The sequence below is a fragment of the Anolis sagrei genome, chromosome 6 (genome assembly GCF_037176765.1).
Source record: "Anolis sagrei isolate rAnoSag1 chromosome 6, rAnoSag1.mat, whole genome shotgun sequence".
Taxonomy (NCBI): domain Eukaryota; kingdom Metazoa; phylum Chordata; class Lepidosauria; order Squamata; family Dactyloidae; genus Anolis; species Anolis sagrei.
The window spans coordinates 24,930,859-24,989,073 of NC_090026.1; the positions used below are offsets into that span (position 1 = coordinate 24,930,859).

At 43.0% G+C, this 58,215-nt stretch overlaps 3 protein-coding genes across 4 annotated transcripts; 1 reads left to right on the forward strand and 2 right to left on the reverse strand.

Annotated features, from left to right (window-relative positions):
- Positions 1-1,659: 1,659 nt before the first annotated feature.
- On the forward strand, positions 1,660-8,053 carry ATF5 (activating transcription factor 5). The gene is made up of 3 exons (XM_060780616.2): positions 1,660-1,847; positions 4,376-4,648; positions 6,941-8,053. The coding sequence occupies exons 2-3, from the start codon at positions 4,465-4,467 to the stop codon at positions 7,603-7,605; spliced, it is 849 nt and encodes a 282-aa protein (XP_060636599.2). The 5' UTR covers positions 1,660-1,847; positions 4,376-4,464; the 3' UTR covers positions 7,606-8,053.
- A 53-nt stretch (positions 8,054-8,106) lies between these two features.
- On the reverse strand, positions 8,107-38,623 carry LIG1 (DNA ligase 1). Its single transcript, XM_060780615.2, has 27 exons — positions 38,513-38,623; positions 36,814-36,883; positions 36,064-36,144; positions 34,603-34,741; positions 33,350-33,461; positions 32,770-32,877; positions 32,386-32,550; positions 30,339-30,459; positions 29,859-29,957; positions 28,881-28,937; positions 28,607-28,779; positions 27,447-27,613; positions 26,884-26,960; positions 25,687-25,778; positions 25,022-25,121; positions 22,873-22,958; positions 20,702-20,817; positions 19,988-20,083; positions 19,736-19,846; positions 17,723-17,794; positions 17,411-17,555; positions 15,835-15,917; positions 13,441-13,593; positions 12,811-12,864; positions 11,000-11,143; positions 9,655-9,747; positions 8,107-8,353 (listed from the first exon to the last, which is right to left on the reverse strand). The coding sequence occupies exons 2-27, from the start codon at positions 36,828-36,830 to the stop codon at positions 8,276-8,278; spliced, it is 2,739 nt and encodes a 912-aa protein (XP_060636598.2). The 5' UTR covers positions 36,831-36,883; positions 38,513-38,623; the 3' UTR covers positions 8,107-8,275.
- Positions 38,624-40,131: 1,508 nt separating this feature from the next.
- On the reverse strand, positions 40,132-52,194 carry ZSWIM9 (zinc finger SWIM-type containing 9). Of its 2 annotated transcripts, XM_067469955.1 has the most exons (4): positions 52,057-52,194; positions 49,511-49,626; positions 45,284-45,536; positions 40,132-43,890 (listed from the first exon to the last, which is right to left on the reverse strand). In XM_067469955.1, the coding sequence occupies exons 3-4, from the start codon at positions 45,529-45,531 to the stop codon at positions 42,519-42,521; spliced, it is 1,620 nt and encodes a 539-aa protein (XP_067326056.1). In that variant the 5' UTR covers positions 45,532-45,536; positions 49,511-49,626; positions 52,057-52,194; the 3' UTR covers positions 40,132-42,518. The 2 variants fall into 2 exon arrangements, with proteins under 2 accessions (XP_067326056.1, XP_060636602.2); XM_060780619.2 differs by lacking the exon at positions 49,511-49,626.
- Between the last annotated feature and the right edge of the window lie 6,021 nt (positions 52,195-58,215).

Genomic DNA, 58,215 nt, shown 5'->3' on the forward strand with positions numbered 1-58,215 from the left:
CCTGAGGGACCGCCTCACCCCTACCAACCCCAGAGATCCCTCCGTTCTGAGGACCAAGATCTATTGGAAATTCCCAGTGTCAAGACTGGTTTTTATTGATTTTATGTTAATAATGTATGAATTTTTTGTTAACTGAGTTCTGATGTAATTTTGTGTATTTTGTGTATGATTGTTTTATGATGCAGGCATCGAATTGTGCCTTTGCTTTTGTAAGCCGCCCTGAGTCCCCCTCCGGGGTGAGAAGGGCGGGGTATAAGAACCCCAAATAAATAAATAAATAAATTGCGTCTAACAGCAACCAGATGCAGAGCCTTTACAGCAGTGGCACCATCACTCTGGAATACTCTGCCACCTGAAGTCCGTGCCTTGCGGGACTTGTCAGCTTTCCGCAGAGCATGTAAGACATATCTGTTTCGACAGGCCTTTGATTTTTGATATTGCTGTTTTTAAATTGTTTTAAATTGTGTTAGATTTTAGCCTGTTCTTATAAGCCGCTCCGAGCCCCAGGGGAGTGGCGGCATATAAGTTTGAATAATAAATAAATAAATATTTGCCTGAGATAGTGCTTGCAGTTCTGTGTTGTTGTTCATTCGTTCAGTCGTCTCCAACTCTTCGTGACCTCATGGACCAGCCCATGCCAGAGCTCCCTGTCGGCCGTTACCACCCCCAGCTCCCTCAAGGTCAGTCGGGTCACTTCAAGGATGCCATCCATCCATCTTGCCCTTGGTCGGCCCCTCTTCCTTTTACCTTCCACCTTCCCCAGCATAATTGTCTTCTCTAGGCTTTCCTGTCTCCTCATGATGTGGCCAAAGTACTTCAACTTTGTCTCTAGTATCCTTCCCTCCAGTGAGCAGTCGGGCTTTATTTCCTGGAGGATGGACTGGTTGGATCTTCTCGCAGTCCAAGGCACTCTCAGAACTTTCCTCCAGCACCACAGTTCAAAAGCATCGATCTTCCTTCGCTCAGCCTTCCCTAAGGTCCAGCTCTCACATCCGTAGGTGACTACGGGGAATACCATGGCTTTGACTAGGCGGATCTTTGTTGCCAGTCTGATGTCTCTACTCTTTACTATTTTATCGAGACTGGACATTGCTCTCCTCCCAAGAAGTAAGCGTCTTCTGATTTCCTGGCTACAGTCTGCATCTGCAGTAATCTTTGCACCTAGAAATACAAAATGCAGTTCTGTAGGGACTCTTATTTTTTTGCATCTCATAGACTTAGCATGGGGATTTGGTTAACCAGTTAAAATTCATGAGTAAACTGAGTTTTTTTTTTAAATCTGAAACATTTCGGGGGGGGGGGTGAACCCCTAACCCCCCCCCCCCCTCTACAGGCCTGCCAACAGGTAAAGCCCACAAGAGAGTAACATGTCCTCCTGAAGAGTCAGCAACATTTGGTTCTGCTTTTTGTTGTTGTGTGCCTTCAAGGTGTTCCTGTCCTGTGGCAGTTCAGCTCCTCAGTCCTCTATATTCAGAGTTGGAGTCCCAGTCCTTTAATTTGTCCATTCCTGCCTAGCTTTGCCCTTCTTCCTACCCAGAGAAAGAATGCCTGAAAGTGAACAAACCTCCTTTTCCTTTGACGCGTGCGTAAAGCTGCCCAGAAGCAGCAGGCGGAGCAAGGACTGGCGGATGGATCCCTGAGAAGCCTGCCTGGGGAAGGGCCCCGTTTATAGGGCAGCTCCTCCCCCGGTGATTCATTCCCTTCTCGACTCAGGTGCAAAGCAGATCAGCTGGAAAAGAGCGAGGCCTTGGGCTGAGAGCGGAGAGATGGCCCCTTTGTAGAGCTGCGCCCATCCCGAAGCGAAACAGCGTGTCGTGCGACCTGCACACTCAAAACAGCAAAATGGAGTGAGTAAATCCCGATCCCGGGGTGCTTGTGTCCTTGTGGGAGATGGGATCCCCTCTAAATCCCACCCTAAGGATTAGGAGAAGGCGATCTGTCAGCCGAGTCGACTGAGACTGCGATGGGAAGAAGCTTTTGTCGCCAAAAGTGCATCTCCATGGTGGAATGAATGCAGTTTGACAACACTTAGATTGCCATGGCTCAATGCTCTAGAATCCTGGAGTTCTTTAGCCTTGGTTCATCACTCAATTGCAACTCCTAGGATTCTTTAGTTCTGAGCCATTTGTATTCAAGTGGTGCCACACTGCACTCATTGGATGCATACAAAGACTGCTGTTTTGCCCCTTTTGTTGCTCTCTCTTTCCTGCCCATTTGGGCCTAGGGAGAAGCTCAGGGATCCCCAAGGAAGGAGGGATCAGGTGCATATGCCAGTCCCGCTGGGAGAAGCCACAACACAGTGTTGTCACCTGCTCCTTGGCTGCGTGGAAGAGAGGCAGAGGGAATGTGGCACCACTGGTTGATGGCACTCCCCTTGGAAACCCAGTGGGAGAGCCACCGGGATTGGACTTTGAGCTCAGTGCCTCCAGCTCTTTGGGACTTCCAACTCCCTTCAGTCCCAGTTGGACAAACTTAGGCCCTCTAGGTGTTTTGGACTCCAACTCCCACAATTCCTAATAGCCGGTAGGCTGTTAGGAATTGTGGGAGTTGCAGTCCAAAACACCTAGAGGGCCTAAGTTTGCCCATGCCTGGGTTAGGGGCACAGAAGTCCTGTGGAAGTGAAAAATTACAAAGAAATTGCTATTTTTAACATTTTCTCTAGGAATTTCTAGGTCTTTCAGCATGACTTTATGGTCAACTTATGTTGGACGTTGACCATAGAATCACAATGGAGGACCTAGGGATTTTGAGACAGGTGTTAATAATAATTATTATATATATTTACAATATAAATATATAAATATATTATATTTACAATATGAATATATTATATTTGCAATATAAATATATAACAGCACTCCATGCAGTCATGCCAGCCACATGACCTTGGAGGTGTCTATGGACAATGCCAGCTTTTTGGCTTAGAAGTGGAAATGAGCACCACACCCCAGAGTCGGACACTACTGGATTTCATGTCAGGGGAAAACCTTTACCTTTAAATATAAATATACATTATATTATAATTATATAATTATATTTTATTACAATAATAATTTATATTATTATATTATATTATTAATAAGGAGCTTCCGGTGGCACAATGGGTTAAACCCTTCTGCTGGCAGGACTGAAGACTGACAGGTTCGAATCCGGGGAGAGCGCGGACGACCTCCCTTTGTCAGTTCCGGCTCCACATGCATGGATATGAGAGAAGGATGGTAAAACATCAAAACATCCAGGCGTCCCCTGGGCAACATCTTTGCAGACAGCCAATTCTCTCACACCAGAAGTGACTTGCAGTTTCTCAAGTTGCTCCTGACACAGAAAATAATAATATATAATTATAATTTATATTATAATTATAAATATTTATAAATAGCACTATTTATATTCTACCCTAACTCTCTGAAGGGACTCAGGGTGGAGTACAGAACACATATACTGCAAACATTCAATGCCGTTATACAATTAACAAAGACAGACAATGTGGAAACAGAGGTAAAGGCTTTCCCTATCTTTTCGATCTCGGGCATCTGGAGGCCGTGCTCAACTCCGACCATGGGATGGTGCTGTTGCTTCATCTTCCATGCAGAGAAGCTTTGTAGACATCTCCTGGGATCGAATCGCCGACATGTTCTTTGGCAGTGAGGCCTTTTATTACCTCCCTGCCAAAAATGGTACCCATCTATCCATTCACACCACTGTCCTCAATCTGCTAGGTGGACAGAAGCCGGGCTGATGGTGGGAGCTCACCCCAACCTGGGCCCGAACTGCCAACCTTCTGATTGGCACGATTTTCTACAGCTGGTGGTTTAACCCGCTGTGCCAACAACCGGCTCATTTTCAACTCCATGGACCAGTTTATGGGTTTATATATATTGGTGTTCTCTCTCAAAGTAAACATAACCAGAGGAAATTGACTGTAGAGTCGCATTGGGGTACCGAGAGGTTCAGAGTGAACATTTTAAATCAAACCTGTGAATAATCCAGTCTGCAAATGTGGAGGGACAACAGTATCCCTCAATATCTGGAGAGCAGCAGGTTGCTTCTCCTTTGCTCATGAAGGTGTTGCATACAACTCCCCCAGCCCCTGGCCATCTGGACAATAGCTTTGCTCCTGGAATCAACCATGGGGAGGGGGAGAAGGGTGCCCCAGCTATACTCAACAGGCGGTCTGTCCTGCTCTGCAAATACTGTCACACGCAAGTCGCTTGCTTCAAAGTCAGCTAAAGTTTCCAAGAGAACAAAACTGGCCGTGTCCTCACCATGGGTAAACTGACTTCAGCTTAAAGTATGACGAGATTGGTCCCTTTTGCTGCTTTCTGAGAAAACTGCACAAACCCATGACCCATTTTTCGGTGTCTTCCTATTTCAGGTCTTTTGCCAGCACCGCCATCCCTGCCCGCAGGAGCCAAGCCACTCCTTGCCTGCCACGTTCCAGTCCTGCCTTGAGGAATCGCTACCATGTCCCTGCTGGCGGCATTGACTTTGGACCCAGACCTCGACCTGACCATGATCCCAGCTAGCAGCATGTCCTGCAGGCCGGAGCTGCTCAAGCACCGGCTGCCCCACACCGGTCATTGTGAGCCGCTAGCCGGGCCTGTAGATGAGGGCTTTGCCCTCAACTTGGAGCTTTCTAGGCTCACAGGTGAATAAATGCAAGGAGCTGGACCCTTAAAGGTGGGAGGGATAGTTGCTTGGTTCAAGGTGGTGTCTTGGGGGCCTTTCAGCAACCAGCATTTGCATAGGATTCAGTTGTTCAGCTGCAGCACTATTAGCAACATAAGCATCAATTTAGGAATTATTTTAAACTCAGGTTTCTTAAAATTATTCCCCTTGAGATATTTTTTTATTCAGATACACATAGATGTATCATATTTGTGAACAACAGCATCTGGGAGGCAATCATCCCTTTGAGATTTTTTTTATTCACATCTATGATGATGAAACACATAGATGTATCATACACCTGATACTTGTAAACAATACCTTGGCATCTGGAAGGCAAATAGCTAACAGTTTCAAAACCAATGACTGATTAAGTATCCCATAAATTTAGGAGAGGTGGTTCATTTATAGCTTTCCAGGCTACAAAGTAGTTGTAGACTGCAAAGTCCATTAGCCCTAGCTAGCATAGTCAGTGTTTCCAATCCAACAGGTGGTGGGCCATTAGAATTATAGAGCTGGAAGAAATCTTGTGGGCCATCCAGTCCAACCCCCTGCTAAGAAGTAGGAAAATCACATTCAAAGCACCCTGACAGATGGCCATCCAGCCTCTACTTAAAAGCTTCCAAAGAAGGAGTCTCCACCACACTCCGGGGCAGAGAGTTCCACTGCTGAACAGTCTCAGTTAGGAAGTTCTTCCTAATGTTCAGGTGGAATCTCCTTTGAAGTGTGAAGCCATTGATGAAGTGGACTGGACTCCACAAAAACATATAGTACATATTTCTAGTCTCCAGGGCAGCAGAAAACAAGCTTTCTCCTATGACTTCCCCTCACATCTTGATACATGGCCCTCATCATGTCTTTCAACCTTCTCTTCTGCACACTAAACATGCCCAGCTCTTTAAGCCGCTCCTCATAGGGCTTGTTCTCCAGACACTTGACCATTTTAGTCGCCCTCTTCTAGACACATTCCAGCTTGTCAACATCTCCCTTCAACTGTGGTGCCCAGAATTCAGGTGTGGTCTGACCAAGGCAGAATAGAGGGGTAGCATGACTTCCCTGGATCTAGACACATTAGGAGCAACCTTTTACCTCTAATCCTCCCACGTGGGTTTTTGTTACTATATTTCAGCTATTTCTTCTATAATAATAATAATAATAATAATAATAATAATAATAATAATCTGACACGATATGAGGATTTAAAGATAGAACTGCAAAGACTCTGGTACAAACCAGTAAAGTTGGTCCCAGTGGTGATCGGCACACTGGGTGCAGTGCCTACAGACCTTGGCCTGCACTTAAATAACAATCGGTGCTGACAAGGTTACCATCTGCCAGCTGCAAAACGCCACCTTACTGGGATCCGCTTTATTTGCCGATACATCACACAGTCCTAGACACTTGGGAAGTGTCCGACCTGTGATCCAATACAACAACCAGCAGAGTGTCTGCTGTGGACTCATCATGTTGTGTTTCAAATAATAATACTATTTATAATCCACCTCCCCAGAGTGACTTCAGCAGATTCCAAACATAAAAGGCATACAACATTCAAGGCAACAACAATACATCCATAATAATGAAATTTGGAAACTCAGCATATAAAAAAAAATTATGACTTAACAACTAAAATTAAATAAAAAACGCAGCCTGTTATATTAGACATAAGACAAAACATTGAATAGAAGCATCACTTTCCCAGTCCCTTGGAAGCAAATAGATTGATCTTTGCTCAAGATAGCTATTGAGCTGGTGGAGTGAATAGAGTGCGTATACGGATGGTAGCTATTAATCAGAGGTGTAATGGTAGCATTATCAACACCACCTTCTCCTCCTCCGCCTCCTCCTAAGCCAGTGAGCAAAGGTACATCTTCAGTTGTTTCTTGAACTCAGGGAGGGAGGGGGCCATCTTTTAACTCCTTAGGAAGGGAGTTCCAGAGGTGGGGGGCAGCCATGGAGAAGGCTCTTTATCTCGTTCCCACCAGCTGTGCTTAGGACTGAGAGGAGGGCCTCCTCCGATGACCGCAGTGTCCGAGTTGGTCTATAGTAGTAGATGCGGTTCACCAAATATTCTGGAACCAAGCCGTCTAGATTTTATATTTTGCAGACAGCCCCTTCTGTGAATGATTGAATGTGTACCAGGCCTAGAACCACACAACATAGAAGGGTTCTTGGCTCCCAGTCCATCTAGTCTCATGCTTAGAAGTTGATACGGTCTGCTTTTCTTGTCAATCTCATTGTTTCTTGCTTGCTTTGCTTCACTTATCTGTAGGCGATGGCTTCTCAGACTGGATGATGGAGCGCACAGACCTGGCCACGCTCCTGAGTGTGTCAGAGGAGCCCTCGCTGTTCTCACTGCCCTCCCCTCCTGCTCCAGACCTGGAGGCCATGACCTCTCTCCTCAAGAAAGAGTGGGAGCAGACGGAGGATTATTTCTTGGAGGAGTCACTCTCACCAGAACAGGTAGCACCCAGCACCTCTCCCTCTGATAGGAACTTGCACTTTCCCTTTGCTGATGGTTTCCAACCCCAGGACCATCCCTGCACACCTGCTCCCCTGCAGACCTTGGATTCAAGCTGCTTGGAGTTGTTGGAGCTCTATGGTAGGGATGCACCAACTGAGCTCCCATTTCAGGGCAGTGAAGTCTCTGTCCTGGTTGAAGAGCCACTTGCCCCAGCGCCCAAAGGGGACCGGCGCCAGAAGAAGCGAGACCAGAACAAGACAGCAGCCCTGCGCTACCGTCAGCGCAAGCGGGCTGAACATGATGCACTGGGGGATGAGTGCCAGCTCCTTGAGGCACGCAACCGTGACCTGCGCGAAAAAGCAGAGTCTATCGAGAGAGAAATCCAGTATGTGAAGGACCTGCTCATCGAAGTCTACAAGGCACGAAGCCAGCGCCTGCGCATCACCCCTGAGATGCAAGGATCGGTGCCTTAATTCTCTCTTCCCCAAAAGACTAACAGCAAGGAGCCAGAGCGACAATGGATGTAGATAAGAAGAGAGCCAGCATGTAGGAATAGAATTTGGGAAACGGTTGGGTTAGTATCTTGCATGATACTTTGGAGGGCAGGCCTAGTAGGTAGAGGAGTGATTCAGAGCTGTGGGGCTGATGGACTCTGTGTATGTAAAAGGTAGAACGGATCCCATGGAAAGGCCTGAAGGAGAAGGTTACCCTCTTTGGTGGTAGTCTCAAGATTTCTGATGTAGACTTTATCAGGGTAGGACCTCTTTCACTTCTCTATTGCACATCCCCTCTTTCCCACAAACAGAGGAAAACAAAGTCTCTGACATTAGAAGTGGCTTTTTTGTATGTATACTTCATAGCACTTGTTTCTTGCGCTGCCTTTTCCAATTATGCACCAATAAACATTTGTTTTAAACACTTTCTATGCCTCAAACTGCAAAATCTAAGCAAAGCATTTCAAACTAAGCAGGTAGTAAAACTTCTGTTACTTTCACAAAGTTTATTAAAGCAGAACTAGATTCAGTACACACTCCCTCCACAAAGTGGCTGAGGAGATTCATAAGGGCATCTTTCAGAGACCAGGAAAATTCTATGTTCAGTCCAGGAGAAACCAACAACACATTAAGAAGACAAACAGAAACACTAGTAGAAATCATCGTTTCCATTTTCCACTGACTGCTGATTCTGGATCTGTTGCTGCTTCCGGTACAGCTCAGCAACCTGCAACCAGAAAAAAACACACACATTATGGAGAGGTGTCGTTTCTCCCCTTGCATCTTAACTCACTAGTCCTGCACTATTGTTCTTGGCTTATTCCTAACAGCTCCCACTGTTAGCCACAGCTTCTGCCATCCTAGCAGTTCGAAAACATAGAAATGTGAGTAGATCAATGGGTACCGCTCCAGTGGGAAGGTAACAGCGCTCCATGCAGTCATGCTAATCACATGACCTTGGAGGAGTCTGTGGACAAGGCCAGCTCTTCAGCTCAGAAATGGAGATCAGCACCACCCACCAGAGTCGGACACAACTAGGCTTAATGTCAGGGGAAACCTTTATTTTTTTTTAGTATGAATGCCCTTGCACCCCACTTCAAATACCATGGCTCCATGCAATGGAGTCCTCCTGGGAGTTATAGTTTCACGAGGGCATACCCTTCTAGGTGCATCTACACTGTAGAATAAATGCAGTTGGGACCCATTTTAAATACCACCACTACCACCACCATCATCATGCCATGTCTCCATGCTGTGCAGTCCTGGGAGTCATAGTTTTCCAAGGTCCATACCATTCACTTGGTGCATTAACAGTATGGAATGAATGCCCTTGTGGAGGGCCTGGTGGCACAGTGGGTTTAACTGCTTAACTGCTGAACTTGCTAACTGAAAGATCAACAGTTCAAACCTAGGGAGCGGGATGAGCTCCCACTGTTAGCCTCAGCTTCTGCCAACCTAGCAGTTCAAAAACATGCAAATGTGAGTAAATCAATAGGTACCGCTTCTGTAGGAAAGAAAGAGCGCTCTATGCGGTTATGCCAGCCACATGACCTTGGAGGTGTCTATGGACAACTCTGACTTTGTCTGACACCCTCCAGAGTCAGACATGACTAGACTTAATATCAAAGGGAAACCTTTACCTGTTAAATTCCTTATCACCTCAGGGTTTTGCTGTTCTGGTTCCTAAAATTCCCATGGACTAAATTCATTTCAAACCAAGCAAGGCCAATTGTTCGCCATTATCAATTCACAAGAAGGACTGAAGGGGATCCCCTTCCATCCCCTTGACAAGTCTTTTTTTTTAAACTAATTTTAATTGAAATTTGAAGAAAACAAACGAGCATAAAACAAACAACAAAAGGGGACAGCATTAAAGGGTTTGTTAAAACATGGAAAGTGGATGAACAATATTGCTCAAAAAAAGTAGGAATTTTAAATTTCTGCATACTCTACAAAGAGACAGAAACTGTCACATTCCTCCCCACCATAACCCCATAAATATATACAATGTCCTCCCTTGTTCTGTACCTGAGCGCTGCTAGTGGCTTCCTCTGGTTTCTTATCATCTCGGAGGCGTAGGAATCTGGGGAAGCGCAGCGAGATGCCCTTCTCTTCATCCACCTGCAGGTGATAGATAAGTTGGCTATGAAGTTGGGATGGGTCATTCAACACCCCATTTGCCATCAAACATGACAGTTTCCCATCCCACTCCTCTTCTGAGCAGATTTTGTCTGCAAACTAGCTAATCAGGGAGCAGGATGTGTGTGTGCGTGCGTGTGTGTGCGTGTGTGTGTTTGTGTGTGTGGGGGTTCTTCTTGACTTCCTAGTTACTTTGGCAGAACATATGCTGATAGTAGGGGAAACATTTGGGAGATCTGGTTTTTGTAGCGGCCTTGTGTAAACCATGCTCCCCCCCCCCCCCCAATTGTCTCTTTCCTCCATTAAGTTTCTGGCAGTGATGAATGTGATTTTCCTGCTTCTTGGCAGCGGGTTGGACTGCACGGCTCACAAGGTCTTTTCCAACTCTATGGAATCAAACTAAACAATGGCTTCAAACTACAGGAAAGGAAATTCGACCTGAACATTAGAAAGAACTTCCTGACTGTGAGAGCTGTTCAGCAGTGGAACTCTCTGCCTCGGAGTGTGGTGGAGTCTCCCTTCTTTGGAGGCTTTAAAACAGAGGCTGGATGGCCATCTGTCGGGGGTGCTTTGAATGCAATTTTCCTGCTTCTTGGAATGAATGGCCATCAAGGCCTCTTCCAGTTCTATGATTCTAGGGGCTAGGTTGTTGTGTGTTTTCCGGGCTGTATGACCATGTTCCAGAAGCATTCTTTCCTGACGTTTCGCCTGCATCTATGGCAGGCATCCTTGGAGGTTGTGAGGACACAACCTCCAAGGATGCCTGCCATCGATGCAGGTGAAACGTCAGGAGAGAATACTTCTGGAACATGGCCATTCAGGCCGGAAAACATTCAACAATACAGTGATTCCAGCCATGACAGCCTTCAACAATACATTTTAGGGGCTCCTTTGGGGTGGCTTGGTGAGCACTGGATGTGTGGCTAAACCTCTTTCCCCATTGCCTCTCATTTAGTATGTAACCAAAAACACCAAACAAATCACAAATTCAAAAACATTTGGTCCCAAACATTTCAGATAAAGGACACTCTAAATATAATTATTTTGGTTGTTTGTGCATTGTCTTCAAGGCCTTATTATTATTATTATTATTATTATTATTATTATTATTATTAGGCTAAATGATAATATTTATGCAAACATCCATCCTGCAGACAACTGAGAGTGTATACATCACAAACATCTACTTTTTCATTTTCTCACACAGACTTTCCAGCAGCTATCATTCACTCACCAATCCAACTGCTGCTCTGTGGACAGGAGAAATGGACAAGTCAGCACACTTCACTTCCCAGACATGTTGTGCCTCCAGCCAGTGGTCAGGCTCCGCTGTGCCACCCCAGCGGTAATATGGCCGTGGTTGTGGAATCACATGGTCCTGCAATATAGAGGCTAGGATGAATGTCAACATTTGCATGTCAAGGATCAGTCTAATGGAGGCATTTATTTAGTTATCATATTTAAACCCTGTCCTTCTCCCCCCGAAGGGGACTTTGAGTGGCCTTACAGACAGGAACAATTCAATGCCATATAAAGCAAACAGTCCATTAAAATAAACAATTACATTAAAAACATAGAATTAAGACATCTTAGGGCGCTTCCAGACAGCACTAAATCACGGGTTTTAGTGAGGGGCAAAAAATCTCAGAACTTCAGGAGAGGTCCACATCCAGACCTGTTGGTCCCGGGATTTCTGCTGCCATTGTTCAGACTTGATGCTTTGTTTTGAGATTTAGAGACCCCCAAGAGGGCCACTGTGGGACTTCTGCCAGAAACCGGCAGTTTTTGAAAAAAACCTATGAGGTGCGGATATCCACATATCTGGTCATGCGGATCACTGCAAAAGATCCACTGTATGTGCAGGCCAGAGAAACGGTGCCCTCCACATGCTTCATGAAATTTCAGACAAAGTTTATGGGGTAGGACTACTTCTGTCGAAGTCAGCACTACACAATGAAAGAAGGAACACACACTTTTAAACCAGGAACAGAAGTTTGTAATTATCTATTGTTTTTAGAGCCTGGCTGCCTGGCCATCTGTCCAGACAGATTTGGTTGTGTACTTGTGCTGTTCCTTATTTATACATGGATGTTCCTGGTTACTCTTCTTGTGAAAAATGTACAACATTGACTAGGGGCCACAACATTGTCCTGGCCAGAGAAAATGTGCCCTCCACACGTTTCATGAAGTTTCTGGAACACAAAGTTTTCGCGTTCTACTCAAGTGTCTCCTTCTTTTTAGGAACCAACCAATCAGAAACAAGCATCTAAAACCCAGGAACAAATATCAGATAAAAAATCCTGTGATTTTCGATTGCAGGGACAAACAGACATGCAAAGATCCAGATATCTGGCTCATAACTGCGATATTCCTGCACCTGGAAATCTCGCATTTTTTGTAATTATTGCTTCAGGGTTTACAGGGAATTGCATCTGGCCATCCTCCTGTTTGCTGCAGAAGTTCCTGGAATAAAGGTACTGTCTGGATAGGCCCTTAGTATTAACATGCATGGGCAAACTTGGGCCCTCCAGGTGTTTTGGACTTCAACTCCCACAATTCCTAACACTCTACCGGCTGTTATCAATTGTGGGAGTTGAAGTTCAAAACACCTAGAGGGCTGAAGTTTGCGCAAATGGGATCAGTATCCTGATTGCCTAATATGGTATGGTTCTTCCCTTTGGCTGATCAGGGTGAGGGCAGTATTATCAGCTTTGGAGCAAGAGAGTCAGAATTATTGTTGAAGGCTTTCATGGCTGGAATCACTGGGTTGTTGTAGGTTTTTTTCAGGCTATATGGCCATGTTCTAGAGGCATTGTCTCCTGACGTTTTGCCTGCATCTATGGCAAGCATCCTCATGACCCAGAGTCAGAATTGATTTCTCTTACAGAATGGAGAACAGCTGGCTAGTGCTACAGGCAGATCAGATCCAAGGATGCTCCATCTACAGACATTTCATGTGAAAGAATACTGGAGGAGAGAAAGCATACACGTCTTCTGTTCCTCAGCTTAGATCAATGCCTTGGCTGAACAGAAAGAAGTTCCTACCTTAAGAGAGGTATGAAGTTTCTCGAGGTCCTCATCTGTAAATCCAGTGCCAATCTAAGAACAGGCAGAGGGATGACAGTGAAAAAGTAAATAGCTATTACTGCATCACAAGGCAAACAATAGTAGAAATGCATGAGCCACTTATTTTATTCCAAAAATTTGGTAGAAAAACTGGTCTTTGCTTTTTTTCCTTCCAAACCAAGGACAAAATGACAGCCCCTAATTTTGTAGGTTCAGATCATGTAGGCTGTACTACATTCTCCAAAGATACAGAAAGCTTCCGAATGCCCCTGACAACTGCTCTGGGGTTGACAGCATTTTGAAACTGCTCCCAGGGTTTTTATGGTGCAAATGCAAATGAAGTTGAAGTGTACAAATGTGACCTATCTCCCGCAACATAGAGAATTCTCCAAGCCAGGTTCGCAAGAGAGAAAAATCCACTCCCTTATCTGTTCTCAATCTTCATATCGTTTCCATTCTCAAAGTGCAAAGCAAGTACAAAAAATATACAAGGTCATTTATGCAAGTTAGCCCTCTTATGGCACTGAACAACTGTTAATGTTTGACCATGATGCTAACATGAAGTCTGATGGGAAAAGCCCAGTTTACTTGAAACCTGTGGATCATTACCTTGCAGATGCTCTGGAACTCCTCGCTTTCATCATCATAACAAGCCAGGAGGAAGCCGCCATAGGCGCCTGCACGCTTTCCCTTCCCTAAGTAGGCACCAATCACCACCAGGTCCAGAGTGTCCCCCACACCATCCAGATAATCTTTTTTCAGCTGATGTAGAAAACAAAATTACCATGAGTTAAACGAAGGAAGACACAGTTCCACCATGTCTCCTGTGTCATCAGTTGGGAGTCTCTTCCCCCCAGCAAGAATATAGTAATATATGATGCTAATATAGTGCTATGCTAATAATAATAATAAAAAAACTTTATTTATACCCCGCCACCATCTCCCCAAGGGACTCAGAACAGCTTACATGAGGCCAAGCCCAACAGTACACCAATAAACAAAAGCAATAAACAAAACAATAAATACAATACAATTAATATAAATCACATATAAACAATAAACAGTAACATTATATTATATTACATAATATTATAATTATCAATATTATATGTATATGCAATAATAATATAATATATTGCATATACATATAATATTGATAATAATATTATAGTGTAATATAATATAATACTAATTGTAACACAATATAATAATTGTATATTATATATTACATGTAATATTACTAATAATATTGCAGTATAATGGCATTTACAATATAATAATACACAGTACTAATATTGTGCTATGTCAATAATGCAATATATTGTATATACATATAATATTGAAAATGATATTATAATGTAATACAATATAACAATTGTATATTACATATTAATGTAATATTACTAATAATATTGCAGTATAATGGTATTTACAATATAATAATACACAATACTAATATTGTGCTGACCACGAACTGACCACGGAACAACAGACTGGTTCAAGATTGGGAAAGGCGTACGGCAAGGCTGCATCCTCTCACCCAACCTTTTTAACTTGTATGCAGAACACATCATGCGATGCGCGGGGCTGGATGAATGCAAAGCTGGGGTGAAAATTGCTGGAAGAAACATTAACAACCTCAGATATGCAGATGACACCACTCTGATGGCCGAAAGCGAGGAGGAGCTGAGGAGCCTTCTAATCAAGGTGAAAGAAGAAAGCGCAAAAGCCGGGTTGCAGCTAAACGTCAAAAAAACCAAGATTATGGCAACAAGAATGATTGACAACTGGAAAATAGAGGGAGAAACCGTGGAGGCCGTGACAGACTTTGTATTTCTAGGTGCAAAGATTACTGCAGATGCAGACTGTGGCCAGGAAATCAGAAGACGCTTACTTCTTGGGAGGAGAGCAATGTCCAATCTCGATAAAATAGTAAAGAGTAGAGACATCAGACTGGCAACAAAGATCCGCCTAGTCAAAGCCATGGTATTCCCTGTAGTAACCTACGGATGTGAGAGCTGGACCTTAGGGAAGGCTGAGCGAAGGAAGATCGATGCTTTTGAACTGTGGTGCTGGAGGAAAGTTCTGAGAGTGCCTTGGACTGCGAGAAGATCCAACCAGTCCATCCTCCAGGAAATAAAGCCCGACTGCTCACTGGAGGGAAAGATACTAGAGACAAAGTTGAAGTACTTTGGCCACATCATGAGGAGACAGGAAAGCCTAGAGAAGACAATTATGCTGGGGAAAGTGGAAGGCAAAAGGAAGAGGGGCCGACCAAGGGCAAGATGGATGGATGGCATCCTTGAAGTGACTGGACTGACCTTGAGAGAGCTGGGGGTGGTAACGGCCGACAGGGAGCTCTGGCGTGGGCTGGTCCATGAGGTCACGAAGAGTCGGAGTCGACTGAACGAATGAACAACAACAATATTGTGCTATGTCAAAAATGTAATATATTGTATATGCATATAATATTGACAATGATATTATAATGTAACACAATATAATAATTGTATATTATATATAATATTACTAATAATATTGCAGTATAGTGGTATAATACAATATAGTAATATATAATACTAATATTGTGCTATGCTAATAATATAACATTTTATGTACATATAACTTGTAAGGTGCTCTGAGTCCCTTTTAGGGTGAGAGAAGGTGGGGTATAAATATAGTAAATCAATTAATTAAACCTGTCTAAGTAAAAGGAATTTGTTTTGAGATTTTCTAAATAATGCAAGCTTTGATAGTGTTATCTGTAGGAAACAAACACAGTTACTTATGTGGTATGATTTTTTATGTCATTGTAACTCATTATGGCCATTTTACTCAAACCAATAAATAAGAAAAATAATTTACCTTCTCCTTCCCTCCCTCAACTTAAGTCAATCAGTGGAAAGGAGACACTACTTCATCTCTCCTTATGTTATTATAGCTCAATCCACATTGTTCTGTCAGATGGCATTGCAAGATGCTGAAAAAGCACTACATTCTTACCTTTAGCCAGTTGTGGGATCTCTTTGCAATTTCATATGTGGCATCCACTTCCAATGTTTTTACCATTAGCCCCTCACAAGAGTCTGAGGGAGACAAGTTATCTTATCAGTAGCTCATCCCATAAAGCAGATCATTAATCCTGCTTCCTTACTCAAGGAGTTTAAGGTAGAATACACTATATCTCTGTTTTTCTCCTTACAAATACTATATAGAACACGCATGGGCAAACTTCTCCCCTTGAGGTGTTTTGGACTTCAACTCCCATAATTCTTTGGACTTCAGTATTGCCAATAAGAGCACACAGTCTCTTGGGAAATATCCTTTTGGAAATAAATGGCAATCATAACTTATTGAAAAAGGAAAAATGATGTCATATCCATTTGACAGATGTGAATCTCTATGAACATGTGGAGACCACCTTTTGAAAACCACTAGTCAAGAAAAGCATGACCTTGTTAGAAGTCAGCATAGAATAGTAGCGGTAAAGGTTTTCCCTTGACATTAAGTCCAGTCGTGTCTGACTCTGAGGATTGGTGCTCATCTCAGAAACGGAGATGAGCCGGCATTGTCCATAGACACCTCCAAAGTCATGTGGCTGGCATGACTGCATGGAGCGCTGTTTCCTTCCTGCCGGAGAGGTACCTATTGATCTACTCACATTTGTATGTTTTTGAACTGCTAGGTTTGCAGAAGGTATTTAGCAAATATATATATTAACAAATGAATTGTGAAAGGCTTGAGATGTTGCTATTTTCAACACTCAACTCCCACAAATCCTACTGGAAAGATTCCATCACCGTTGCTTCTGGAAAATCCTGCAAATCTCTTGGGAAGACAAGAGGACAAATGTCAGCGTGCTGGAAGAAGCAAAGACCACCAGCATTGAAGTGATGGTCCTCCGCCATCAACTCTGCTGGATCGGCCATGTTGTCTGGATGCCCGACCACCATCTCCCAAAGCAGTTGCTCTACTCCGAACTCAAGAACAGAAAACAGAATGTTGGTGGGCAGGAAAAGAGATTTAAAGATGGGCTCAAAGCCAACCTTAAAAATTGTGACATAGACACTGAGAACTGGTAAGCCCTGGCCCTTGAGTGCTCCAGCTGGAGGTCAGCTGTGACCAGCAGTGCTGCAGAATTTGAAGAGGCACAAATGGAGGGCGAAAGAGAGAAATGTGCCAAGAGGAAGGTGTTTCAAGCCAATCCCCACCGAGACTGCCTTCCACCTGGAAGCCAATGCCCTCACTGCAGGAGAAGATGCAGATCAAGAATAGGGCTCCACAGTCACCAACAGACCACTGACCTTGGAAGACTATCCTACTCGGACAACAAAGGATCGCCTAAGTAACTGGAATTGTAGGAGGTGAAGTCCAAAACACCTGAAGGGCCGAAGTTTGCCCATGCGTGATGTAGAACGTAGCTAATTCTGTTTCATTTAAACCTATATGGTCTTATATCCTAATCCACTATCCCGAGCATTACTATACTGCACAACTACAAGGCTGGAACTCAAAAGATGCCTGGTCTTAAGAAATATTACACACACTGGGGAAACCCAATCAAATAATGGCTATTTACCTTTGATGGAGCGTTCCAGGAACTCCGCTATCTCGTCTGTGTTACTTGTGTCCATGGAGGTGGCAAAGAGGAATTGACCTTCAACCTCAGTGAAGGAATCCCGCAGTAGGGTCCGGCGCTGGGATAAGGGTTCCCGGACCAGAGACTGAACAGACACAAAATTCCTCATTTAACAGGCAGGCAAAGAACAGGGAATAAGGCAGGGCAATTGGAAAAAAAAGTGTAAACAATGCAGGGTGAATGGTGTTGAATAGTGATGTGCTGAATAAGAGCATCAAATGTTCGGTTGTATAGCGGAACCAGGACACTTACCTGCCCATTGAGGTAGAGCATGTCAAATGCATATACGCAGACCTGCACTCTGATATCTTCAGCATCCACATCCTGGAAGAAAAATGGTGGCCTTAAGGAGGGATTGACATTGGAAAACTGCTCTGGCTTTTGTCCTCCCCAAAGAATGTTTATATTTTCACACTTTCCAGCGAATAATTGCCAGTGAGTTGTTGAAGGCTTTCATAGCCAGAATCACTGGGTTGCTGTGAATTTTCCAGGCTGTATAGCCATGTTCCAAAAGTATTCCCTCCTGACATTTTACCCACATCTATGGCAGACATTCTCAGAAGTTGTGAGGTCTGTTGGAAACTAGGCAAGTGAGATTTATATATCTGTGGAATGTCCAGGGTGGGAGAAAGAACTCTTGCTTGTTGGAGGCAAGTGTGAATGTTGCAGTTGGCCAGCTTGATTAGCATTGAACGGCCTTGCAGCTTCAAAGCCTGGCTGATTGCTGTATGGGGGAATCCTTTGTTTGGAGGTATTAGTTGGCCCTGGGCAACACTCAAAAAGCAGGGGAATTCCAGATATGACTCAATCAGGGCCAGCTAACACCTCCAAACAAAGTACCAATTGTCTATGGTGAGCAAAAATTAGCTCTTTGTGAGGAGATAAATAAGTTGTTTTGATATACTATCTATGTGTGGATTTTTGTGCCCTTACTGCTGTACTGAGACAGATGAGCTCCAAAGGACTTACAACAGGATACATAGCAAGAGGCAGATTCTTTTAAACATGTGGATTAGTAATGTTAATGTCTTTATGTGGAATGTCCAGGGTGGGAGAAAGAACTCTTGTCTGTTGGAGGCAAGTGTGAATGTTGCACTTGGCCAGCTTGATTAGCATTGAATGGCCTTGCAGCTTCAAAGCCTGGCTGGTTGCTGCTTGGGAGGTGTTAGCTGGCGCTGATTTATTCTTGTCTAGAATTCCCCTGCTTTTTGAGTGTTGCTCTTTATTTACTGTCCTGATTTTAGAATTTTAAAATGCTGGTAGCTGGATTCTGCTCATTTTCATTGTTTCCTCCTTTCTGTTGAACAAGCATGTGGACAATTTAAACAAAAAGGAGGAAACCATGAAAATGAACAAAATCTGGCTACCTACCAGTATTTAAAAAACTATCTAAAATCAGGACAGTAAATAAAGAGCAACACTGAGGAAACAGGGTAATTCCAGACAACAATAAATCAGGGCCAGCTAACACCTCCCAACAAAGGATTCCCCCCAGCCAGGAAGCAGCCAGGCTTTGAAGCTGCAAGGCCATTCAATGCTAATCAAGGTGGCCAATTGCAACATTCACATCTGCCTCAAACAGACAAGAATTATTTCTCCCACCCTGGACATTCCACAGATATATAAACCCCACTTGCCTCGTTTCCAACAGACCTCAAAACCTCTGAGGATGCCTGCCATAGATGTGGGTTAAACATCAGGAGAGAATGCTTCTGGAACATGGCCATACAGCCCGGAAAACTCACAACAACCCAGTTGCTAGTGAAGTAATTTTTCTTAATGTCCCACAATTTGTTAGTAAATATCATACTACCTATTACACAGCCCAATTATCTTTTTCTTGGTGTCTTGATTTTCATGCCTGTTCCTGGGGTTTTTTGGGGTGCTGATTCAGAAAATTGAATTAGATAGACCGCATCAGTTCTAGTTTCTTAGATATGTTTATTATGATTTTTATGGGTGAGCAGATGGTGACTCGTATAGGGCATATGTTCTGTATCTCAAAAAATTGGGTAGAAAGAGGAAATCTGGTGTCATTTTTGGAATCCAACATATCAATTATACCCAGAAGTAAGTCTAATGTTTGAAGCCCCAAAATGTGTGTTGGCCAGTGTTGTTGAAGCTACAAAAGAATCCTCCTACTTCATCTTCCTATTAATAACCCATTTTATTCCAGTTGTGTTGTGTGCCATAAGAAAGGAAGAATCAAGCAAAAGGGATGCTGGGCGGGAAGCCCTTTAAATCTAGCAAAACAATCCAGCTTACTTTTCGCTTCCGGGTAGTCAGCACTTGGAATGGCTGGATCTGTTTGGAATCAGGATCCCAGGCCACAGCTTCTGCATCCAAGATACATGACTCTACAGTGCTCTTTTTTACCTGCAAAATCATGAGGGTTCAGGTTACCCAAGTTTCACTTTATCCCAAACTCTCTGCATAACAACTGCTTTCTACCAGAGAGAGGTCATCCTCAATTTTATCTATTCACAAATGACCCTATATTTCCAAAAGCCACTGTACCTTGGGGATACGGCTCACAATATCAGGGTATTTGGTTGTGTTGTTCTCTTGGTTCCGGCTGTAGATATGCACTTCCCCATTCTCCAGGATGTGGATCTGTGAAGAAGGAAAATCCACCCTTGAGACACAGGCTCCTTCTACACTGCCATATAAAATCCAGATGATCTACTCTGAACTGGATTATATGGCAGTGTAGACTCTTATAATCCAGTTCAGAGCAGATAATGTGGATTATCTGCTTTGATAATCTGGATATTTTTATTTATATTTATTTACTTCACTTGTATACTGCTTTTCTCACTCCAGTGGGAAACTCAAAGCGGTTTCCATGGCATTTATTTATGGCAAAATTGAATGCCTCACATATATTTGGAACCTAACATAATGGCGCTGCATGCAGTCATGCTGGCCACGAACCTGGAGGTGTCTATGGACAACTCTGGTTCCTTGGCTTAGGAATGGAGATGAGCACCAACCCCCAGTCGGACATCACTGGATTTAATGTCAGGGGAAACCCTTTACCTCTACCTAACATATAACAACAATAACTTAACTATCGATAAGATCATAAAAATATAACATCATTTAAGCATTAAAACATGGAGTTAAAAACATATTAATATTATCGTTAAAATAACATAATCCATTATATGGCAGCGTAGAATGGGACCCAGGTATAAAGTTGAAGGGAAGACCTACTCCAAGCATCCTTACCTGTGCTCGCTCCCCATCATATTTATATTCACAGGTAAAAGCGGCTTCTTCAAAACGCTTTAATACTTCTCCAATTCCTTTTGTTGGATGAGCCAACATAGGCTTCAAGGGGATTCCTGGGGGAGAAAATATGCACGGCTATCATTTGTATTAACTATTAATCTCTGCATCTCAAGAAATAGCTTCCTAAGATCTACAGAGATACTCGCAGAAACATCTCAGCAAGTAAGAGTCCAAATGTGGCAGGTTAAGGCCTAGAACCTCAATCAATGGCTGAGACTGGATGAGAGACTCTCCCCTGGGGACACAGAAGACTGGGCGGCTTGAAAGACACTAAACAGACTGTACTCTGGCACCACGAGAAGCAGAGCCTACCTTAAGAAATGGAATCTATAGCATGTGAGTGTGGAGAAGAGCAAACTACAGGCCAGCTATTACAATGCAGCCTGAGCCCTGCCATATGCACAATGGAGGACCTTCTTATAGTGACACCAGAGGCACTCCAAGTAGACAGCTTAGGGTCAAAGGAAATTTAACATAATGCCAAGTTTTTAACTTTGTTTGTGGGTTTTTTTTAAATACATTATAACTGTATTCTCAGAGATAAATAAATCTCTGTATCCCTAAAAATAAGACAACTGCTCCCAATTTAGGAAATTGAAGGATTACTTATACTGATTAGGAAGAAATGTGCAAGAAAAAAATCCCAACATTTCCTTACCATTTTCTATATCTCAGTAAAGAGTTTTCTAGTTTTTGAAATGCAAAATCTATATATTTACACACATACTGTCAGGATCACCATATGGCTGCTTCGGTTCTCTGCCATAAAGAAGGGAGGTGGAGGAGGGAGGCTGGGTACAGTTGGGGAAGGCAGTGTAGATATTGAAACTGCAGTTAACAGACTGTGGGCATAGTGTTTGGCCACTAGGGGGTGGATGGGAGCAGGGGCTGATATTTATACAGGAAGTTTGAGCAGGAAAACTTTAGAACTGTCTTTTTAGGTTTGTGGAATGAAGGAATAAATCAATTGTCTCCAGCGTTTTATTGTCGTGAGCTTGATTTTAACTCCAAGATCTTCCAGAATCTGACACATACTTTCAGTATATTGTATACATATATGTATCAAACACACACACACACACACACACACAACATTATCAAAACACATTTGATAATCTATATAAATAAAAATGTAATGTTAGTTTGTGGGATTAACATAACTCAAAAACCACTGGACGAATTGACACCAAATTTGGACAAGACACATATTAGGCTAACGAGTGTCCTTCATTTATAAAAACACTGAAAAACACAGTGGAAGAGACTTAAAAAGCCAAAAAATGTTAAAAAAATACGTTACAACGCATGCGCAAAGCTACATATGAACACATATTTATTTACACATACACAACACATACACACAGACTGGGCCACAGCAATGTGTGGCAGGGGATGGCTGGTCTATATAAATAAAAATGTAATGTTAGTTTGTGGGATTAACAAAACTCAAAAACCACTGGACAAATTGACATCAAGTTTGGACACAATACACCTATCAGGCCAACGGGTGACCATCACTCATAAAAACACTGAAAAACACAGTGGAAGAGACTTTAAAAGCCAAAAAACAAAACAAAAAATACATTACAATGCATGCGCAAAAACACACATATACACAAATATATACACACATATATACACACACAAATAACATATACACAAATTGGGCCACAGCAACGCGTGGCAGAGGACAGCTAGTGTACAATATAATTATGCATAAATATGTCAAATCTACATGTTTTATACCCAAGCCAACATCTGCATGTGGGCACACATCTGAATTATTGTGTAAAATAACAACACAAAGAAAAGGTGGATAATTAAGAAAAGGTAGTCACATAGTCATCTGTGACAAAGAAAAATCAGGCTTTATTGGAGCCTGTACTTTAAAATAAAGACTTATAAAAATGGATTTCTCTTTATAAAAAGAATTAAAGTCTGAGTTTTGTAGAAATCTGTGTTCTGTGCTAGATAATGTTTCATGTGTATAGGTTGCATTTACAGAACTACACAAGATAAATAGTTATAGGAAGCAGGGACTAGCATGGCATAAACAAGATACTCCTGTTGTATTGAATGCCATCCTTCTGAAGAAATACTGCAGGTACCTGGTGTGATTTTGCAATGCAGAGGCAGGCTCTTCACACCGTGCTCTAGGAGGACAGGCACAATGATGTCATAATTTGGCAGCTCACTGAAAAAAAACAAACAAGCAAGAATGAAGGGGAACAGCTTGATCTGGTCCTTCTAAGTGAGGAATGGGCAAAGTGTGGCTTGTGAACAACATGCCATTTTTGTGGTTTCCAGGAGTCAAAGAAATTGCCTCGTTCTAGGTCAGTGTTTCTCAACCTTCCCAATTCCGCGACCTCTTAATACACTTCCTCATGTTGTGGTGACCCCCAACCATAACATTATTTTTCTTGCTATTTTATAACTGTAATTTTGCTACTGTTATGAATCATAATGTAAATATCCAATATGCAAGATGTATTTTCATTCACTGGACCAAATTTGGCACAAATACCTGATATACCTAAATTTGAATACTGGTGGAGTTGGGGAGTTGATTTTGTCATTTGGGAGTTGTATTTGCTGGGATTTATAGTTCACCTACAATCAAAAGAGCATTATGAACTCCGCCAACAATGGAATTGAACCAAACTTGGCATACAGAACGCTCAGGACCAACAGAAAATACTGGAAGGGTTTGGTGGACATTGACCTTGAGTTTTGGAGTTGCAGTTCACCTACCTCCAGAGAGCAGTGTGGACTCAACAATGATGGATCTGGACCAAACTATCAGAGTGACACAAACTTGGCATGAATACTCAATATGTCCAAATGAGAACACTTGTGGAGTTTAGGGAAAATAGACCTCGACATTTGGAAGTTGCTGTTTCTGGGATTTATAGTTCACCTACAATCAAAGAGCCCCTTGAACCCCACCAATGATAGAATTGGGCCAAACTTCCCACATAGAACCCCCATGACCAACAGAAAATATTGGAGGGATTTGGGAGGAATTGACAGTGATTTAGGAGAGAGCACACCCTCCCCACTTGGAGTCTCAGAAACAGCCTTCCCCTTGGCTGAGAGGCCAGCCAATCACAGCAGGATTAGGGCTTTTGGTGGGAGGATTCGCCGTCTGCTTCCAAAAAGGAAGAGAAGGATAGGTGGAGAGATCTTCAGCCTTCTCTGTGAAAGGGGTTCCTAAGACCATCAGAAATATGTGTTTTCTGATAGTCTTTGGCGACCCCTCTGAAACCTCCCTCGTGCCCTCCCAGGGGTCCGAACCCCTAGATTGAGAAACACTGTTCTAGGGGACGTGGAAGTCATTTTACCATTTTTGCCTTCCTGGATCATTTCAGTCACAGGAAAATCCTTTTCCTAAAACAGGAAGTTCCCCTAGGTCTAAAAGGGGTCTAAAGAGGGCTTAGAGGGCATTTGGGGACAAAAATAATGTTTGGCAGGGACAGGTGACTGTCCGGTCCCCTGTAGAGTGTTAAAACAGCCCTCTAGACTTTCAGGGGTGGCTACCCGCATTCTAAGCCAAAGGCTCCCTGAACTGTGGGTACTTAGAAAATACAAATCCAAGTCGAGCTCTTAACAAATATCTGCCACTGCTCTCCTGCCTAGATCCACTCTGATAATGTTTCCTAAGGCTATCTATCTGATCACCTTGGCACGTCTTGAATTCAGATTAAGAAAGAGCTAGGCAAATGCATGGGGGCCCCTGGGGGTCAGCAGGTTAAACCACTGAGCTGCTGAACTTGTCAACCTAGCAGTTCAAAAACATGCAAATGTGAGTAGATCAATAGGTACCATTTTGGCAGGAAGGTAATGGCGCTCCATGCAGTCATGCTGGCCACATGACCTTGGAGGTGTCTACGGACAACATCAGCTCTTCAGCTTAGAAATTAAGATGAGCACCTCCCCCACCGAGTCAGACATGACTAGACTTAATGTCAGGAGAAACCTTTACCTAGGCAAATGCAGGAAAAAATGCAAATAGGACTTGTGCCTATTTTCCAAAGGGGAGGATATCGATAACAATCTAATAAATAGTGGGTATAAGAGCATTATTCCCTCCTCCTACCCACTGGAAGCTTGATCTAGCTGAAAAGATTCACATTTTCATGGCTGAATACAAGGTCAGATTTTCCTAAACTCACAAATTTATTTTCTCGGTCTAAGATAAGACTCCTGGTCACAAATAGGAAAACGTTAGCGCAGGTCATGAAGTAGGGAGTTACTCACCAGAAGGCTTGCTTAACAATCAAGGCTCTCTCATCTAGCCAGGATTTGCGGGCCTCTGCAGATTTGCCTTTTGAAGCATCCAGAATTTCTGGGGGAAATTCTATAGAAGGAGAAATATAGGCATAGCAGGTTGTTTACATATAAAGTGTCAGGGTCTCTGTGCGGCTAGGATATATAGATATTTTCTGCATTCAAATTTTCAGCTTAATACAGAATCTATTAATGAGTACCTCAGTTAATAATGAAAAAGGCACATTTTTAGCACCCGAGTTCGCTCAATATTAAGGAAGCTTAGAAATGCAAACTATAGAACCAGCATGGGTAGTAGTTTGAGTGCTGGACTATGGTTCTGAAAAGCAGGGCTTAAATCCTTGCTCAGGCATGGAATTCCACTGATGAATTTGGGAAGACACTCTCTCAGTCCCAGATGAGGGTAAAGGCAAATACCTTCTGTACAAATCTTGACAGGAACACTCCTTATGATCGTGGGCACATAACAGTAACAGAGCCTTTTACAGCTTTATATTTCTATTTCATAGCAACCACCCTCTCTTTCAGTAGAAAGTCTAGCAAATCTTAGTTTTCCCATCCTTCTTGCCCTCTTGGTTCTACGCATTCCACATTTTTCAGAAGCAAGTGACCTCTTGGCTTCATCATTTACTCACTTTGTCCTGGAGGAGTGAGTGATGCTGCCTGGGCCAGAGCTGACAGGACAGATTGTTCTGCTAAACCAATCCGCAGCTTCCCTTCCAATGATCTGAAATAAAAGAAAAACAAAACAAAAAACCCTGAAAAGCCCACCTCATTTCATGGACAGAGTTGACAATTAGGGAAAACGGAGTCTTAGAGTTGGAAGTGGCCTCATGTGCCATTTAGTCCAATGTGAATGAGGAGGAGAGCAAACCACAGACTACCTACTACAATACAGCCCAAGCCCTCCCACATACAAAATGGTGGACCTTCTTACAGTGACACCAGGAGCACCCCAAGTGGCCAGCTTCTGGTCAAAGGAAATGTAGCATAATGCCAAGTTTTTAACTTTGTTTGTGTTTTAAATACATGTTAACTGTACCCTCAATTAGCTTCTGACCTGATAAATAAATACATCATCCTTTGAACCTGGCTCCTTCTTAAAATCAGAGGTCTAGAATTGAACATAATAGTCCAGATGGGGCCTGATTAGTACAGAATAGAATCATAGAATAATAGAATCAAAGAGTTGGAAGAGACCTCATGGGCCATCCAGTCCAACCCCCTGCCAAGAAGCAGGAATATTGCATTCAAATCACCCCTGACAGATGGCCATCCAGCCTCTGTTTAAAAGCTTCCAAAGGAGCCTCCACCGCACTCCGGGGCAGAGAGTTCCACTGCTGAACGGCTCTCACAGTCAGGAAGTTCTTCCTAATGTTCAGATGGAATCTCCTCTCTTGTAGTTTGAAGCCATTGTTCCGCGTCCTAGTCTCCAGGGAAGCAGAAAACAAGCTTGCTCCCCCCTCCCTGTGGCTTCCTCTCACATATTTATACATGGCTATCATATCTCCTCTCAGCCTTCTCTTCTTCAGGCTAAACATGCCCAGCTCCTTAAGCCGCTCCTCATAGGGCTTGTTCTCCAGACCCTTGATCTATTTCTATTGATCTATTGAATATTGTAGGTCTATTACTTGACCTGGAAACTGTGCTTCTATTAATGCAGACTAAAATACGATTTGCCTTCCTTACTGCAGGGATGTAGAAGCCATAACCATAACAATTTACTCTTAGGAAGTCTGTGAAGATGGGAAGGTATCTAAGAATCTAAATGGAATTGTTGAGGGGGAAAAAAGAAGAAGGGACACAGTTAACAACAGTAGGGTTCTACTTACCGAGCAATGTAGCGAGCCTCTGAGTGGCGGCAAGCAACAAACAAGGACTTGATTATATCGATTTTCTTGTTCATGGCCTGAAATGGAAAGAAATGGAAATGCATGTCATCTATATTCTTAGGGGCTAGGGAGATGGAAGAATAATCTAAAGCGTTCTTTTTTGAAGAGTTAGATAAAGATAGCAACAACACTCACAACAAAGATTTTCCCAAATATATATGACATTCTCAGGGGGTTCAATAATTCTGTCCTCTACTGTTCTAATGGTAGCACAGAGCTCTCCAATGGTCAGCAGGAGAGGGTCAATGTTGTGAGAAGAACCGAAACTCAGAACTATCAACTTCAGCTTGATTTGGCCATCTCTGTACTAATATAAAATTAAACAATATTGAAAAGATGTCTGATATGTTGTACCAAGTAGACGGCAACATTAATGTTGCTGCAATTGGAAAAAAACCCCATGATGCTTGCCTGACCCTAGCCTTGCCCTGTTCCCTGACATCCCAATGGCACCCTCATGACTCTGCTCTCTGACCTTCAATGCCCACTCACCCATTACTTACAGAGCTTCCCATCATGCGACCAATTGCTTGCAGTTTGCCAAAAACTGCAGCAGCACCAAGCTTCGGTGGGGCAAACATGGTGCCTTGTGTGGTGCGGCTACTTTCAGCAACTAATCCCAGATCTCCTTTCTCAGCTGCCTCCGCCTTGATCTGATCTAGCTGCCGACCTGAAGAAAGATCAAATAGTTATCAACCTCAAAAATGTAATGCTTTCCTTGACTATGACTTTCTAAAAGCCGAGGCACCCATTTAAAAGTACCATATATACTCGAGTATAAGCTGACCTGAATATAAGCTGAGGCACCTAATTTTACCACAAAATCTGGGAAAGCTTATTCCCTCGAGTATAAGACGAAGGTGAAAAATGCAGCAGCTACTGGTAAATTTCAATAATAAAAATAAAAACAGATACCAAGAAAATAATATTAATTGAGGCATCAGTACATTAAATGTTTTTGAATATTTAATATTTTGAATATTAAAACTGTAATTTAAGATAACTGTCCAACTATGTTTACCTATATACTCAAGTATAAGCCGACCCGAATATAAGCTGACTCGAATATAAGCCAACCAGGACCCTCATCTGAGTATAAGCTTCAGCCCTAAAAAGGGATGAAAAACTCAGTTTATACTTGAGTAGAGGAAGTCATAGGGAGGACAGACCAGGCTTGTTTTCTGCTGCCCTGGAGATTAGGATGCAGAACAATGGCTTCAAACTACAGGAAAGGAGATTTCACCTGAACAGTAGGAAGAACTTCCTGACTGTGAGAGTTGTTCAGAAGTGAAACTCTCTGCCCTAGAGTGTGGTGGAAGCTCCTTCTTTGGAGACTTTTAAGCAGAGGCTGGATGGCCATTTGTTGGGGGTGCTTTGAATACCACTTTCCTGTTTCTTGGCAGGGATTTGGACTGGATGGCCCACACGGCCTCTTCCAACTCAATGATTCTAAGATTCTATGAATATATGTGGTAATATATGCAAATTCTCTCAGTTGTCATACGTTGCAACTGCCTTGACAGATGGCTGGATGGCCATCTGTCAGGGGTGCTTTGAATGCCACTTTCCTGTTTCTTGGCAGGGGGTTGGACTGGATGGCCCAATGGCCCATGAGGTCTCTTCTAGCTCCATGATTCTATACCCAAAAGTATCTCAAACCTACCTGTGGCCTGAGCCAAAGCTTTCATGAGGATGGTTTTGCCAATACCCAGTTCTAGACCCTCGTAAGCTGGGCCTAGCCGATTCAGACAAAGGTAGACGCAGGGCAGCAGGTCTTCAGGAGTTAAGGCAATCACTGAGCGAAAGAGATTGCTCAAAGTTTCTATAATTTTCAACCTGGGAACAGAGAGCAACAGGGTACTGTCTGGGTTGGGGATCAGAATTGAGTGCTACTGGTTTCCCCTTTCCATTCTATTGGTTCTATTCAGTCATCTTACCGGGCAGACTCCTGTTCAATCCACTCAAAGGTACGAGCCACAGCCAGGTATGGTACTCTGTCAGAATGAAAATTATTCAGAAGCATTAGACCAAGGCACCCAGATCAGTAGAGGTAAAATAGAGCCATTGTCACTCCTTATGTTGACTTGTTTTGAGAGAAGAGTGCTATGACAGAATCAGAAGACTGGATTCTGATGCTCCAGTCTTCTGAGCAATCTGATGCTCAAAAGTTGGGAACAATATCCACCCATTCTCAACATTACCAAATCAATCAACTCAAGAGAGTAGAATGGCATCAGCAACGATCAGATCAAAACAGTACTGTATTGTAAAAAGGCATTTTTGACTATCATAAGTAAAGCTGCTCCACAGACCTATTAAGTAAAAGTAAATGTTTCCCCTTGACATTAAGTCCAGTCGTGTCTGACTGGAAATTGGTGCTCATCTCCATTTCTAAGCTGAAGAGCTGGTGTTGTCCATAGACACCTCAAAGGTCATGTGGCCAGCATGACTGCATGGAGAGCAGTTACTGTCCTGCTGAAGGGGTACCTAGTAATCTACTCACATTTGCACATTTGAACAGCTATGTTGGCAGAAGCTAGGCCTAATAGTGTGAACTCACCCCGCTCCCTGGATTCAAATCATCGACCTTTTGGTCAGCAAGTTCAGCAGCTCAGCAGTTTAACCTGCTGCACCACCAGGGGCTCTTTCACAGACCAATTAGTCACCCACAAATAACAAATAAAGCATAGCAATGCAGACTCTTTCCTTATGATAGAAATCAAACTAAGGATTGGTTTCAGAGCCATTATACTATAGTGAAGCTTAGGATGAGGCTGATTTCCAAATAGTTAAGTCAACACATCTATGTCCTGTTGTACTGGGATAAAACAGGCATGAACATAAAGAGAGGACAGAAGTAAGGGTTGAGCTCAACAACTTTTTTCAATAGAAAACTCCACATCAGTAGCATTCACCTCTGACCAGGACCCCAACAAGCATCATGGATAGGATGATAGTTGCTCTTTGCCGAGTTGTACTCTGAAGGCTCAAGTGTGGGAGAGGGCTTTGGAGAACTGAAAAAGCAGGAAAGATAGATGGACTTAGTTTGAGAGTACCCACCATGCATGTTTTCAGGCAGCATAACAAGTAAAGACATTAACATTACTGATCCACGTGTTTAAAAGAATCTGCCTCTTGCTATGTATCCTGTTGTAAGTCCTTTGGAGCACATCGGTCTCAGTACAGCAGTAAGGGCACAAAAAGTTCCGTTTCAATGTCCTAACAGCTGGTAAACTGGCTGGGATTTTTGGGAGTTGTAGGCCAAAACACCTGGGGACCCACAGACTGAGAACTACGGCTCTAAATACTACTGTTCAGAGAATTTGGTGACATGCAATGCAAACATAGGACAAGCTGCTTCCCATCCCATCCTCTGAATTGCACAAAACACTTACTCTTTAGCCACACTGTTCGACTCATGTTTTTTGCCTTCATTTTGACTCTTTGCTGGAGTCACATTTTTTTCCGAGACAGGTTCCTGCTTTTTGTCTGCTTTCACAGAGGTTTTCCTGGGGGCTGAAAAGAAGAAAAAAGACAAATGTGACACTATCCCTATATGGGCTGAAATACAATTATTTTGGATTGATGGTTCGTTCATGTATGAGAGTTATCTCAAAGTAAGAGGCACTTGCACAAAGCCTAATTTTGAAAAATACTGTTTCCAGTACTTTAAATATCACTCATAGTATTAAAGGGAAAGACGGATGATCATCTCTTGGCCCACACAACATACTGATGTCGCAGCATCTGCTCTCTTTATGATATGGGATATTGGCATAGAGGGCATTGTCAGAAATAAAAATTAGTTAATTAAAATACCTAGTTAAAAATTAACTAGGTATTTTAATTACAAAAATGTGAGTCAAGCACTGAAAGGGTTAAATGGATACAATGACTCAGCAAAAGTTCAATATAAACAGTGTGCCTGTAGCTTAGTAGCTTCAGTCTGTGAGAGGTCTCTGTGAAAGAAGGGCCTCAGTGTTAGCTCGCCTCCGTGTGAGAGAGTTCTCAATGGGAGAGAGCCCTCAATGGAAGAAAGGTGTCAGGGTGTGGTAGGCCTCAGTGTTAGTAGGCCTCGGTGTGAGAGAAGCTTCAGTGAGAGAAGCCCCGATTGAAGGCCATTGTGTGTGAAGGCTGCTGTGTGTAAAGCTACCATGTGAAGCTCCTGTGTAAGTTCAGTGTAAGAAAAGGCTCTGTAAGAGCGAAGCCCTGCGTGGAAGCAAAGAAGGAAGCATAAAGAACTTTGTTTATGTCATGGAAACTTTGTTTTTGTAAACAGTGTAACCATATTATTTTGCTATAAAGAAAAGCCTCCTAAGGAAGAGATAACATTGGTCTGTGTGTTTTTGTTCTTTTTATCACTTTTGGCTACTGGTGCTGGGTCGCGTTGCTGCTAATAAGTTACTCTGCTACACCTTCATGGGGAGGGTCTTTTGTTAATCAGCCCACTCGTCCAACTGGCATCTTTTTTTTCACAGAAGAACACCTTCCACAATTCTAAATCAAATTTTGATTTAGTCATATTGACTAATGGTATTATTAAAGGTGTGTGTGTGCACCTTTATGTTATCCCATCAAACATGTGCAACGGTGGCCATTTTCCTACACTGCATTTTCAGTGTGGTCTGTGAGACACACTTATTCCCATACAAATGTGTCTACCACATGCACGCTATATGCCTGCGAAACGTGGACTGTCTACAGACATCACATGCAACTCCTGGAACGATTCCACCAGCACTGCCTCCAGAAAATTCTGCAAATCTCTTGGGAAGACAAGTGGACAAATGCCAGCGTGCTGGAAGAAGCATTCTGGAAGAAGCGTGCTGGAAGACCACCAGCATTGAAGCGATGGTCCTGCGTCATCAACTCCGCTAGACCGGCCATATTGTCCGGATGCCTGACCACCGTCTCCCAAAGCAGTTGCTCTACTCCGAACTCAAGAACAGAAAACGGAATGTTGACGGGCAGGAAAAGAGATTTAAAGATGGGCTCAATGCCAACCTTAAAAACTCTGGCATAGACACTGAGAACTGGGAAGCCCTGCCCCTTGAGTGCTCCAGCTAGAGGTCAGCTGTGACCAGCAGTGCTGTAGAATTTGAAGAGGCACAAATGAAGGGTGAAAAAGAGAAACGTGTCAAGAGGAAAGCGTGTCAAGCTCAACCGAGACTGCCTTCCACCTGCAATGTCCTCACTGCAGAAGAAGATGTAGATCAAGAATAGGGCTCCACAGTCACCTACGGACCCACAAGAATACCGATCCTGGAAGACTATCCTACTCGGCCAATGAGGGATTGCCTAAGTAAGTAAGTAAGTAACTAAGTGCACCTTTATGTTATCCCATCAAACATGTGTAACTGTGGCCATTTTCCTACACTGCATTCCCAGTGTGGTCAGTGAGATGAGCATATTCCCATACAAATGGGTCTACCACATGCTCACCAAAAAAGCTAGAGATGGCCTTGCTGGGTGGCTTAGAGGATGCAAGCGTCTTCTCTTCTTCTGCTTCTGTCTCTTCTTCACACTCTACTGATTTTGGATCCTCTTCTTTCTTGACCTTCACTTCTTCCACTTCCATGGGTTTTGCGTCCGCCTCTCCATGTGAACCTATAAAAGATGCAGGATCCATATGTCCAAAGGACTTTTAAACTGCCCAACTCAGTCTTGGAGTCACAGGAAGATTTTGACATCTCCAGACATTGAAGTATATATCACAATGGAACAAGAGTACTGGGAACAATGAGCTTGAAAGATCCAGAGATGTTTGCTTCTGAAACATGTGTTTCCCTTCTCCAGACCTCAACAAAGCCAATTGAAAACACTCACCATCTCCATCATCATCTCCTTTCTGCCTCTTGGCACTGAGAACCTCCTGAGAGTTATTATGACTGTTGACTTCTTCCTCTGCTTTACGTTTAGGGACCTGCTTGCGAGCTGAAAAGAAGAGACAAAATGACATCATATTACTTAATGAATAATTTCAAAGAATAGCAATTTAAATTATCTATAGCAGTGGAACTATACCAAAAGGAACAGATGTGAGCAACTGAAACAGAACTGCTGGAAAATATTTCTCCCTGCTGTCTCCCTACCCTCCCAAATGAGTTATAATTTAAGATTAAGTTTTGACTGATATTTTGGCAGTTCCTTCACTTCATTTTTGGGTGGATGGGGGAGTGTTGTGATAGACAAATAAAGACAGCCATTACAGATCTGTGAACTTTTATAGTGGTTTGGACACTTTGGAAATAATTTTCACTCATTTAAAAAAACCCGAGACAGGGATTTCAAACTTTTGGGGAAAGCTGAGGGCATGAAAAGGAACTGGAGGTTGCATGGCACCTGAAGGCCACGTTTTGTCCACCTCTACATCACAAACTCACATGTAAGAAGGATTGACAATTACCAGTTTTGCGTCGTGGGATGCTAGATGGTGAGGTTGAATTAGATGCAGCTGGGCTGGTACTTGGGGAGATTTTCTCAACAGGTTTACTTTGCTCAGGAACACAGACTGATTCCTAGAGAGGAAGAGCTATTATGTGAAAAGGTCTAGTGCACAGAAGGAACTATGTCAAATTAAGGTATCATATTCTTGAGGCTGGAGAGAGCAAAAAACCAAAACAAACAAACAAAAAAACAACTGGGGATGATTATCTTCTGCCAGAACTTGCCATGTTTGTAGCCCTCCATAATAATGCTAAACATAACACTGACACACCTTACTGATGTATTGATGGTGAATGGCATAGCACAGCAGTAGAGTACATAGTGTAGAAACATTCCAGCATAGCATAGAAGCATTTTGCTGAACAGTCTAACACAGGCATGGGCAAACTTTGGCCCTGCAGGTGTTTTGGACTTCAACTCCCACAATTCCTAACAGCCTCAGGCCCCTTCCTTTTCCCTTCAGCTGCTGAAGCGGCTGAAGGGGAAAAGGAAGGGGATGAGGCTGTTAGGAATTGTGGGAGTTGAAGTCCAAAACACCTGCAGGGCCAAAGTTTGCCCATGCCTAGTCTAGCATTTCCTAACAGCCAATGGGCAAACTGTTTCCCCAAACCTTTTCAACCCAGACTATCCCCAGAAATCAAATTCAGCCCCTATTACTGGCTATATGGACTGGGATGCACTCTCAGCAGATGAAGCTAATGAAATACAAACTCCTAAAGGTTATATAATACAGAAGCAAACAAAGAAAATACATATGCACCAGTGTGACCTATCTCTGCTCCATTAACGATGTCTACTGTGCAGGTATGCTGGAAACAGAGGAAAATAAACTTCCCTAAGATATCCATCTTTCCTGTGTTTTCCCAGTCTTTGGCTGCCAAGCTAAAGCACTAAGTATCAAGCAAGGTCTCTAATATACATTGACTCTTTCATGCCGTATACCTGCTGGCAGAGCAAAAATACTATAAGGACACTTGATGTAGTTTCTACAAACTGGGAACAGAGCAACCCTTTAACCCACAATCCTGAATTAGGGCACTGTGAATAGACCATATTGTTGGGCACAAAAATAACACAGAAATAAGAAAATCCGAATTACACAACGGAAAGGAACACAGACATGAGAAAATCAGCATTACACAATAGAAAGACAGGATGGATGCAAGCATAGTTTATTAAAGAAAGATCTGGAAATGGGGGAAATAGTCCTACCTGCTTGCTCTCATCAGACTGAGTATCCTTTTCTTCTGATTTCACAGAATTGTCTTCAACTTTTTTGGCTGCTGGATTCTCTGGGATGTCTGCACAGAGTGCTGTACCATTTACTGGCTTTTCGGAGTTTACTGGTTTCCTAAAAAGGAGGAGAGCGCTTAGCAACAGAGCTATTGGATCCCAGTCCAAACACCTCATGGAAGGGAATATGACTTTCCCCATACACATTTTATGTTTACAGGTACACTGTGAGTTAATGATGGATTGAAACACAAATAAATATGGATTGAAATTCTTCTGTGAACTTTGTCGCAAACTGCAGGTCTGAATGTGCCCCCTCCAAAATGTTTGCACACTACACTAATGATTCCAACATACTGACTCTTGGTGTATGTATATAAAAGCCATCCTTAATGCAATTTATTTGCACTAGAATGCATCTGAAGCTTGTTCTTCATTTGCCATCAACAGAGAACATTGTCAAAAATCAAACTTTAGTAGTGTTTTTAGGTAGCAAATTGGCTTCAGGCAGAATGAAGAAACTGTACTAGAAACTGTAACTAACCAATCAATATTGGACAGCAAATGTCTTCTTTAATAGACATAGATTTCTTTGACAACATGACACTGATGCAATCAACAATGTTTAGAAAAAAGGGGTGGGTATGAAAAGAAAGAGAAGGTTTCTGTACCATTTTCCATTATAGTATCGGATTCTGAAAATGAACGAACAGCTTGCCTAGTCAGCCTTTCAGAAATCTGTACAGCATAAGACAACAGCAATCAATGTTGCATCTGTAATTGTTGGCCTCTGATATGGTAATTTGAATCTCAGAGCTTATAATAAGTCTCAGTACAACAACAACAACAACAACAACAACAACAACAACAACACGCTTGGGAAGTGTTCGACTCATGATTTTGTGATACTAAATCCAGTGTACATATCTCGTTTGCTGTGACATTCTGTGTTTTTGTGTCAGTAAAATAATAAGAATAAATATTTATATCCCGATTTAATCCCTAAACAGGACCCAAAGTGGCTACAATAATTAATACTACATGTACTTAAATAAATCAGATTTTATAGTGCATATGGGCAATAGAGATTCAGTGAATATTTAACATCCTACATGGTGCAATGGGTTAAACTGCTGAGCTGCTGAAGTTGCTAATGGAAAGTTCACAGGTTCAAATCCGGAGAGCAGAGTGAGCTCCCACTGTTCGCCCCAGCTTTTGCCAATCTAGCAGTTCAAAAAAATGCAAATGTGAGTATATTAATAGGTACTGCTCCGGCGGGAAAGTAACAGCGCTCCATGTGGTCATGCCGGCCACATGATCTTGGAGGTGTTTACGGGCAACGCCCACACTTCAGCTTAGAAATGGAGATGAGCACCAACCCCCAGAGTCGGACACGACTGGGCTTAATGTCAGGGGAAAACCTTTACCAAGATAACTCACTTTTTAGGAGTGGGTTCTTCTTCAAGTTTTTCTGCTACTTCTTTTCCAGGCTTTGCCCGTGTTACTGGCTGGAAGAATGATCTGTCCACACATAAATAAACAGAGTTATACATGTCACAGGGGTGGAAAGTTCACACAGGGGTGGAAAGTTTATTGCCATTTTTGCAACAACGTGGTGACATGAGCTTCTGGCAGCCCTATAATTTAAAAAGACAACAGTTTTCTTAATACCACAAATCACAACTAATAAAACAGTGGTCCTGGAAGATGGTATCATGAGTAACCTTTTCCTTCCCCTGGTAGTCTAATAGGAGGGGAGGATGCAGGGGCAAATGAAAGAGTTTAAAAAGCAGCTTGCGTTATTCATTTGCGGTTGGATTGGGGCCCCTGACAATATATTCAGGGAATGTGGCTCTCAGCAATAACAAAAACATTCCTCCATTGCAGCTGTTTTGCTACAGAGGGATTAAACATGCTACAGACAAAAGTGTGTTGCATTTCTAGCATGAAGCGACTGTGCTTCTATTTTTGGTAGTCTGAAAAAATGGATCTAAATTAAAACACTCATTTGAATACCTGTTCTTAAAAATTATTAACAGTGTTCAACTTTATGGGGTGAGTTCATAAGCAAATATTTGTCTTCAAAATGGCTGTTTTCCATGTTTTACACACTAGGCAAAGAAAAGAATTTCCAAGGTTTAGGTGGCCTACACGCAATGCCTTCCAAAATTCAGGTATGGTGCTGCTTACCTTATTGTGCTCTGCATTGTAAAGGCTTGTATAGAATATGTGATAGATCCTATTTCATCGCAGGCCACATCTGATGGCAAATGGAGAGAAGACGTAGATAAGCAACTACAGTTCTGTCAAACTATCATGCACCCTAAGTTCCAGGAGTACTGCAAGAACTCGTCTAGAGTGATGTAAATAAAGAACAATTTAAATTAATTACAGAATTGTCGAAGGCTTTCAGGGCTGGAATCACTGGGTTGTTCACCTTCTACAACATGGCCATACAGCCTGAATTACAGAATGTGCAGGCAGTCCCCAAATTACAAACAACATAGGTTCTGTAGGTTTGCTCTTGCTTGCAATTTGCTTGCAAGTCGGAACAGGTACATTTTATAAGTGTCACTTATAAGCTGTGCTGGCTGGGGGATTCTAGGAGTTGTAGTAAGCTGTTGGGAACACCCGGAATGGCCCAAGTTCTGTCCTGGGCTCGGTCCTGTTCAAAATCTTTATTAATGACTTAGATGAAGGGTTAGAAGGCATGATCATCAAGTTTGCAGACAACACCAAATGGGGAGGGAGAGCCAATACTCCAGAGGACAGGAGCAGAATTCAAAACGATCTTAACAGACTAGAGAGATGATTGGCCAAAACTAACAAAATGAAGTTCAACAGGGACAAATGCAAGATACTCCACTTAGGCAGGAAAAATGAAATGCAAAGATACAGAATGGGAGACAATGTCTGGCTTGAGATCAGTACGTGTGAAAAAATCTTGGGGTCCTCGTGGACAGCAAGTTAAACATGAGCCAACAATGTGATGCGGTGGCAAAAAACCCAATGGGATTTTGGTCTGCATCAATGGGAACACAGTGTCTAGATCCAGGGAAGTCATGCTACCCCTCTATTTTGCCTTGGTTAGACCATACCTGGAATATTGTGTCCAATTCTGGGCACCACAATTGAAGAGAGATATTGACAAGCTGGAATGTGTCCAGAGGAGGGCGACTAAAATGATCAAGGGTTTGGAGAGCAAGCCCTATGAGGAGCGGCTTAAAGAGCTGGGCGACTTAAAGAGCAGAATAGAAGGTTGAGAGGAGACATGATGAGGGCCATGCATAAATATATGAGGGGAAGTCATAGGGAGGGGGGAGCTATCTTGTTTTCTGCTTCCCTGGAGACTAGGACGCGGAGCAATGGCTTCAAACTACAAGAAAGGAGATTCCACCTGAACATGAGGAAGAACTTCCTGACTGTGAGAGCCATTCAGCAGTGGAACTCTCTGCCCCGGAGTGTGGTGGAGGCTCCTTCTTTGGAAGCTTCCCAGTGGTTCTCAACCTGTGGGTCCCCAGATATTTTGGCCTACAACTCCCAGAAATCCCAGCCAGTTTAGCAGCTGTTAGGCCAAAACATCTGGGGACCCACAGATTGAGAACCACTGAGTTGGATGGCCATCTGTCGGGGGTGCTTTGAATGCAATTTTCCTGCTTCTTGGCAGGGGGTTGGGCTGGATGGCCCATGAGGTCTCTTCCGACTCTATGATTCTAAGTCCAAAACACCTGGAATGGCCCAAGTTTGCCCAGGCCAGATGGAGAGGCACCCTCTCTCACACACACACAAACATACATACACAGACAACTTGGTTCCTATATGTATGTTTGGTGTAATTGCGTTGTATATGCGGTCTAATAACAATGTCAAGCCATGAAGAAGGCCTCACCTGCGCGAGTTGCCTCGTTTCTCCGTCTCTTTCACAAGCCTCTTTCTGTTTTTCGCGCGAAAATCCAGCCCAGCCTCTGACTGACAGGGCCAGCCACCAGGCAGTGACGTCACACCCGCGACGCTGAGGCATGCCGGGAAACCGAGTTCTTGCAAGCAGTTCTGTGTGACTCACTCGCCCCCGTTGCTCCATGGGAAAAAAATGAGAAAGTGTACTCTCCTGCATATGAGTGTATATGTTTATACACAGGCATACCTCTATCTATCCATATAGCTGTGTTTATATTCTACAGTCCCAAATCTATCTATCTATCTATCTATCTATCTATCTATCTAGATAGATAGATAGATAGATAGATAGATAGATAGATAGATAGATAGATAGATAGATAGATATATTTGGGACTGTATAGAATATAAACACAGCTATATATATAAAAATGTTCTGTGCATAATGAGTACCTTAAAAACAAAAGAACCAATGAACGAAACCACACCAAATTTGGTGGCAAAACTTCTCACAACACAAGGAGTGACCATCACTCAAACGTATGATTTTGTCACTTGGGAGTTGTTGTTGCTGGGATTTATAGTTCACCTACAATCAAAGAGCATTCTGAACTCCATCAACGATGACATTGAATCAAACTTGGCACACAGAACTCCCATGACCAACAGAAAATATTGGAAGCGTTTGGTGGGCATTGATTGACCTTGAGTTTGGGAATTGTAGTTCACCTACATCCAGAGAGCACTGTGGACTCAAACAATGATGGATCTGGACCAAACTTGGCACAAGTATTCAATACGCCCATATATGAACACAGATGGAGTTTAGGGGAAACAGACCTTGACATTTTGGGAGTTGTAGTCACTGGGATTCACAGTTCGCCTACAATCAAAGAGCATTCTGAACCCCACGAACAACAGAATCAGAGCAAACTGTTTAACTGTTTTTTATTTTAGAAAAAAGCCAATCTTTCCTTTTGTTTTTATAAATACTCCCTTTAGAAAATGCACAAGGCTGTGGGTGAACCACAATTCCCAAAAAATGTGGGTCAATCACCTCCAAATCCCTGCCAGTATTCAAAGTTGACCATGTTGGGTCTGTGTGCCAAGTTTGGTCCGGATCTGTTGTCAGCTAGGTTCAGTGCTCTCTGTATGTGGGTGAACCACAACTCCTAGATTCCAAGGTCAATCACTCCAAACCCCCACCAGTATTCAAAGTTGGCCACGTTGGATCTGTGTGCCTAGTTTGGTCCAGATCCATCATTGGTGGGCTTCAGAGTGCTCTCTGGATACAGGGTGAACTATAACCTCCAGTATGTTCTGGGGGTTCCGTGTGACAAGTTTTGTCCAGGTCCATCATTGGTGGGGATATATATAGTATATAAAAAACAGAATCTAAAAAGCAAACCTTGCTATTATCATTATACAAACGAGACTACTGTACATAATAAAACTTGATTTTGGTATCCACTGTGGGTCCTGGCACAAAATCCAATTGATACCAAGAGATCACTGTATTTGAAAATGACCAAATCGTATGGCATTTCAGAAGCTAAATAAAAACAGTAGAGTTGAGCAGAATCCCCAGTGGTCAAAGGATGAATGACTGACTGAATGAATTAAACTTTATTTATAGCCTGTCCTATCTTCCTGAAAGGACTCAGGGCAGCTCACAACAAAATATACAATGGCAAACATTCAATGTCAACAATAATACATTAAAAAAATCCATAGACAAATCAGAAATAACTCAGTAAATTATAAATCAACATAAATGAACAAAACGTAAAATATGTCCACATAATTACTAACATATTAAATCTTTAAAATATCATTTTCAAATATCTAAAATTAGGCTAAATTGTTGGGGGGGGGGGGGAGATGGAAAACTTGTTTGCGCAAAACTCTTGAACCCTTCTCATAGCTAAACAAAGCAGAATAAGTTATACAGACTAAGCAATTGTGCTTAACCACCTAATCCTAAGCAGTTACATATATATGTCCAGTGATTTTAGACTACTTGGGTGTAACTTAAGTCCACATAGATGACATACTGGATACAGAATCTAGCTTTTTTTGTTAGAAAACTTCCACCACAATGGAACAGATTTTTTAAAAGGAGTCTTAGCTCAATGTATTGTCGAAGGCTTTCATGGCTGGAATCACTAGGTTTTTGTGGGTTTTTTCGGGCTACAGGGCCATGTTCTAGAGGCATTTCTCCTGAGGATGCTTGCCATAGATGCAGGCGAAACGTCAGGAGAAATGCCTCTAGAACATGGCCCTATAGCCCGAAAAAACCCACAAGAACCTAGTCTTAGCTCACTCTGCTGACCAAAAACAGCCATAATTTGGCTTTACAGAACATTGTGCTTTGATTTGCAGAACAAACTATTGCCTAAGTGTCAGTAATAAATAAAGCATGTTGTTGCTGTTGCTACTATTATTATTATAAGTCTAAAAATTCACAGTAGTGGTCTACAAACTTCGTGACATCAACTCTATTTTAAATCAATGCTATTCAAAAGTACTGGTTTGTGGAGCAGTGCTAGTCCTTGGCAAATTTCCAAGAAGAAAAAAGCATTTATACCCCATGGATACACATCGATACTGGTCCCTAGTACAATGGGGGGAAGAGTTGCCAACTCACAAATTAGAGAACATGAGGATGGACTGCTTTAAACTGTACTTATTTGTTTCCTTTTCTCTAGAAGAGCTGTGTAAGCTGACTGTGTCTCAGCAACTCTGATTATGGTGGCTCATATATGATATTTCTTAGCACCTGAGCCATCTGGTTTGCACATGGGTAGGCATGGCAGTTTGTCCCTGATTATTAGCCTGCTTTCAGTTTGCTTCCACAGACTGGGTTGCTTCAACTCAACGGTGCATGACAGTCCAATGAGACCAATATTTTCTTTGCAGCAAAGAATGATAATGATTGCGGTGGTCACCAGAACTCTGCCCAGCTATCCAGTGCATATGAAACACTCCTTGATTGTGTTGGGATTCAACCCCACACTGCCCAAGGCTCAAGTCCTCAATGAGCAGTTAGTTTAGTATAGGCTGAGGGAATTCCCTTCCCGCATGTCTTTTGTATGACAGTTTTTGCTCTCATTCTGATTGGTTGTTCAAAATGGAAAAAAAATGTACTGCACGTTTTTTGAATCTGACCTTACATTTCAGTATGGAGAGTATGTGCTGTGTGCTTTGAGATCTCTCTCTGCTTGTGGGTCAGGAGAGATGTAGTGATTGGTGTTTTTCCCTCTCTTGAAATCTTAGAAGACATGGGTGTTAGAGTAGCTTATGCAGTTATTTCTTATTATTGTAAATAAACCTTTTGTGATTTTTTAAGATTGGACTCTGCATGTTTGCTTCCTAAGCTCTGAATTCCTTACAGCCAATCACATGGCACTTCACACTCTCCTCGCTAATGAGCTGGTGCTCAACTTTTGTATCCTGTTTGTTTTTGGATGCTCTGCTGTATATTTTAGGGTAGTTTTCCCTAACTGTTTGGACTGCAAGTCCCGGAATTCCCTAGCCAGCACAACAGGGAGGGTAGTCTTAGACTTGTATCAAAACAAGTAACTTTTCCCAGTGGTGAATATGGCCCATTTATTAAGCTGAGACTTGACCCACTGAGACTTGACCGACAGCTAGCATTCATCTTGGACTGTGGTTTTTTGATGTAAATAAATCTTTTGTGATTAAACTCTGCATCTTTGCTTGCCTAAGCTCTGAATTCTTTACAGCCACATCACATGGCACTTCACACTCTCCTCACAAATGAGCTGGTGCTCAACTTTTGTATCCTGTTTGCTTTTGGATGCTCTGCTGTATATTTTAGGGTAATTTTCTCTAACAGTTTGGACCGCAAGTCCCAGAATTCCCCTGGCCAGCACAACAGGGAGGGTAGTCTTAGACTTGCATCCAAACAAGTAACTTTTCCCAGTGGTGACTATGGCACATTATGAAACTGAGACTTGGTCCAATGTGTCCGACAGCTAGCATTCATCCTGGACTGTGGTTTCTTGATGTTTGTCTCGCAAGTTAGGCAGCAAGCTGGGGTCGAACAAAGACTCCCCAACCCAAAGGCGTACGGCGAAGATGTGTCGGCATGGCAGCCTGCGAGTCAAGTAAATGGAGCAGCTGCAAGCGGCCATATCCTGGTTTACTAGAAAAGAGCAGGTGTGTTCTTCCAACAGGTATCCCTTTGGTGTCTCTTTCAGCTCAAAGTGTGCATGGGGCAACAAGTCCAATTCCTCGGCAATCAGCTCGGTGCCGTCAGACAGGCAGGCAGTTCGGTACAACTCAGCCACAGGAGCCACGTTGAATGTTGACTTCTCCATCTGTAAAGTCTGGAGTCCTAGGAGGCCTTGTAGACAAGCAGCCAGTGCTATAGGGGATCTGAGCACCACCTGAAGCTTGTGGCGATGGGCCTCAAAGTGGTCCAGAAAGGAACATTCCTGGTTTTTCTCAAAGGCCCAACACTCTACCCACATGTCTTTGTGGGGGTGCCAGCACTCCAGGATGTACTGTAGAAAGGAGGATGGAGCCACATTTTCTAGGTCACTCAGGTACTGGCAATAGACCTGGGGTGAGTCAGAGTTTGCCAGGTTGAGCAGCAGATTGCGGATCTGGTCCTCATTTGGCACAGCCAATTCAGAGGCCTTGAGATAGAGGATCTCCAAGACCTGAAAGCGACAGATTTGCACCTGGGCACATGGCAACACCTCCTCTACTGCATCCAGACCAGTCGCGCCAGCCCCAACTGTGATCACCTTCACCTGCAATTTAATGTCTGGGACACTCTGCACCAAAGAGGCCACCATAAATATAAGGAGGTCAGGTAGCCCCTGTCGTGCCAGGCAATAAGCCACCTCACGACCACGTCCATTGGCGTCTTGGCACAATATTGTATGGAGTTCAAATTCTGCATTGAGACAGGCAGCACGTTCCAGAAAAAGGCGAGCTGGGAAGCGTTGCACCAGTTTGAGCATGTGTGAGGTGGCCAGGAAGATGCGATCGAGCACAGCCACATCCTCCTGGAACACCATTTTGACCTTAGCGCCCCCATCAGCCTTGAAGAGCCCATCCAGAATGGCCAGGAGCTCACACAAGCCCTTGTCTTTTGCTTTGCTATAGTCCCCCAGGCTCCAGATAAGGTCTGGTGTCAGGAAGCGCTTCGATATGTTGTTGGTAATACGGATGGGCAACCCCAGGCTAGCTGTCAGCTGGTGCCGCTTGAAATAACGGGAGAACTCCAGCTCAGACAAGTGGTGGCTGTGCTCTAGGTTGGACTCAATCACCACCAGGCGGTCCTTCTTGGGGCCTAAGCGCAGTGTGATGGCAGCTGGGCAGTCAATCTTTTCACATCTGTAAGAGAGAAGGAGATCAAATGGGGTAATCGATCAGATAACAAGTAACAACAGTTCAGGCAATCACTCAAACACACATAAAGCAAAAAACTAGTGACAAAGCAGTGGGTGGAAGACATGCTCTATCCCACAACATCCCTTCACGTATAGAGCTCACAGAATTTGATAATCACATTCAACTGAAAGTGACCATTCATACCTTTATGCATGGATGAGATTCTGGAAGTTTTGGCCCACCAAACCCTTCTATGTCACAGCATGAACTACATACCCAGCATGAGAACTACCCCTGTGGGCCTATAAAAGAGTTGCCATCCATGGCTGAAATAGGACAGAACAACATCTTCTTTTAGTTTTTGCAATCGGAGCAAGGTGCCCAAGAATGTTTGCCTTATTCCAATGGTTCTCAACCTTCCTAATGCTGTGCCCTGTTAATACAGTTCCTCGTGTCATGGTTTACCACAGACCACCTCCTACAATGCAACCTGAGCCCTGCCACATGCACAATGGAGGACCTTCTTGCAGCAACACCAGAGGCACTCCAAGTGGCCAGCTACTGGTCAAAGGAGATTTAATAGAATACCAAGCCTGCAAACTTTGTGTTTTGTTTGTTTTTAATGCAATACAACTGTTTTGGTTCGCTACTGACACAATAAATAAATTAAACAAACAAATAAATAAAATGTTGAACACAATCTTCTTGCAATTTCATGGAAACTCCAGCTACTAACAGGATCTGATGACAAGCAATACTGTCTTCCTCACTGTTGACCTCACAACCTCTGAGGATGCTTGCCATAGATGCAAGCGAAATGTCAGGAGAGAATGCTTCTATAACATGACCATATAGCCCAAAAAAACTTAAAACAACCCAGTGATTCCAGGCATGAAAGCTTTTGACAATACAATACTGTTTTCCAATTTATTCCTCCCCCCCGTTCTGTTATTACTCCAATAATGAATTTGATGGGCTCCCTCGTGGCACAGCAGGTTACACCACTGAGCTGCTGAACTTGCTGACCGAAAGGTTGGCGGTTCGAATCTGGGGAGTGGGGTGATATCCCGCTGTTAGCCCCAGCTTCTGCCAACCCAGAAGTTTGAAAACATGCAAATGTGAGTAGATCAATAGGTACCACTTTTGTGGGAAGGTAACGGCGCTCCATGCAGTCATGCTAGCCACATGACCTTGGAGGTGTCTACGGACAATGTAATCTCTTCAACTTAGAAACTGAGATGAGCACCACCCCCCAGAATAGGCTTAATGTCAGGGGAAACCTTTACCTTTGATGAATTTTATATTGCAAGTATTTTGGAGCAGGGTCCTATCCTCTCTCACACAATATAATACAGAGTATTATGTAATAATCATATTCATACTAAAACCAACTTACTGGTGGTTCCGTTGCACCATGCTTTGTCCAACATAGGTCCCGCTGTGTTTGCAGACAAGACGCACATAACGGAAGCGGAGTATCTCAGCCAAGTTGGGCTGATAAGGTGGTGGGTTCTGGCGAAGGGAGACGAGTGGCTTCAGGCTGGCAATGATGAACAGCACCTTGTGCTTTTCACACCAGTCATCGAAAAAGAGGCTGAACTGGTGCCAGGTATGGAATTCCCGGCCTAGGCCCAAGTCCCCCATGGCACCTGCAAGCAGAGCAAAGAAATCAATGACATAATAAAAAACAAAAGAAGCTGAAGATGACAAGGCCATAAAACATGCTTAGCAAGGCAGTTCTAGACACATTTTCGGAATCTCATTGAATCCAACAGAGTTTATTTCCTGATTAATTACAGGATTGCAACCTTAGGCCCCTTCTACATTGTCCTTATATCTCAGGGTTTGATCCCAGGTTATCTGCTTTGAAATGGATAACATTTATTGATTTATTTACTCTATTTGTATCCTGCCTTTCTCTACCGCGAAAGGGACTCAATGCAGCTTTAAATATGGCAACTATTCAATGCCTTTGAACAACAAACAATTAAAATACATTAAGTTAAAGATTTAAAATTAAAATTAAATGCACATTAAAACATATAAAGCACTACAAGCACTATTACAACTAACACCATCCACAGTCGTAATCTGGGGCCATTCCAAAAGTAATTGCACATAATTCCATAGCTATTATTACATTGTAGTTAATCTCCAAAGGCTTGACCCCAGGACCAGTTTTTCACTTTCCTTTTGAAGGCCAGGAGAGAGGGAACTGCTTTAATATCACTGGGGAGGGAGTTCAAGAGCTGAGGTGCCACCACTGAGAAGGCCCTGTCTCTTGTTCCCACCAGACGCACCTGTGAAGGAGACGGGACCGAGAACAGGGTCTTCCCAGATGATCTTAATCTCTGAGATGGTTCATAATGGGAGATACTGTCAGACAGATAAACTGGGCTGGAACTGTTTAGGGCTTTATAGGCTAAAGCCAGCACTTTGAATTGTGCTCTGTAGCGCACTGGAGTCCAGTGGAGCTCCCTGTATGCCGCTCCAGTGATCAACCTGGCTGCAATCTGTTGCAATCATTTGAAGCTTTCGAACAGTCTTCGAAGGCAACACCACATAGAGCATGTTGGAGTAATCTATTCAGGATGTGAGCAGAGCAAGGACCACAGTGGCAAAGTCTGACTTCCCAAGGTGGCACAGCTGGCACACAAGTTTTAATTGTGCGAATGCTCCCCTGGCCACTGTCAAAACCTGGGGTTCCAGGCTCAATGATGAATCCAGGATCACTCCCAAGCTGCGAACATGAGTCTTCAGGGAGAGTATAACCCCATCCAGCACAGGATGTAACCCTAGACCCTGGGTTACATCCTGACCAGGAGGACCTCTGTCTTGTCTGGATTCAGTTTCAATTTGTTCACTCTCATCCAGGCCATCACAGCTGCCAGGACCTGAACAGCTTCCTTAGTAGCAGGTGGGAAGTGATAAAGTTGGACGTCACCTGCATACAGATGGCATCCATCTCCAAAACTCCAAATGATCTCTCCCAGTGGCTTCATGTAGATGTTAATCAACATAAGGGGTAGTATTGAACCTGCAGGACCCCACAGGTCAATGGTTGTAAATCAAGAAGGTAACCACCAACATCTTCTGGGAGCATCCCTCCAGGAAGGACCAGAGCCACTGTAAAACAGTACCTCCAAGACCCATTCTAGCATGGTGTCCCGGAAAGATACCATGGTCTACAGTATTAAAGGTCGCTGAGAGGCCCAGGAGAACTACAGGGATACTCCCCTGTCAAGTTTCCTATGCAGATCTTCTACAAAGGCGACCAAGGCTGTTTTAGTTCCATGTCCTGGCTGAAAGCCACCCTGCACTGGAACCAGATAATCAGTGTCCTCCAAGAACATCTGGAGTTGTGAGGCCACCACACGTTCCAAGACGTGAGTCTCCACTGCCATATAATCTGGGATAAGCAAATAATTTGGGATCAGATCCTAGGATATAAGGACAGTGTAGACAGGGCCTTAATTTCTCACTGAAACCAATCAGACTTGTAATGTAGTTCTGTGCCTGCTTACCTGGGAATAAACCCCACTGATTGTTGCAATTTATAGTGGGTACTTGGAATCTGCTGGAGTTTTAGGATCCTCTGTGGATACCAGACTCTGAGGTTGCTCAACTCCCATTATATATCATGGCAGAGTGAAATCGTTTGCTTTTTGCAATTTTAGCAGTGAATATTTCCAAGCCATAAATGGCTGAATACGTAAATGCAGAATTTGTGGATATGGAGGGCCAACTGCACAACTAAATAAACATGCAAAGAATTGTGGAATCCGAAATGTATGCTTATGGCTATACTATCACTAAAATGTAGTTGTGCCTCAACCGGTCACCCTTCCCTTCAAATTACGTTTTCCGACAAGATGTATATTTCCATATCGCCTTGAAAGTGCATGTTATGTCTCGAGTATTTAGAAGTGCTATGTAAACACTGGCTTGGCTCCAGATCTTCCTTCTGCAGATAGAATAGCTCCATCTGTCCATGGAAGATTTTGGAGGCAGAAGAGCATTTCTGAAGGTGGAACAAGGGAGGAGGAAAGAAGGTGGTGTTGGTAAAGATGATCTCTTCCATGCTTAGAGAATTCTCCCAAAAGCAAAAGCAAGTTGGTTGCACTCCACTATTTAGTAATCACAAATGTAAATATGCAGCATATGATGGAACGCAATCTATACAAATAATAAAGGTGAAAATATGTATGTGTGTGTAGCTGGGGTGTCCACTTACACAGACAAGCTCCTGCCTACACAAACAGCTATAGCTCCCACTGCTCAGGAGACACCAATGGCCCTCCCTCCAATGACATTACAGGTTACAGTGAGCACCATGAACATGTACAACAGCCCTGCCAATGTTCTCCACACATACCATACTACCCACCACCCAACTGAAGGCTTTCATATGGGGACAATTTCATCCTAGATTTTATGTGTTTCCTCCACCATAGGCACCCTAGTGTCTCTTACTCTCTCCATTGGTGTGGAATTTGCATGACCCTGCCCACTGCCTCTCCCTTAACCCTTTCCTATTCTTTTCTATGGCACACAGTAAACAGAGGAATGGATCAGCACCTGAACATACTGGAGAGGTTTGGGGAGAATTCACCACAATTTATAGGAGTTGTAGGTACTGGGATGTATAGTTCACCTGCAATCTAAGAGCACTTTGAACTTCACCAGTGATGGATCCGGAACTAACTTGGCACACAGAACATCCATGACTAACAACCATACTGGAGGTCTTTGGAGGGATTTATAGGAGTTGTAGTTCACCTACATCCAGAGCGCACTATGGATCCAAATAATAATGGATCTGGACCAAACTTGGTATGCATACCCAATATGCCCAGATTTGAATACTGGTGCATTTTTAGGGGAATTGGCCTGGACATTTTCAAGTTGTAGGCAGGGCCATAGCCAGAAAAAAAATTCGGAGAGGGTTGAAATTTTGGGGGGGGGGGGGGGGGTTGAAACCTGCCTCCTAGCTCACGCTGAAGCAAAGAGCACAGCAGGGGGGAGAGCAACCTTCAATAGCCTGCAGCTCCACCCCTGTCAACCACCTCCACCAAGTCTGGCCTCCTTAATGAGTTGCTTGGTTGCTTCACTACATCTGCTATTGCTGCAAGTAATGACAGTGTGAATAAATTGTCAATATTTGCTTGAGATAGTGCTTACAGTTCTGGAGGGACTCTTAATTTTTTGCATCTCATAGACTTAGCATGGGGATTTGGTTAACCAGTTAAAATTCATGAGTAAACCAGGTTTTTTTAAAAAAATCTGAAACATTGCGGGGGGGGGGGGTTGAACCCCTAAAACTACCCCCTCGCTACAGGCCTGGTTGTAGGTACTGGGATATATAGTTCACCTGCAAACAATGAGCACTCCACCAAAGATGTAATTGGACCAAACGTGGCACACAGAGCCCCGCTGACCAGCAAAAAATACTGAAGGTCTTTGGGAGAAATTCTCCTTGATTTGGGGGAGTTGCAGTTCACCTACAACCAGAGAGCACTGTGAACCCAAACAACGATGGATCTGGACCAAACTTGGCACACATATCTGATATGCTGAAATCTGATTACTGGCGGCTAGGGTTGGGGGGGGGGGGGGGACTGACCTTCCTTTCTGGGAGTTGTAGTTTACCCACAACCAAAGAAACTGTGACCTCCACTAATGATGCGTTTTTTTCTGAACTGGGTTGTCTTGCCACTCACTCTTCAAAGTAAAAGTAGTCTGCAGAAGAAAAAAGAAACTGGGTCAAATTAGTACATTTAAGAATAATTTGATGTGTATACAAATAACAACAACAACAACAGGATTGCTGTGTGTTTTCCGGACTGTATGGCCATGTTCCGGAAGCATTCTCTCCTGACGTTTTGCCAACATTTATAGCATCTTCAGAGGTTGTGAGGTCTGTTGGAAACTACAAACGTGGGGTCTATATATCTGTGGAATGTCCAGGGTGGGAGAAAGAACTCTTGTCTGTTTGAGGCAAGTGTGAATGTTGCAATTGGTCACCTTGATTAGCATTGAATGGCCTTGCAGCTCCAAAACTTGGCTGCTTCCTATGTGGAGGAATCCTTTGTTGGGAGGTGTTAGCTGGCCTTGATTGCTTCTTGTCTGGAATTCCCCTGTTTTCAGAGTGTTGTTCTTTATTTACTGTACTGATTTCAGAGGTTTTTTAAAAAATACTGATAGACAGTTTTTGTTTATTTTCATGGTTTCCTCCTTTCTGTTGAAATTGTCCACATGCTTGTGGATGTCAATGGCTTCGCTGTGTAGTCTGACATGGTAGTTGTTAGAGTGCTCCCCGAGGGGACTCATGAGATATCTTGGAGATGTAACGCAAGTCTGAACACAAACTTCACAGCTGTTTCACATACACTTTACAAACATAGCCTAAGGATAATTTTATGCAGAATATTTTTAATGAAACAATGGACAGTGAACCACCAGAAAGAAAAAATATTGCTATCTCAGCCACCAATGACCTCACAACCTATGAGGATGCCTGCCATAGATACTGGCGAAACATTAGGAGAGAATGCTTCTGGAAAACTCACAGCCCGGAAAACTCGCAGCAACCCACCTATAGAAAGTTTTGGATTTTAGAATTCTGGATAAGGGGAGCTCAACCTGTAATAATCAACCCAAAGAGGTTACTAATTATGACATAATGCTATAAGGATCAAATGATGTGAAGTGGGAGGTGTGCAGTGCAGTTCAAGTTTTTATGTGCTAAAACAAATATATTATTGGGTTGTTGTAGATCTTTCGGGCTGTATGGCCATGAGCATTCTCTCCTGACGTTTTGCCTCCACAGAGTTTGTGAGGTTTGTATATTATATTATATTATTATAATTATATTATTATTTTATTGCAGAACTCACATGAAATGCAAAAACAGACACAGAAATATAGAGTTGGAAGAGGCCCTCAAGTGGGCCATCCAGTGCAACCCCCTGCCATGCTGCAACACCCAATCTAAGCACCTCCGACAGATGGCCACCAGTATCTGCTTATATACTTTCAGAGAACATAACATTATAGAATCATAGAGTTGGAAGAGACCTCATGGGCCATCCAGTCCAACACCCTTCCATGCTGGAACACACAATCAAAACACCCCTGACAGATGACCACCCAGTCTCTGCTTACATACTTTCAGAGAACATAACATCATGGAATCATAGAGTTGGAAGAGATCTCATGGGCCATCCAGTCCAACCCCCTGCCATGCCGGAACACAGAATCAAAACACCCCCGACAGATGGCCACCCAGTCTCTGCTTATATATTTCCAGAGAACATAACATTACAGACTCATAGAGTTGGAAGAGACCTCGTGGGCCATCCAGTCCAACCCCCTGCCATGCTGGAACACACAATCAAAGCACCCCCGACAGATGGCCACCCAGTCTTTGCTTATACACTTCCTGAGAACATAACATAGAATCATAGAGTTGGAAGAGACCTCATGGACCATCCAGTCCAACACCCTGCCATGCTGGAACACACAATCAAAGCACCCCCAACAGATGGCCACCCAGTCTCTTGCTTATATACTTCCAGAGAACATAACATTATAGAATCATAGAGTTGGAAGAGACCTCGTGGGCCATCCAGTCCAACTCCCTGCCATGCTGGAACACACAATCAAAGCACCCCGACAGATGGCCACCCAGTCTCTGCTTATATACTTCCAGAGAACATAACATTATAGAATCATAGAGTTGGAAGAGACTCATGGGCCATCCAGTCCAACTCCATGCCAAGAAGCAGGAAAAACATATTCAAAGCACCCCCGACAGATGGCCATCCAGCCTCTGCTTAAAAACCTCCAAAGAAGAAGCCTCCACCACACTCCAGGGCAGAGAGTTCCACTGCTGAACAACTCTCACAGTGAGGAAGATCTTCCTAATGTTCAGGTGGAATCTTCCTGTAGTTATATGTACATAGAAGCGTTTGAAATATAAGAACTCAAAAGGAGATGCTAAAAGAGACATACATGCATGCAAAAAGCATGCAAATGAATGCATGTGCTTGCATCCCTGGAGGGTGGGGGGGGGGGGCAGCCGTTTAGTGGACAGAGATCACACCCCCAATTTGTCTCAGTCCCGGCTTTTGTGTCCTTCCAGAAAGACAGGGATTTTTGGACTCGTACCTGAAGGAATGCCTCCCTTGTTGTCTTGGATCCACTGGGTTTGAGGTTGCAAGTTGCAACCAGGCCGGAAGAAACCCCCCAGCGCTCTGCCTTCCTGCTTTGGTGATGCCAGGCGAGAGAAGGAAGCACGGCTCTCGAGCGCCCCCTGCCGGAGGTCCCGGAAAGACACCAAAGCGATGCTAGGAAGAGAAGGACAGGCGCCCTCTGCTGGATTCATCAGAAAGAGCATCACCTAAATGAAATGGTTGCCAAATACCATCAAAAAATGCAGTATTTTCTGTTGGACATGGGGGTTCTGTGTGGGAAGTTTGGCCCAATTCTCAGATGGCAAGCTATTTAATCTCAGCCGACTGAAAGCCACAACCAAGTTTACGACAACATCTGTTATAGAACTCAAGTATGCTGATGACAACGTCGTCTGTGCGCATTCAGAAGAAGACCTACAAAGCCACTCTTAACACCTTCGCAGAAGCATACGAGAAGCTCGGCCTGTCATTGAACATCAAGAAAACCAAAGTACTCTTCCAGCAGTCACCAGCCAATTCCTCTCCAATGCCAAAAATACAGCTTAATTGTGTAACATTAGAAAATGTTGACCATTTCTGTTACCTTGGCAGCCACCTCTCCACCAAGTCAACATTGACATTGAAATACAACACTGCCTGAGCTCTGCGAGTGCAGCATTTTTCCGTATGGATCAGAGAGTGTTTGAGGACCGGGGCATCCGTAGGGATACCAAGGTGCTTGTTTATAAAGCTATTGTCCTCCCAACCCTGCTATACGCCTGCAAAACGTGGTCTACAGACGTCACATGCAGCTCCTGGAATGATTCCATCAGCGCTGCCTCCGGAAAATCCTGCAAATCTCTTGGGAAGACAAGCAGACAAATGTCAGCATGCTGGAAGAAGCAAAGACCACCAGCATTTAAGCGATGGTCCTCCACCATCAACTCCGCTGGACCGGCCATGTTGTCTGGATGCTCGACCACTGTCTTTCAAAGCAGTTGCTCTACTCTGAACTCAAGAACAAAAAATGGAATGTTAGTGGGCAGGAAAAGAGATTTAAAGATGGGCTCAAAGCCAACCTTAAAAACTGAGGCGGAGACAACGAGAACTGGGAAGCCTTGGCCCTTGAGTGCTCCAGCTGGAGATCAGTTGTGACCAGCAGTGCTGTAGAATTTGAAGAGGCATGAATGGAGGGTGAAAGAGAGAAACGTACCAAGAGGAAGGTGCGTCAAGCCAACCCCGACTGGGACCGCCTTCCACCTGGAAACCAATGCCCTCACTGCGGGCAGAGGCGGTCCTAGGTAATTTTCAACGATAAGCAAACAGTATTTTGGCACACCCCCCCCCCCCCAACCAATCATTGATATATATTTTCTGTTCGTCATGGGAGTTCTGTGTGTCATATTTGGTTCAATTCCATCATTGGTGGAGTTCAGAATGCTCTTTGATTTTTAGGTGAACTATACAGCCCAGTAATTACCACTCACATATGTCAAGGTCTATTTTCCCTCAAGAGCGCCCCTGGGCAAAATCAACTATACTGCGAATGCTTACTTTGCGTAATGGGTTGAGCCACCCCTGACTGCAGGAGAACATGTAGATAAAGAATAGGACTCCACAGTCACCTACGGACCCACCATCAGTATACTGATCTTGGAAGACTATCCTATTCAGACAATGAGGGATCGCCTAAGTAAGTAAGTAAGTTGGCCCAATTCCATCGTTGGTGGGGTTCAGAATGCTCTTTGACTGTAGGTGAACTATAAATCCCAGCAACTACAACTCCCAAATGACAAAATCACCTCCCCCAACCCCACCAGTATTCAAATTTGGGCGCATCGGGTATTTGTGCCAAATTTGGTCCAGTGAATGAAAGTACATCCTGCATATCAGATATTAATATGACAATTCACAACAGTAGCAAAAGTAGTTATGAAGTAGCAACAGAAATAATGTTCTGGTTGACGGTCATCAAAACATGAGGAACCGTATTAATGGGTTGCGGCATTAGGAAGGTTGAGAAATACTGATATACATGTATGGCACCTTGTGAAATAGTATTTTCTGTAACATAAAATGTGCCATTGGGTATCTCCTCCTCCCTACCAATTTTATCCAATGCTGTTCCAAAAGAGCTTTTGCAGCTTGCAGCAATACATCAGTGAAGTCTTGCAAGTTCAAGCAAGCTGCTGCTTTCATATCTGAGTTGAAGACTGGCACATAGCAATGGCACTTAACAACAACAACAGTTTTGCCTGGAGTTAAGCCCCTCAAGAGTAGATGACTGTACCTTTGTCTCTCACTTGGAGATGACCCCACGAAAAGTGAAGATCTTGGCAACCCTAAAACAACCTCAGTTTATCTGCTGTAAATATTGGCCAGGATTTCTGTCACTCAAGAAGACAACAAGGTTTCCACATTCTCTCGCTTGGCTTTAAAATGTGTGGCAACACCTCCCTTCCCGCAGTCGTAGGTATATCATATCCAAAGCCTGCCAAGTTATGTCTGGCACAGTAGGTAGAAAAATCAAACAACCACCTCTCCCCATTCTTGGACAAAGAAAAAGTCGACAAATGAAGGATTAACAAACAAATTGCTGCACTTTTGCAACATCCAAAAACTACCGCTGAAGCAAACACTTCAGTGCTGATCTATAGGTACATCTACACTGCAGAGTTAGTGCAGTTTCATACCACTTTAACTGCCATAGCTCAATTATCTGGAATCAGGGAGTTATAGTTTTACAACAGTTTTATTGCTGGTGCCTCACCAAACTGCAAATCTCAGGTTTCAATTGCATTCAGACATGGTAGTTAAAAGTGGTGTCAAACTGCTTTAATTCTACAGTGTAGGCGCACCCTTTGAGTTTTTGTTTAACCAGGTTCTGGTTGTTTTCTACTTCATGTTTCAATAAATGCACAAACTGTCTCCAAGTTACAAACATCTGACTTACAAATGACTCATATTTAAGAATGGGGCTGAGACAACAGGAATTGAGAGAAATCTACTCTCAGGAAAGGAAATTCACGCTTGAAAGAATTACCATGGGGGAAAGGTGCCTCAACATAGCTTTATCAACAATCCTTGTATCCACAAAAAGCCATTTTTTTTTCAAAATCCAGTTTATCACAGGGACAGAAGGTGAAATCTTCTGAACAGGGGCACAGACAGCAAAATAAGCACCACAGGGGTGTTAGCCCTTCCCTATACTATCCAAGCTAATATATACATATACATATATAAGGTAAAGGTTTTCCCCAGACATTAAGTCTAGTCGTGTCCAACTCTGGAGGGTAGTGCTCATCTCTATTTCTAAGCCGAAGAGCCAGCATTGTCCGTAGACGCCTCCAAGGTCATATGGCCGGCATGACTACATGGAGCACCCTTACCTTTCCGCAGAAGCAGTAGCTATTGATCTACTCACATTTGCATGTTTTCGAACTGCTAGGTTGGCAGAAGCTGGAGCTAACAGCAGGAGCTCACTCCACCCCACTGGATTCGGACCACTAATCTTTTGGTCAGAAAATTCAGCAGTTCAGCAGTTTAACTCGCTGCGCCACTGGAATGGCTGGAATTATACTTTAAAATTACACCTGTTTTGACTTACATTCATATTCAACTTAAGGACAAACTTATCTTGCATGAGCTCGCGCTGTTAGCCCCAGCTTCTGCCAACCTAGCAGTTCAAAAACATGCCAATGTGAGTATATCAATAGGTACCACTCTAGCAGGAAGGTAACGACACATCATGCAGTCATGCCGGCCACATGACCTTGGAGGCGTCTACGGACAATGCCGGCTCTTCAATTTAGAGATGGAGATGAGCACCAACCTCCAGAGTTGGACACGACTGGACTTAATGTCAGGGGAAATTTTTACCTTTACCTATCTTGATACTAACTTGGGGACAGCTTTTGCACGTTTTATTAATACAACCCAATGTGCAGAACAATCCTATGTTTATTGTCATATTTCTTCAATTCTAAGATGCACACTAATCCCAACAGAAAAAAAGCTTTAGTTATACAAGCTTTAGTTATATATTAGTTTTATATATTAAAAGGTTCCTGCAATTCTAAGATGCAGCTCTCTTTTAAAGTTGTTTATTTGAGAAGAAAAGCATGTCTTAGAATATAAGAATACATTATGTACTTTTTATTGCAGTATTATTGTTCTTAATGGTTTACACTTGTAATTGGTTTTGTTGGTTAGCACAATTGCTGCTTGACTTCTGTATCCTATGACTTTTTGGCTTTCATTGCTCTAAGAGGCCTTGAGTTCTGCACTGTGAAAAAGTTGGGATATAATACAAATATATTGGGCCGGGCTTTAGCACAGCGGGTTAAACCGCTAGCTGCAGAAAATCTTGCCAGTCGAAAGGTCGACACTTCAAGCCCAGGTTGGGGTGGGCTCCCAACCATCAGTCCATCTTCTGCTCATCTAGGAGTTGAACAAATGGTTTATTGTACCAGCCATAGGCCATGACATGAAACGATATACAACCTCTAACAGTACAATAAATATTTCCAATATAAATGTTAAAACTTATTCCATATACTGGTTCTTTATAATTATAGTAGCAGCGATACGATAACAATAACAAATGTCTGATTTGTATAATCCCAAACCATTTCTAGCATCCACTGTGGACTTTACCAATTTAGCTCGGATTTGCGACTGCAAATGTGGCAACCTTTAATGTTATATTTTTGGAATAATCTGTTAACAAGTCACAAATAACTTCTGACTGTTGCCATGCTGCCCTTTCTTCCAAAAGGGCTCCCAGAAGATTGTTTCAAGGGTCATTATACAAAGTGCAATGCAACAGATAATGTATTAAATCCTCTTGTTGGGCATGAGGAATCCCTCTATATCTTCCCTCTAACAGTTTGAAAATACTATGTGAGTAAATAAATAAGTACCACTTTGGTGGGGTAATAAAGGGCACCCATGTGGACATGCTGGTGGTTTGATTGGAGAGTATCTAAAGACAACAAAGCTCCATGGCATGGAAGATGGAGTGACAGCACCACCACCTCCATGGTCAAAATTGATCACAGCCTCTAGATGCCGGAGATGGAAAAAAGATGAGAAGCCTTTACCTCTGTTTATGTACTATCTCTCTTGTTGGTTGTATAACAGCATTAAATGTTTGCCGTATATGTGTACTGTAATCTGCCTTGAGTCCCCTCGGGGAGATAAGACGGAGTATAAATAAAGTATAATATATACCACCACACCTCAGAAAAATTCTCAAGGTTGCAACCTGACTTTCCCAACACAGACTCACCTTTACTACATTTTACTCCTTGTTTGCAGATCCGAAGACCTAGCCAATGTTTTCTGACCCGCAATGTGAAAGGGAAGAATCTTGGGGTGAAAGTACTGCAGCCTAAAAAATAACTTACCGTATGTACTCGAGTATAAGCCGACCCAAATATAAGCTGACCACCTAATTTTACCACAAAAACTGGGAAAACCCCTCGAGTTTCCCACCCTCGAGTATAAGCCGAGGGTGGGAAATGCAGCAGCTACTGGTAAATTTCAAAATAAAAATAGATACCAATAAAATTACATTAATTGAGGCATCAATAGAATCATAGAGTTGGAAGAGACCTCCTGGGCCATCCAGCCAACCCCCTGCTGAGAAGCGGGAAAATTGCATTCAAAGCACCCCTGACAGATGGCTATCCAGCCTCTGCTTAAAAGCTTCCAGAGGCTGGATGGCCATCTGTCGGGGGTGCTTTGAGTGCAATTTTCCTGCTTCTCGGCAGAGGGAGGTTCAATGTTTTTGAATATTTACAGAAATCTTTAAGAGTATCCAACTCTGATGAAACCATTATTCTAACCTTCCTCAATGTAAATGTGCTTACATATCCTTCCAATAATAATAAAGAGAGTAAAATAATAAATGTAATAATAATAATAATAATGTAAAATAATGGAAATGTAATAATAATAAAGAGAGTAAAATAATAAATGTATCAATAACCTTCTTCAATGTAAATGTGCTTACATATTCTTCCAATAATAATGGAGTAAAATAATAAATGAAATAATAATAATAAATAGAGTTAAATGATAAATGGAATAAAAATAATAGAATAAAATAAACATAATAATAATAATAATAATAATAACAACAACAACAACA

Coding starts and splice junctions, on each gene's coding strand:
- ATF5 (XM_060780616.2), top strand. CDS start 4,465: ATGTCCCTGCTGGCGGCATTGACTTTGGACCCAGACCTCGACCTGACC. Junction 4,649..6,940: donor GGAGCTTTCTAGGCTCACAG/GTGAATAAATGC, acceptor ACTTATCTGTAG/GCGATGGCTTCTCAGACTGG.
- LIG1 (XM_060780615.2), bottom strand. Junction 30,460..32,385: donor GGCCATCTCTAGCTTTTTTG/GTGAGCATGTGG, acceptor TCTTCTTTTCAG/CCCCCAGGAAAACCTCTGTG. Junction 8,354..9,654: donor AAGCCACTAGCAGCGCTCAG/GTACAGAACAAG, acceptor TTCTGGTTGCAG/GTTGCTGAGCTGTACCGGAA.
- ZSWIM9 (XM_060780619.2), bottom strand. CDS start 45,531: ATGGGGGACTTGGGCCTAGGCCGGGAATTCCATACCTGGCACCAGTTC. Junction 43,891..45,283: donor ATGGTGCAACGGAACCACCA/GTAAGTTGGTTT, acceptor TCTCTCTTACAG/ATGTGAAAAGATTGACTGCC.